The sequence below is a fragment of the Macadamia integrifolia genome, chromosome 5, assembly GCF_013358625.1.
Source record: "Macadamia integrifolia cultivar HAES 741 chromosome 5, SCU_Mint_v3, whole genome shotgun sequence".
NCBI lineage: Eukaryota > Viridiplantae > Streptophyta > Magnoliopsida > Proteales > Proteaceae > Macadamia > Macadamia integrifolia.
Window position 1 is genome coordinate 21646080 of NC_056561.1, and position 57191 is coordinate 21703270.

The 57191-nt window shown below is 40.6% G+C and overlaps 2 protein-coding genes and 1 long non-coding RNA gene across 3 annotated transcripts; 1 reads left to right on the top strand and 2 right to left on the bottom strand.

The window, feature by feature from the left end:
- Nucleotides 1-11629: 11629 nt before the first annotated feature.
- LOC122078368 lies at nt 11630-12504 on the bottom strand. The gene is made up of 3 exons (XR_006140052.1): nt 12351-12504; nt 12129-12232; nt 11630-12001 (listed from the first exon to the last, which is right to left on the bottom strand). It is a non-coding gene; the product is annotated as an uncharacterized LOC122078368 (long non-coding RNA).
- Nucleotides 12505-25858: 13354 nt separating this feature from the next.
- Nucleotides 25859-28830, top strand: LOC122078812 (transcription termination factor MTERF15, mitochondrial). Its single transcript, XM_042644953.1, has one exon. It carries the CDS (start codon nt 26163-26165, stop codon nt 27543-27545), a length of 1383 nt encoding a protein of 460 aa, XP_042500887.1. The 5' UTR covers nt 25859-26162; the 3' UTR covers nt 27546-28830.
- Nucleotides 28831-31041: 2211 nt separating this feature from the next.
- Nucleotides 31042-51393, bottom strand: LOC122079673 (ABC transporter B family member 25). The gene is made up of 18 exons (XM_042646346.1): nt 51244-51393; nt 50958-51113; nt 50423-50467; nt 50288-50323; nt 50102-50176; nt 48392-48516; nt 37337-37436; nt 36933-37104; nt 36730-36848; nt 35432-35542; nt 35182-35326; nt 34803-34935; nt 34397-34472; nt 33878-33943; nt 33648-33755; nt 32546-32653; nt 32260-32457; nt 31042-31650 (listed from the first exon to the last, which is right to left on the bottom strand). The coding sequence occupies exons 2-18, from the start codon at nt 51018-51020 to the stop codon at nt 31447-31449; spliced, it is 1884 nt and encodes a 627-aa protein (XP_042502280.1). The 5' UTR covers nt 51021-51113; nt 51244-51393; the 3' UTR covers nt 31042-31446.
- Nucleotides 51394-57191: the final 5798 nt, after the last annotated feature.

The following is a 57191-nucleotide window of genomic DNA, read 5'->3' on the forward strand; positions in this document are numbered from 1 at the left end:
GATATTTTAGGAGTCTTTTTTACAGAAAAACAAAAAAAAAATCTAAATTTTCTCCCCCCCCCTCTCTCTCTCTCTCACAGTCATGTACCTCTCTTTTTCTCTTTCAATCTATTCTTTCTATAAAAAAAAAAAAAAATTGATATTATAGGAGATTTTTTTTACCCAAAAAATAAATCTCGATTTTAGGAGGTTTTTTTTTTACCAAAAACAAGTCTTTCTAATTTTTTTCCCTCCTCTCTCACGTCCCTATCTTTCTAAAAAAATCTACACTTTAGGACTCTCTCTCTCTCTCTCTCTCATATCTAAATGGTCGTTATTCCATTTATTTCCAATAATAAAATCTCTAACAAGATTTAAAGAGTAGGGAGGGGTATGAGTGGTAGAGATTGGGTGGGGACTGGGGAGTAGGAATCCAAGGGTTGAACCAAGTACAAGTATTATTCCCCTTCTATATTTTCCTTATAATCGAACATCTGGGATGGAACACAGGTTTTTTTCTTTGAAGATCTGGGATTTAACAGACTTGTGCTTGAAATGTATTTATGACATAAGACTTGTGCCCACAAAGATTTCTCCTCAGTAATTAATCGCCATCCCAATTTTGAAAATAAGGCTTTATACTGTACTGGGTTTTGAAACCCTAGGTCATCTTACATTTCATTTTTTTTTTTTTTTTTTTTTTTTTTTTTATTGATCATCTAAAACACAACCCCAAACCCCACACCCCCAAAACCCCCAAAAAAAAAAAAAATTATATAGTTGCTACATGGGATCATTTATTGAAGCCTATTGCTTGATTGCCATTATCGTTTATTGCTTGAGGCCATGACGGTTCATTTCCACTTAAATGGTCCTTTATGCCATTTCAATCCATCCATTACTGGCCAACTTTATGTTTCTTTATTGAGTTTTGCCTTCAACGTGTCTTGTCATCCATCATTTTTCTTAAACCTTACTGGGCACCCAAGTGAAATAATGATCATGTCAGAGGAGCGAACTCTCGAGACTCTGCCTTTCTAAGATCAATAGGACACTCTTGAAAAAGGGAATTCCCTACATGAACATTGATAAAGACTTTCCAACGAAAGTTTCGGGAATCCAGCTTTCTCAAGGCTCCCAGGTGGTGATGGCCATTGGCTTTATATGCTTGCATTGGTTACTCCCTTTGGGGGTTGGAGATGAAAGTATGAACCATGACGAGTTCCTTATAACCTGACGCTCTTCTCTCCCTTGATACAGGTTTCGACAAAAGAGCTCTTGATAAGTATCTCTTGAATTCTTGATTCGTTTGGAAGAATGATCTGTTTCGATATTTTTTTGTGGCGATTCGAATTGAAAGTTTTCTGAGATTTGTGATGGAAGCAGAGGTGTTGGGCCGATAGATTGTCTTGTTGAACAAGTCCGAATGACCGTGACCCGATGGATCGATTCGAGACTTGAAGGAGTATATAATATATTATCGTCTTGTTGAGCAAGTCATTATAATTTGGGGGGTTTTTGAGCTAGGATTTCAAGGCGAGTTTTCTCGCCCGCTGCTTGGTTGTAATCTTTCTTTTGCATAAGGAAACATAGGGGTGTCAACGGTCTGGGTCGATGCGGTTTCGGTATGAGTTTTGCACTAATCAAAACCGCCCCATTAAGGATTTATCGATTTCGGTCCTGTGTCGGCTTAGGTGCGGTTTGGGTTCGGGTTGGTATCGGTTTGGATTTATTAGGTTCATTTCGGTTTGGATTAGTTTTTTAAACCGGTATGGAGCCGTTAGGAAACCGATAGATAAATGAAAAAAAAATGAGCACGAGCCTCATCCTTTGAGTGTGGGTGGGTATGACTTCATCCTTTGGAACTCATCCTTCGCCCTACTCCTTTGAACCCATATGGATCTGTTCATAGAATTTCCTTATTTATTTTTCACATTATGAGCCTATATAGTGTATACCAATATTTAGTGGACAAATATAATTAAAATACAACTATTACTGAATTATGGTAAACAAAAACATGATTCTGTAATTGAATTCATATCAATATTTAGTGGACAAATATAATCCAAAACATGAGGGCCCTTGAGTTTATGATGCCGATTAGAGCTCTGAAATACCTGAAACCAATACTTTTAAGAGCCTAACATGAAATCGTTTTCTTTCTACATACAAATACATCAACAATGGAAATAATATACTAAGTGTAGGACTTTCGGAACAAGATCAACCAAATAAGTCAATAAAAGTATGAAAATCCAAGTATCCAACAGTAAGTAGGAATTCCCATACATGAAAAACCAAGTCATGAAAAAAAGAATTCTCATACATGAAAACCTGATAATTTATCAAGTACAAAACATAGATAAAAACATCAAGTCGTCAAACTATAAAGTATTAAACTATAAAGTACCAAATATTCAAATCATTCAATCAACCACGGACCTCCTAAAAATTAAAATGATTCAATCATGGAATCACCAACCTAAAATAGAATAGTGTGTCAATAGCTAATGCAAATAGTCAAAGTATCAAACAAACCATAGAACATCCACTTAAAACATTCAAAGAGTATTTAATATTACATAAAAATATCAAATGACTATCTTCTTTCTCAAAATATTTCAATATTTGTCCTCCAAAATGATGTGTTGAGTAGTTACTATTAAGACAACAATTGTGTCCTACACTCTTACCATTCTAAGAAACTGCAACCAAAAGTGAAAGAAGATTTAAGACAATGTAGTGACACTATCAGAACATAAATAATGAAGTACGTGCAAATGTAAACTACGGTATACCTATTCAATAAGATTGAGCTTATCATTCTCTAGGAGTAGGACCAGTTGAAGAACTAGCTACTGCACCTCTCTCCTTTTCAATGTGCAATAGTTCTAGTACATTTCTAAGTGCATTATTCACGTCAGTGGGATCATCAAAAGGCTCAACCACATACAAAGTAAAATAAGACACTAATTAACTAATTAAGACAATTAAAAATAAAAAATATACTGAATGAAAAATTACCTATGAAGTCTATATCAAACATCCAATTCTGAAGGCATATTAATGCTTCAGCATTGGTAAGTAGGAGTTTGCTCAAATATTTATCAATAACACGACCCCCTGCGCTAAAAGCCAACTCTGAAGCAACTGTGAAAACTGGTATAGTCAAGACTTCACGAGCCATTCGAGCCACATCTGGATACCTTGACCCATTTGCTTTCCAGAATGCCAACACATCATAGTCATCATATTCATTATCATTGAATGGGATGTTGGGTCCATCTAGATATACATATCCAATTGAGATTTACTTCCATTATCTACCTCAGCAAGCTTGGATACCATAAATTCCTATGGAAATTGAGAAATATCCGAAATATGAATCATTAATAAGATTAGCAATGAATGTTGAAAACTTGTATTAAAAAATAAATCAAAATTACTATCAGAATGTAAATTTACTTACAAATCTTTTTCTAGATTTCCCAAGACGAAGGATAAGTGTAGGAACATCATAGTCACTTGGTTGCATACTCTTGTATTCATCAAACAATTGATACAAAGAATTCCTCACATTGTTGCACATAATAGATGCATTTAAGTCCAAGTTGCAAAGCTTAGAAATTGCCCAAGTCACAAAACTAAGTTTATATCAAGGATCAAACACCAAAGCAATGGCCAAAATTGGACTATATTTACTCCAATATTTGTCAAATTTTTTCTTCATTTCCACTGCCATTGGCTTCATAAAATTGAGCCCACGTGATACCTCTTGTAATAAACTTTTGTCAATCTCCCAAACATTTTCAAAATATAAATTTGTTGTGGGATACTTGGAACCAGAAAGCAAACTAGTAATTGCATAGAAAAGATACAAAAATGGAAGTGGAATTGGGTTTTAGGGATTCTATTATAAATGCATAAATGGAAGCTAATGGTCCCTGAAGGAGTCATTTTAATACCTTCATGGTTTAGAAGCACAAACTCCCCTCACAGGAGTAGTGCCTATGTAAGAGAATTCTAAGGGTGGAAGGCTGAAGAAGATATACTATGTGGTTGATCATATGAGTTTATGAAGTAGAATCTCTAACAGTTGATACCATAGCCAACCCTATGGGGCTAGAATCAAGGGAAATTAATTAAAAAATGATTTTGTATAGGGTTCGAGTCCCAAAATCATGAAAATCATCATTTTACCATCGTCTAGAGGTCCTAGATGAAAAAAAAAATTCTTCATGAAAATTGTATAGGACAAGAAGAAGAATGCATTGATAAGTGGTAGGTCATCAAAATCGGTTAGACGTGCCACCACACGCCCTCGGAAGCTGGAGATCGGAGGAGAGGAAAGAAAATGATGGGTCATCGCCAGGTCATCTCGGTTAGGGTTTTTGAGTTGGACTAGGTTGACTCGATCTGAATCGGTTGATTAACTATCAGGTCGACTTGATCAGATTGATCCATTGACCCAACTTGGTTAACCCATTAACCCAACGATCCTGTTGACTAACCTAGTCAAAGGTTGATCATTAACTTTTGACATAACCCATTTTTTTAACCCACGAACCCAAATTTTGACCCACTTGGGTCGACCCATGACCCACCCCATTGAACCAGTTTGGTTCAGCCAACCTGATTTGGTAAAAAAAAAACATTCAAATCTGGCAGCATACTTTAATTTGATCGTACAGGATCATCCAAATGAATTTTGGATGCAGTTTTTTTGCGTTGGACTTGTTTTCTCGTGCTCTTTAATTGGATATGCTATATGACTATGTTTGGTGATCATGGGACCCAGCTTGGAGAAATTTTGCATATTTGGACACTTTTGACATATTCCGTTAAATTAGTAAATTTGATCAAAAGCTTTGTGCATCATGGCTTGCATACTAGCAGTAAAATGTAGATGTGGTCTGGTATAAGACCTTAATTTTGTTTGCAATTGTTTTGACTGACTATGTTTGTATACTGTGTAATGAACTTAATCCACACATTTTAAGTTGCCAAGTGTGGTTGCAAGTTGTTGCAATGAAATGGATGGAACACACCAAAGTGGTAAATCCAAGGTTACTGCAATGAGTCTGCAACTCAAAAGTTTTCTATAATTTTCAATGGCAAAGAAAGTTATTGATAAGAAATTAATAAGGATGACTCAAGTCATCATTCTGATTCTGGCCATGTCAGCTGTGTAACAAACTCTGTTAGATGACACATCTCATTTTGTTAGTTAGTTAGATTGTTACAGATGGCTGTTAGGTAGTTAGATTGTTACAAATGGCTCTTTATAATTGTAACTTAAAATTCTATATATATAAACTTTTGAGGACTTATCTCACTTTTATGTGAGAAACCTTTCATATTCTCAATCTCGTCTGAATCTTCTCATGGTATCAGAGCTTCCAAGAGAGAATTCTCACGCATGAGACAATGGAGGTCATCTTCACTTTGATTCATCTTTCTGCTTACTTCAAAGGAAATTACAGATATGATCTGTGTAGATCGATCCTCACAGGAAAGCATCTTACTGTACTTACAGTTCTTTGAGTCAAAGTCTATTCTTGGATCGTAAGTTCAATTCTATTCATTTTCTTGAATTGTTTGATCGAACTACTTTAAGAACCCAGGTGTGCTAGTTCCAGTAGTTTCATTTCATCACTGGACCATTATCCTTGCAACCTCAATGTTGCAAATTTTGTTTCATTGAAACTTAATTAGAGTAATTTCCTTCTTTGGGAAACTCAAATGTTGTCTTTGATAGAGAGTCAGGATCTTCTTGGTTTCATTAATGGTGATTCTTGTATGCCAACTAGAGAATCCCTAAATTCAGATGGAAAGCAAAATCCAAATCCATATTTCATATCCTGGACTCGAACCGACAGACTTGTCAAAGCTTGGATAACCGGAACTCTATCTGAGGAGATTCTTGGTTTAGCTGTTGAAGTGAAGACTTTTGGTCAACTATGGAATGTGTTATCCACATCCTTCTCTCAAGTTTTAGAAGCTAGAGAATTTGAACTTCTTTCTAAGCTTCACTTCATGAAAAAGAAGGATACCACACCATTATCAGATCATCTTGTAGAGTTCAAGAACATCTGCGATCAACTCAATGCGATCGGCAAACCAGTAATAGATCAGAAGAAAGTCTTCTCCCTATTTATAAATCTTGGATCAGCCTATAAGACATTTGCCACAACGATGCTCAAACCACTGGTTCCTTGCTATGTTGATCCTATTCCTTTGCTGCAGAGTCATGAGCTACGTAATCAGAATCATCAAAATAAATCTGTTAATCCTCATATGGCTTTCTATGGGGAAAGAACCAAGAAGAATCAAAAGAAAGGGTACTTTTCCTCACGAGGATGTGGCTTTGTTCAGTCTAGTCAGCGACAGCCACAAGAGAATAATGGTTCCACAAACAGAGGAAATACAATTGTTCCTCAATCACAACACAAAGATCAACTCCAACAGAACAACACTTCATCACAACCTGTGTTTCAACAACAATAGAGCAATGTAAATAAGAATATGTAGAATAAATATGTTGGATATCTTATTAAATGCAAGATCTGTCACAAATTAGGACATGGTGCACTCAAGTGCTGGAGCTGATTTGACAATAGTTTTCAAGCTCCAGATGTTCCACAAGCCTTGGTTGCAATGCATCTCTCTAATTCACAGGACAATGCCTAGTTTCCAGTTACATGAGCTACAACTCACATCACTGATTATACAGGTAATCTCAATAATATTACTCCCTATGATGGTTCCCATTCTGTTATGATTGGTAATGGAACCCACCTGCCTATTTCACATGTTGGTGATGGGAGTGTTGTTCAAGGAAATACTACTATGCCTTTGCAGGATGTACTATTAGTTCCTTCCATCCGCAAGAATCTATTATCAGTCTCTCAACTCACTAGAGATTATCCCTGTGTTTTTGAGTTTGACAGTACTGGTTTTCTTGTTAAGGATTTACAGACAATGAAAATATTGGCACCGGGAAGTAGGCTTGGAGGGCTATATGTGTTTGACAATAAGCCTCAACCAGAAGTTCATTTTTCAAACAAATTTCGATCCACAACAGAGGATGTGTGGCATCAGCGTTTGGGGCATCCACAAGGAAAAATAACTCGGTTTTTACAGAACACTCGAGCTATTACTGTTACTCATATATCATAAAACATTTGTAGCAGCGGTCAGATTAGTAAGAGTGTCCAACTGCCTTTCATTTTCTCTTTTACTCGTACAGTTGAACCTGTGGCTCATATTCATTGTGATCATTGGGGGAGTGCTCCAATAACTAGTGTTCACCAATTTCAATCTTATGCTTTGTTTGTTGACGATTACTCTCGCTATAGTTGGATTTATCCTCTTAAAAGAAAATCTGAATTCTTTAAGGTTTTTCTTTCCTTTCAAAGTATGGTAGAAAGACAACTTGACAAGAAAATCAAAGTTTTTCAATCCGATAGTGGTGGGGAGTTTTCTGATTCTGGTTTTCTAGAACATCTTAGACAAGCGAGTATTATCCATCATCTTTCTTGTCCTAAGACTCCTGAACAAAACATCGTTGTTGAACGAAAGCACAGACATATCATTGAACTAGGACTTGCAATGCTATTCAATGCTTCACTTCCTCGGCGATATTGGGTTGAAGCATTTACAACTGCATTTTTTTTGATTAATCGGCTGCCTTCACTGATCCTTCAAATGGATACACCTTTACATTTGTTGTATGATAAGATTCCTGACTACAGTGTCCTACGAGTTTTTGGTACTCAGTGCTTTCCATACTTGAGGGGCTATGCCACCAATAAATTTGATCATCGTTCTCTACCGTGTATCTTCTTGGGTTACAGTGATAGGCATAAAGGATATCGATGTCTGCATTACTCCACTGGTCGTGTTTATATTTTGAGGCATGTTGTATTCAATGAAAATATTTTTCCTCTTCGCAGACATGTGCATTTAGCCTCTCCGCAATCTGAACCAGTTGATGCAGATTTTTGTACCTTTGAGAGATGGATATAGCCACAGGTTGCCTTTCACCAGCTACCCCATGATATCTCTTCCCAATCGACTGATTCACCTAGAATTGGGCCATGGTCTCAATCTGATCCATCTCCTTTGCCTTTGATTTCACTATCTATATCTGTTGTAGTTTCAACTTCTATACCTACTGCCCATGTAGATGATTCCTCTGTTCCATCTCCCTCATTTGTACCTACTACCCATGTGGTTGATTCCTCTGTTCCATCTTTCTTACCTGTACCTTCTGCTCCTGTGGACACCTCTCCTTCCTTGTCCACTTCTCTGTCCACATCCACAAGGTCCCCTTTTTCTATATCTTCACAACCTATTGGGCTGCCCATTGAGGGGTCTCATTCTATGGTCACTCGAAGTAAGGCTGGGATTGTGAAACCCAATCTTAAGTATAGACTCACCTCTCTTACTATTCCTACAGAACCTACTTCTACTAAGGCTGCTCTTAGTCATAATGATTGGCGTGCAACTATGCTTGATGAAATGGATGCTTTGGCCCAAAACAAGACCTGGACTTTGGTTCCTCGAACCGTTGAAATGAATATTGTTGGTTGTCGGTGGATTTATAAGACAAAGCTCTGGGCTGATGGATCGTTGGAGCATCTTAAGGCCAAGCTTGGTGTAAAGGGGTCCAATCAAAGAGAGGGTACTGATTTTCTTGAGACTTTCAGCCCAGTAATTAAGCTAGGATCAATATGCCTCGTACTCACTATTGCCATTGTTTGGTGATGGTCTATATGTCAACTTGACGTTAAAAATGCTTTTCTTCATGGGTATCTCATGACACCGGTTTACACGAGTCAACCTCCTGGGTTTGTTAATCTAAATCATCCTCATGTTGTTTGTCAACTTCAGCAAGCTTTATATGGTCTTAAGCAAGGACCTCGCTTGGTTTGATTGCTTTAGTGGATTTCTTCTTCAATATGGTATTTTTTTTTTTTTTGTAGCATTTCTAATCCCTCTTTTGTTTGTTTATCGTCATCGTGGTCGATTGCTGATTCTTCTCCTCTATGTTGATGATATCATCTTAACAGGCAACGATAATGGTCTATTGCACAACTTTATCTCCACCTTGAGTGATACATTTGCAATGAAGGATTTAGGTCCCCTTTATTATTTTCTTGGTATAGAAGTTCTTCACACAAAGGATGGGTTGTTTCTTTCTTAGTCCAAGTATGCAGCCGATGTTCTTCGGTGTTCTCACTTGACTGCACTTAAACCTTTATCCACTCCAATGGGTCTGTCTACTGTTGCTAGTTCTGATTCCTCTCTATTTTCAGATGTTACTCTTTATTGTACCTTGGTGGGCTCACTTCAATACCTTACCATGACCCGACTTGATCTGTCCTTTGCTGTCAATAGCGTATGTCAACATATGCATTCCCCAACTACTGCTCATTTCAAAATGGTGAAGAGGATTCTTCGTTATGTTAGTGGTACTTTGGATTTTGGTATGCACATCCTTTGAAATAGTTCTCTTCAGCTGTTTGCATTTTCTGATTTTTGGATTGGGCAGGGTGTCCTCTTACCCGTCAGTCTACGAGTGATTTTTGCACTTACCTTGGGTCAAATTGTATCTCTTGGAGTGCCAAAAAGCAGCCTACTGTATCTCGGTCAAGCACAGAGGCAGAATACCGAGCTATGGCATCTACGACTGCTGAATTGACTTGGCTCTCTTTTCTTCTCCGCGATCTTGGTGTTACCCAACCTCACTCGGCTACCTTATTTTGTGATAATATCAGTGTTTTGCATCTCACTATCAATCCTATTCTCCATGCGCGGACGAAGCATGTTGAAATTGATTATCATTTTGTTCGTGAGAAGGTGGCTCTTGGATCCTTGGTTACTCGTTTCGTCCCCTCCAAACATCGGCTTGCCGATATGTTTACTAAACCATTACCTCGGCAGGAGTTTTCTGCTATTTGTATCAAACTGGGTCTGTCTTCCAGACCGACGACCAATTTGCGGGGGAATAATGAGGATGACTCAAGTCATCATTCTGATTCTGGCCATGTCAGCTGTGTAACAAACTCTGTTAGATGACACATCTCATTTTGCTAGTTAGTTAGATTGTTACAGATGGCTGTTTGGTAGTTAGATTGTCACAGATGGCTCTTTATAATTGTAACTTAAAATTTTATATATATAAACTTCTGAGGACATATCTCACTTTTATGTGAGAAACCTTTCATATTGTCAGTCTCATCTGAATCTTCTCAGAAATTAGGAATGCTCGCCGAAAGGCGACATTATCAAAGATAAGCATAAATGCAAAAGTACTATAGACAGACTTAACCTAGAAGTTGCTATTCACCAAAAGTAGTAGTAATTTTCGAAGGTTGAAGAGCTCCCACAATCATTTTAGTTTTTAGTGGACCAGTACATTATAGACCCAAAGGTTGAGAATGTCGCTACGGTTGACACTCTGGAAAGGTGACCGCAACACAGTGTTCTTCCACACTGTGACAAATAGTCGTTGTCACATCAACAACATTTCAAGGCTCTGAAACACCAATAGAGAGGGTGGATGATTGAGGAAACAGATTTGAACGAGCACATACAATCCTATTTCTCAACTCTCTTCTCTTCCTCTCTTAATATGCTTAATTCAGATTTCACTTCTTCAGTTCCAAGGGTTGTTAGCACCAATATAAACCAACAAGTTTTTTCCCCCTTCTCGGCTAAAGAAATTAAATGTGCTATTTTTCAAATTAAGGGGTACAAAGCTCTAGATTTAGACAGGCTGCCAAGCAAATTCTATCACATTCACTGGGATGTAGTTGAGGAAGACGTGACCAATGTGGTTCAACACTTCTTCTCCAATGGCTATATGCTCAGGGCCTTTAATAAAACTTGTGTAACCCTCATCCCCAAAACGAAAAACCCTATTAAATTGGTCAAACCAAGCGAAGGCTCAGCTAATCTACGACCATTCTCTCCCGTTGGTCGAGCTAATCTATGACCAACCAAGCAATAGAATAAGCGTGATGCGCAAAAGCCATTGCACAATAGCCGGCACAGTAGTTTGATTGCTATGCTTTAGCACAGCGGTGCTCTAAGATCAGCTTACTCAAATAGGGGCAAAACTGAACTTTTAGATTGCCTTGTTCTGAAGCACTAGCATGCCCTTTCCCTCTTTAGAGTAAATAATAGAATAAGAACGTTGCTTGTTTATAGTTTGATTACGTATCACTTGTTTGTATCACTTGTTTATAGTTTGATTACGTATCACGCTAGGCGTTCACGTTTTTTAGCTTCGCAATAGTGTGGATCTGTGCACTTCTGTTTTTTTTTTCACTTCAACCCCAACTCTTAAAACCATTTGCATCCTATTAATCTCTGCTTAGTAATCTACAAGACTATTACCAAATGTTTGACAAACAGGCTTAAACCCCTTAAACCCCCTCATGGATTCCTTCATTAGCGAAACCTAATTATTTTGTCCCTGGGAGGTCAATTTAAGACAATGTTTATATTTCCCAATGAAACTGAATTAAAACTCAATATTTTATGCTATCTTATGTTCAAGCAAAGACTGGCTCTTCAAAGGACTACATTTTGAGGTAGCATTTTATCATATAGAATGTACAATAAGAGAACCCAAATATGAACCATCATTACAAACAGTATATAAATCCAATATGAACCAAAATTAAAAACCTTACAAATTGAAATTCCAAACTGTTTCCTAAAACCGGCCCTATAACGACATGTAAATTAAATGTGAATTATATAACACAAATCGAAAATAAAATTCTTTATCCTGACTACCAAACGCAGCCTAACCGTTCCATTCTGTTCCGTTTTTAATACCATGAGTCCATGACCCAAGCAATCGTGTCTTGTAATTAACAAGAATACAAGATATAGCAGTTTGTGTACCCATAGCATATAATATATCGAAAAAAAGGAGAAATCCGCATTGACCTCAAAACCCCCTAACTTGGTACGGCGCCAGTGCCTGCGTTTCGCGTTGTACCTGAAACAATGTGATGAAAGCAAGAGATTTTGTTTTAAGAAAAGAAACTCTCCCAGTCCAGTCCCAACTCACAGATCAAAACGAGAGAAGTACAAATTCCAATAAACTGAGACCACAAGAAAGCAACCTGATAGTGTTATCTCTCCTCATTCAGATCCAGTGGGGGATGGGCCTATTCTGCCTCATCTTCTTCGCCAATTTGATCTTGATTCTTAAAGTCTTGTGCGACGGCTGCAAACCACACATAAACGATCAAACAAGCTCGCTCCAGTCAATCAAAGGAGGTTGTAGCAGAAAGAGGAAGTCATTCACTGTGAGAGAAAGAGAGAAAGAGGGAGAGAGATGATACCATTTTCGGTCCTGGACCTCCTGGTTTCCGCTTTCGAGCTCGGTGACTGCCACCGTTCAAAAAGACTAAAAGCTGATGTGATAATAAAAAACCCTAATAACGAAGCGAAAAGGTCATTAATGCAAATGTCGCGCTACCATATCGTGTCGTGCGTCATGCGTGGTCTGTCCCGTCCTGACCGTTCAACCTGTAGACGTTATGCTTCGACACCTGTTCCACATGCACACTATACGCGCATCAAAAGGTAATTATTGGCTAGGATTTATCATGATTATTACTCTGGACGATCATCAAATATTATTCAGAAATTTAAACATGAGAAAATTTGTCTTAATATCTTCTTGTCTCAGATGTGGTGCTAGCATTGTTCCGAACACCTCTACTGATGGTTTAGGGTTTATTAGATCACAACGCCATCACAGATTCAATTGGATAGGGTTAGGAGAGGTAGAGGCAAGTTCAAAATGATTATTTATGAAGTGGTAAAAAAAGAAATGCATATGATAAGGTTAGAACGTAGTATAACCACGTGTAGAGTTTTATGGACAAGGATCTGAACAAGTGCTTTCAACATTAATCAACCATTGACTTATTTTGATTCCCTTTTGTTGCTTCTGAAAATCCGTATGAGTTGATCCTGCACAAGCACAAAAGGCAGAGGCCCGGAGGTTTATCCGGGATTAGTCCTTCGACGCCCAAGTTAGAGATCGGTTGCACAGTTTTTCACAAGGGTAATAGTGTGGGTCTTTTTTGCTTACCTCTCTTCCTCCTCTCGAGCCCTCTTTTATAGTCCTTAGGGTTTAGGGTTTCTCTTTTTCTTGGAGGAGTCTTCCTCGGGTCCGCCTCCTTTGCTTTTCGAGTCCTACCCGGATACGTCCTATCCCCTTCGTGGGGAATATTCTCTTCACGCGGTTGGCACGGTCAGAATCCTTGTAGCCTCTATCAGGTGGGCGACACGTGTCCTTTCCTTAGATACCACGTGTTCTTACCCTACTGGACAATCAATTTGGCCGTATCAGTAGCCCCCTTACTCCCATCAGGAGGCTCTTCCTGTTGGAGTAATCAAGTTTTTCGTCATTTTCTCTCATTTATGCATCCCTTAGGCCTTATTCCTTCGGCTCTTGCTTTAGTTTTGCTTGCGACCTGGACCTTCGTTTAGGTATGCCCGGGCCTGACCTGAGCCCCCAACCGAGGTAAGGACCCTTGGTCAGATCCGCTCGGCCTTTGCTTGAGTACCCAGCTGGGGTGAAGACCTTCGGTCAGGTCCGCTCGGCCTTTGTCTGAGCTCCCAACCGAGGTAAGGACCTTCGGTCAAGTTCGCTCGGACTTTGCCTGAGCTCCCAACAGAGGTAAATACCTTTGATCAGGTCCGCTTAGACTTTTCTTGAGCTCCTAACCGAGGTAAGGACCTTCGGTCAGGTCCACTCGGCCTCTGCCTGAGTACCTAGCCAAGGTGAAGACCTTCGGTCAGGTCTGCTCGGCCTTTGTCTGAGCTCCCAACCGAGGTAAGGACCTTCGATCAGGTTTGCTCGGACTTTGCTTGAGCTCCCAACCGAGGTAAGGACCTTCGGTCAGGTCTGCTCGGACTTTGCTTAAGCTCCCAACCGAGGTAAATACCTTTGGTCAGGTTCGTTCGGACTTTGCCTGAGCTCCCAACTGAGGTAAGGACCTTCTGTCAGGTCCGCTCGGCCTTTGCCTGAGCTCCCAACTGAGGTAAAGACCTTCGGTCAGGTCTGCTCAAACTTGGCCTGAGCTCCCAACTGAGGTAAAGACCTTAGGTCAGGTCCTCTCGGCCTTGGCCTGAGCTCCCAATCAAGGTAAGGACCTTCGGTCAGGTCCGCTCGACCATTGCCTGAGATCCCAACCGAGGTAAGGACCTTCAATCAGGTCCGCTCGGCCTTTGCCTGAGCTCCCAATCGAGGTAAGTCCTTCGGTCAGGTCCGCTCGGCCTTTGCCTGAGCCCCTAACCGAGGTAAGGGCCTTCGGTCAAGTCCGTTTGGCCTTTGCCTGAGCTCCCAATCGAGGTAAGGACCTTCGGTCAAGTCCGCTTGACCTTTACCTTAGCCCCCAACCAAGGTAAAGACCTTCGGTCAGGTCCGCTCGGCCTTGGCCTGAGCTCCCAACCGAGGTAAGGACCTTCGGTCAAGTCCGCTCAGCCATTGCCTGAGATCCCAACCGAGGTAAGGACCTTCGGTTAGGTCTGCTCAGCCTTTACCTGAGCCCCCAACCGAGGTAAAGACCTTCGGTCAGGTCTGCCCGGCCATGGCATGAGCCACCAACCGAGGTAAGGACCTACGATCAGGTTCGCTTGGCCATTGCCTGAGCTCCTAACCGAGGTAAGGACCTTCAGTTAGGTTAGCCCTGGCGCAAATCTCGAGGGGTGGTAATTGGTGACGTGACAGCGCTATTACTACTTGGGCAGTCGTATCGTTTTTCTTCCATTTATAATGTGTGGGGGTCCATTTTTGGGTCACTTTTGTTTTTCCCTCAGAGAGCCTTCCTTCGGTCTAGGTGTTCCTTTTGGAGAGCTTCCCCTCGGTCTCAGCTTCCTTTTCCTTTAGCACTTCGTCTTTACCAAAAGTAAGTACGATGTCTTGTTCGTCTGTGTATAGTCCCTCATCCTCCGAGAGGACAACGTCTAACTGTAGGTATCAGAGTCCAGGGGGTCTGAGGGATGTCATCGGACTCTTCCCTCTATTCGCCCTCTGCTCACGACTCATCGTCCTCACCGTCTGGGTCCGAGGGTGGATCAAACGATAAGGGATTCAGGGAGAGGGTGCTTGAATCCCGAGCCCAGACCCAGGACCCCCTTGAGGTGGAGGCTCTCCACATCATTTCCACCATGGATGAGCTGGAGCTGGGGGAGCTAAGGGCCTCCTTCAGTATCTAAGACACTTTCGAGCTCCGGCTACCGAAATTGACCGATCGAGCCAGCTATCGAAACTCCGAAGAGCTATGCTTATATAAGGAGGTGTTTAAGGCAGGCCTTCGGCTTCCCCTCCATCCTTTCTTCTCCCGGGTGTTTCGGCACTATGGGATTTATCCAACCCAGTTGACGCTGAACGGATGGCGATAGATGCTCAGCTTCGTCGTCTTTTTCTCTAGGCACCAAACGCCTCTCTCCCTCCCTCTCTTCGTCAACTGCTTCCTCCTTCAGGCCAGTAAGGGGCTTTCGGGCTGGTACTACTTAAGCCCTAGGAAAGACCTTCGGCTACTGAACGGTTACCCAACGTCGATCTACAGGTGGAAGGAGAAATTCTTCTTCGTGAGGTTGTTCGAGGGGGTGCCCTTCGGCACCATCTGGGATATCCCTGATCTGAGGATGGTGAACTCTACCCCTGCCCTTTTTGGGACAGAAGTAGAGTCGATGGCATTAGCAAGGCATCAAGACACCTGCCCTTCAGTTGAGCCCGACATCCTTAAGTCCGACGCCATTTTGTTTAGATTCGGGCTTAGCCCGGGTGATTCTTAGGCCAGCCCAAGTTTACTTACCTCGGGTATTTGTATTTCATACTAACTCCCTTCGTCTTCATGTAATGCAAATCTCCAAGGCCAAGGGTAGGGCTGCAGCTGTGGAGAGGCAAGTCCAGATAAGGGAGGCCAGGGCACGGGATGCGCAGCAACAGCAGAGGCTAAAGAGGAAAAAGAAGAAGAAGGGGCCCCCTCCTCCGAAGCTCTCCCACCGAAGAAAAGGTCCAGGGCCGAAGGACCCAATACCGAAGCGGTCTAGGCCCTCGCTGCTCTGGGCCATAGCTTTTCTGCCCGAGACTCTTCCCCCGTGGCAGACTTCAGAAGCCCGAGGGTTGGGAATGTGAGGGCCGAGGTTGGCTTCGTCCCTCGGTGGTTGGTCAAAGAAGATGACACTCTGTCCGTCGGGCGTGTCGCTCGTGAGCTAGTACTGAAGGGCAGTCTCCCCCGAGATGCCACCGAAGCACAACGGCAAGGGATGGCGGCCATGATAACTAACACCTACATCTTCATGGCAGGGGTAAGCTTCGGTCCTCAAAACCTTAATTTATCATCATTGCAACATTCTGGCCATCGGTGTCTTATGTAGGCCCAAAACCAAGTGGGTCAGCTGGCGATCCAGGCCGAACCCATGGCCCGAGACCTCGAGGCTTCCGAACGTGAGAAGTCAACCCTGGAGAATGAGCGTTCGGTTCTCCTCGAGAAGGTGGAGCACCTGGAAGCGGACCTTCTTCATACTCACCAGGAATACGATAGGAAGCTTGCGGAGCTGAAGGCGCAGATAACGGCAAGGGTTCAGGAGGCAGAGGCCCGAGGGGCAGAGAAGTATAGGGCCTCTGAGGGCTTTTGGGAGGATATCAAGCACGCCATCGCCCCTGGGTTCACAGTGGGTGCTACTGAGGTCTGAGACTGGCTCCTCGAGCATTACCCAGAGGTCTCTTTCGAGGACAGTGGGCTCATCTTCGAAGAGGAGTGTGTTGAGGCAGCCCCAACAGCCACCAAGGTTGCCAACATCGACGGCGAAGGTTGCAGTGAGGAAGGTGAGGTTCAACTGCAATATGAGGTGCCTCTGACTCCTGGTCACGATGGCTCCAATCGGGAGACCCTCTACCATACCGAGGACGAGGTCGTGTACCCGATGGACGCCCCCTGAAGCCACCCTATGTCTTACCTCAGTCTTCGGGCTCTCTTTTTTTTTGTGATATGATCCTTTGGGCCTTTTCATGTAATCTCGGCCTTCGGGCCTTTTCAATGAATGAATATTTCCATTTCTTCGGATACCTTAGCCTTTTGCTTTTTCGTGTTTTCTTTCTGATAAGGGATCTTTAGCCCTTAGGTAGGTGCAAGAAGGCCAAAACCCCTTGTTGGCAGCCCGAGGATTAATACGCCTCTACTCTAGTACGAGGCTTGGTTTTGCCCCATCAGCTTATCCAAGAGGTTTCCCAAGTCAGAGGGTCGTGGACTTTAAGGGATCCTGAACATGTAGGATTTTCACCAAGTGTTGTGTTCCCCCTCAGCTCCAGCCGAGGGGTCTTTTAACCTCTGGTCCTGGGCCAAACATCTAGCCGAGGGTAGTTCCCTTGGTCGTCGTCACATAGGTGAGGACCTTCGGCTGTATTCCTTCGGTAAACTTCCTTCGGCTCTGCCTTGATCAACAATCGATGTAATGACCTTCGGCAGTATCCCTTCGGCAAAGCTAAAGCCACCAAACAGGAGAATTCCTATCAATTGCCGTAAACCAGCTTACATATTTTTCATAAATAAAATCCTCCGGAGAGCTTAGGATGAGGAGTTACAACTTGAAAGTGCTTAGGAGCAAAAAATTACAAAATGTGAGTGTGCTTGCTACTTCATTACTGGTAGAATTTTCTATTTCTACTGGTAGAATTTTCTTAAGTTCTTCGAGTTCCACGATCGGGGTACCTTTTCTCCCCCTGTAGTCTCCAGGTGATAGGACCCTGGTCGTATTACCCTTGAGACTCTGTAAGGACCTTCCCAATTTGGAGCTAGCTTTCCTTGATGCCTCGGGTCTGATACTTCTGCCCTTCTAAGGACGAGGTCACCCATTCTGAACTCGTTCTTTCGGACTTTGGTGTTGTAGTGCCCCGTAACCCTCTACTGGTAGGCAGTGATCCTTTCTTACGAGGTGTCCCTGACTTCGGTCAAGAGGTCTAAATTCGCTCAGAGTCCTTTATCGTTTTCTTCTTCATTGTAGTACTAAATCCGGTGGGTTACGGTCCCCACCTCCACCGGAAGTACAGCTTTGATGCCGTAAGTTAAAATAAAGGGTGTTTCTTCAGTGGCCGATCTCTCAGTTGTGCGGTAAGCCCAGAGGATGTTGTACAACTCATCTGCCCATAACCCTTTGGCATCATATAGTCTCTTCTTTATTCCTTGGAGCAGGGTACGGTTGGTTACCTCTGTCAGCCCGTTGGTCGATGGATAACCGACAAATGTTTTCCTATGGTAAATACCAAGGGTATCACAAAACAAGCCGAAGTCGGGTTGGCGAACTGAGTTCCATTGTCTGTTACCACCACCCGAGGGATTCCAAATCGATAGACTACTGCCCTCTGGAAGAAATTCCTTATATTCTTTTCGGATATCGTCACCAGTGCTTCGGCCTCTGCCCATTTCGTGAAGTAGTCTACCGCCACCACTATAAACTTCCTTTGTCTCGTGGCTAAGGGAAATGGGTCTAGGATGTCCATTCTCCACATGGCCAATGGTATTGGGCTTGATAGGGATGAGAGCTCGGTAGAGTGCTGCCTGGGGATGGGGGCGAACATCTGACACTTGACGCACTTCCTGACTAACAATTCCGTGTCCTTCCTCATTATTGGCCAGAATAGGCCCTGCCTTAACACTTTATGTGCCAAGGCTCGGGCTCCTAGGTGTTGGCCTCATGTCCCTTCATACACTTCTCGGAGTGAGTACTCACCATCGGCGGGGTTCAGGCACTTGAGGTATGACACGGTGAACCCTATTTTGTACAGCATCTCATCCTTCAGAAGGAAGCATGCTGACCTCATTCGTACCTTCCTTGCCTCGTCCCTATTCTTGGGGAGTGTTCCTTCCTTCAGGTGTTCAGTTATGGCATCCATCCAGCTATGGTCGTATTCGCCTATGGGTAATACCTCTTGGGGTCTTTCAGTACTTGGTTGTGGTAGCACTTTAAAATAAACCAATCGTCCAAGGTCTGTGAAGTTGGAGGTGGCCAACTGCGATAGTGTGTCTGCACTAGCATTCTCTTCTCGTGGCACCTGCCTTACCTCGAACTCCTTGAAGGCTGTTATTCTTTCTCGCACTGTCTTCAAGTACTTAGTCATCCGTTGTTCTTTGGCTTCGCAGTCTCCATTCACCTGTCGTACCACAAGCTGTGAATCACTATGCACCACCAGCTCCTGTACCATCAAAGCCCACACCAGATTAATTTCGGCTATTAACGCTTCGTACTCTAATTCATTGTTGGAGGCATCGCAGTTGAACCGTAGGGCGTACTCGATCTTGAAACCTCTGGGGCTGACCAATATGATCCCTATGCCGCTTCCTACACTGTTGGAAGCACCATCCACGTACAATGTCCAAGCCTTTTCTCCTCGATCCTCGAAAAACTCCTGGGGATCATTAGGGAGCGTCGTCTCAGCTATGAAGTCTGCGAGGGCCTGTGCTTTTATTATGATTCTCGATTTTTACTGGATATCGAATTCTCCCAACTCTATGGCCCAGTTTACTAGGCAACCGGACATATCCGGCCGCTGTAGTATCTTCTTCAGGGGCTGGTCTGTGAGTACACATACCGTATGTGATTGAAAATAGGGCCTCATCTTTCTTGCCACTGTTACCAGAGCGTACGCCACTTTCTCTATCTTTCTGTATCTTGTTTCGGCATCTAACAGGGTTCAGCTAATGTAGTATATTGGCTGTTGTTGCCTTCCTTCTTCCTTCGTTAGTACTACGCTTACTGCCACTGCTGATACAACAAGGCACAACTGTAAGGTATCCTCGGCGTCTGGCTTCGTCAGCAGTGGGGGTGCGGCTAGGTACTCCTTCAGTTGTTCAAAGGACTTTTGGCATTCCTCCGTCCATTCGAACTTTTTGGATCCCTTCAAGGCTTTAAAGAAGGGGAGGCACTTATCAGCCAACCGAGACATGAATCACCCTAGGGCGGTGACTCTGCCTGTTAGCTCCTGGACTTGCTTCACATTCTGGGGTGACCTCATATCTCGAATGGCTTGTATTTTCACCGGATTGGCTTTAATTCCCCTCTCCGAGACGATAAAGCCAAGGAACTTTTCCGATGCTACTTTGAATGTGAACTTTACTGGGTTCAGCTTCATGCTGTACTGCCTCAACACTTGGAACGCCTTTTCTAAGTCTCGAATGTGTTGTTCTGCTTTCAGGCTTTTTACAATCATATCGTCCACGTATACCTCCATGGTTTTACCGATCATCCCCTTGAAGATTTTATTCACCAACCTTTGATAGGTGGCCCCTGCGTTCTTTAGCCCGAAGGGCATGACTTCATAGCAGTACAATCCCCCCTCGATCACGAAGGATTTCTTCGGGACATCACTCTTAAACATCTTAATCTGATTGCATCCCGAGTACGCATCCATGAAGCTCAGCACCTCGTGTCTTACTGTGGCATCGATGAGGAGGTCTATTTTCGACAGGGGGTATCCGTCCTTTGGGCCGACCTTGTTCATATCGGTGAAGTTGATGCAAATCCTCCACTTTCCATTTGCCTTTGGGACCATCACCACGTTGGATATCCACTCCGAGTATTGGATCTCACGGATGAACTGGGCCTTCAGTAACTTCTCTACTTCTTCATCTATCTTCTGCTACCTTTCGGGGGTGAAGGTCCTCTTCTTCTGTTGTACTAGCTTCTTTGCCAGGTTGACACTCAGATGATGCTCTATTACCTCTTGGTCTATTCCAGGCATGTCAAGGCCGACCAGGCAAAGACGTCAGAGTTGTTTCAAAGGAATGAGATGAGTTTTTCTCGTTGCTGCCTTGGCATTATAGCCCCGACCTGAAATTGGCGAGTGTTATTCCCCTGTTCGGCCTCAACTTGTATCAGATCCTCAGTCGGTTCCCCCCTTTGATAACTGGTGTCATCGCGCAGATCTTCTATTGGGAGTGCCTCGACCGCCTTTCTCTTCCCCATAAGGTAGTGGCATAGTACCTCCGGGATGCCTCCTGATTGCCGCGACATTCACTGACACTGTTCTTGGTTAAGAATTTCATCTTGAGATGTGGTATGAAGACGATAGCCTTTAGCAAGTTCAAACCAACTCTCCCTAGTATGGCGTTGTGTGCTGAAGTAATGCCTACTACCAGGAAGTTGATCATGACTATTACTTGGAGATCTTCCGTGCCGACTCTTACAGGTAACTCAATCGATCCCTCCACTTTTACTGGGACGCCAGAGAATCCTTACAATAAGTGTTTGACTTTCTTCAGCTTTCCCTCGTCTAGACCCATCTTCTGGAAAGCTTCAAGGAACAGGATATCAGTCGAACTGCCGTTATCCACAAAGATCCTCTTCACTCTGCAATCAGCTATGGTTATGGTGATTACCAGGCATCATTGTGCGGAGTGTGTACCCCTTCTACATTGTCGTCTGAGAATGAAATAACCGTCGCCGTCCTCGCCTTCTTGTTCGACCATTCAGCCACATGTATGCTTTTCGCATAGGCTTTTGCTTTCCTGGCCAAAACTAAACTTTCTCCAGTGGCTAGGCCTCCACATATTGTCGCTATAACCCTAGTTGGGCTTTTATTCTCGTCCCGGAGGTGATGGTCAGCTTCCTCGGGTGTCCGGTCCCTTTGCTGTTCCTGATTGCCTCTGCGGGCTAGTCCCCTTCTTTCATGGCGGCCTCTACCATCTCTACGACAGTTGTCCCTATGGTCATTACCGTCTTGGGCATCCTCCTTTTTGCGGTCCACGAATCGGCTTAGATATCCTCTTCGGATCATTCTTTCTATTTCCCCCTTGAGGTGCCAACAATCTTCGGTGTCGTGACCGTGGTCCCTGTGGAAGTGGCAATATTTTTCCATATTACGTCTCTCGGGGTGTCGTCCCATCTTCTCTGGCCACTTCATGGCTCTGGCATCCTGGGAGTCCTTTATCTGCATCAGCACATCCGTTCATTTCCGGTTCAGGGGCGCGTATTTCTCGAACTTCCTTAGTGGACTGGGTGCCCGACCACGCTCGGACTTTCGTCTTTTGCTTTCTTCAGAAGGTTTGTCGTTGCCTCTTAAGATCCTTTTCCTTCCCGTCTTCTCTTCAACTTCTTCATTGGCTTGAAGGGTTTCTTCCATTTGGATGTACTTATCGCACCGAGCTCTCAACTCGGCTAGGTTCCTTGGTGTATGCTTCACCAAAGACCTTTTCAGCTCCTTATCCTTGACGCCTCCCAGTAGGGCTGTGAACTCTTCTTTCGGGTCTAGACCTCTGATTGTGATCTTCTCTTGTTAGAAGAGCTTTATGTAGTTTCACAGTGATTCTCCTTCATGTTGCTTGACGTTGGTCAAGTTCAACGTGGTCTTCTGAAGGGGTTGACTACTGGAGAATCCCTTCATGAAGAAGTAACTTAAATCGTTGAAACTATGGATCGACTTCGTCGGAAAATGGTTGTACCATAACCTTATCGCTCCTCTGAATGTCAATGGTAGGGCGCGACACATGATGTTTTTTGAGACTCGATGGAGTTGCATAGTAACCTTAAAGCCTTCTAGATGATCGACCGGGTCCCCAGACCCATCGTAGGTGTCATACTTTAGCAGGAGAAAGCCGACTGGGAGCGGGTCCCTCATGACCTCATCAGCTAAAGCCGTGTCATTAGTGAGGTCTAGCTCACGGGTTCCCGTCTAGTTTTCTGCCACCTTCTTGATCTCATCTTTCAGATCCAGGATCATCTGCTTCAACCCCGAGTCCTCGTGTCTCTGTTCGACTCCTTGGCGTGGTTCCCCATGCCTGGCCCCAGCGGCATGTCGCATCCTTTCCCTGGGTGCGGGACTTTCCCTCATTGCTTAGTTTCGAGGATTATGACCGGACCTTATCGATCTTGTACTGCTCCGGTCCTCATCTCGAGCTCGCTCAGGCTGGATATGGGGGCCTCGTGGTGCTCCGACGGTCTTCTGAGAGACAACTTTGGAGACCTCCTTCATTGCCTCGGTCATTCGGTCATATTTCTCCTGCAGGGCTTCAAACTGCTCCATTGTCACATATTCCTGCACTCTAGGAGGGGGTGGAGGATTATTATCTCCGCGCATCGAATATCCGATCGAACGCTGGTCCCTCGTAGAACCTTCCCGGTCATCATTTTCCTGTTCTTCTCCGATTTTCATCGAGGGAGGGAGCCCTCATGAAGGTTCCTTCTTCCCCATGTTTATGTTCAACGCTGCTCTGGTCTTCTTATGATTGTAGGTTCTCCCCACCATTACTGTCGTTCCCACGGACGGCGCCAATTTGTTGCTACCGAAAATCCGTATGAGCTAATCCTGCACAAGCACAGAAGGCAGAGGCCTGGAGGTTTATCCGGGATTAGTCCTCCGACGCCCAAGTTAGAGATCGACCGCACAATTTTTCATAAGGGTAATGGTGTGGGTCTTTTTTGCTTACCTCTCTTCCGCCTCTAGGGTGCTCTCTTATAGTCCTTAGGGTTTAGGGTTTCTCTTTTTCTTGGAGGAGTCCTCCTCGGGTTCGCCTCCTTTCCTTTCCCCTTTGTGGGGAATATTCTCTTCACGTGGTTGGCGTGGTCAGAATCCTTGCAGCCTCTATCAGGTGGGCGGCACATGTCCTTTCCTTAGATACCACGTGTTCTTACCTTACTGGGCAATCAATTTAGCCGTATCACCTTTGAAAAGACATACATGTCCTGTGTCCGGAGAAGAGAGAGATGCATGGAGTATAGGCGTAGACCGCACTCTAGAATAGAGAATCACTTCCTTTTAGACATATAGGTGTTGGATTTATATATTATAAATATAAATTACTTTAGTATACCTTAAAAGTTTCAAAAAGTGTAAAACATTTCCTCTTTCCTTTTTTGTTACTTTTGAAATAAAGTTGCACTTAAATGAAGACATCTTGCAAATGAATTTTAAGTAACTATTTGAAATTTAGTCTCATATTGATTTGGAGGAAATGTATAAGGGATATATAAGTAGGATTGGTTCTTAAGGATGCAAGTCCCTTGGAGAGGAATTCTCCCTTCTCTCTCTCTCTCTGCAATCTGTGAATTAGTGGTAGTAGTTTATTAGCATTTAGCCGACGTTGTGCTTAGATCACACTGGACTAAGAAACACCTGGTGACAAGTGTGACCAATTTGGCCTTGATTTGTTAATGTATGGGAAGGAAGGAGAGAAGTTGAAGAAGGTATTCGAAGAGAGGGAGGAGCTTGTTGATTCTTGTACAACCCAAGCCTAACCTTTAAAACCTTAGAGTTAGATATGTCCTAATTTCTTATACAATTTTAAAGGAATTAAGATAGTTTTGGGGGTTTCCGGCTCTGGCCCTATCACCAAGATTTGTTCTATGGAGTTTGTAGAAAGTCTTCCTACTTTCATTTTAAGCTAAAGAAATCTCAATTTTGCTGAGCCGTTTGGAAGATACGGCAATCGAACGGATGAAACCCTAGCAATCCATTTGGTCAGAGTAGTTGGAGCTCACCGGCTTGGTTTGAACTTGGCAATCACATGGGAGAGTGAAATACACACTCACCCAACTTCCGAGAGGTGCCAAAGTCGAGGCTTACCCCTCCAACCCGATGATTCACTCCCTTGCTCAACTACACTAGCTCAAAATGAAGAAAGAGAGTGGTAGGGGAAGTAGCACCTATCTCTGGTAAGATTCTGACAGCAGGTGCGAAGCCAGGAGCTAGGTCAAGCTCCTTCTGTTTCCTCCCTTTTCTTCCTTTCTCTCCTCTCTTCTCTCCCTTCCACATTTTTGGACAAGTGAGAAGTGAGAAATGAACTCACTTCTCCTTTTATAGTAAGTTATAGGCTTAAGGTCCGTTTGCCTGGGCACTTGTCTGGTTCAAGTGGGTTATTCCATCATTCGGGACACATGGGCCCACCTCCTTAGACTCATAGGGTGTACAAGTCATGGGAAAGGTGTGGGAGAGTGAGTGGGGTCATCCAAAGCTGGTCATGATGCGTGTGGTGGGGCACATGGGCATCGAAACCCAACCAGCAGTCTATCAGGCCACCGGATTCATCTCAGGTGTTTCTAGTGGTCAGGGCAATGTTCTGCCTTGACCGCTTGCTGTCCCCACTCGGTCATTCCATAGGGTGTTACCTTATACTATGGGCATGGTCTTTCAAAAATTTTGGTATGTTTCGGGGCTCGGATAGGGAGGTGTTGGGTCACTTACTGCTTTGGGTCGGAAGACTTGAATCCTCTTCAGTTAGATTGGCATGAAATGTACAAGCAAGTGGGGTCATTCCTTCCATTCTTACAATGAGCTACCGCGAGCCAAAATCCATTGGTCCTCCATATCTTCGGTCCGTGATCTATCACAAAAGTTTAAATTAGACCGAACTAGGGTATGGGTGTAACAATTTGGACTTCAATTACACCTGCCGATAAGACTGTTAAAAGAGAATCAATATTAATAATTTACAAAAGTAACTTAAAAAAAAAAACTAATGGCGACCGATTAGCTTAAAAATTGTAATTTGGTGACGCCATATGACCCTTGCCAACCGATTAATGGGACTACACAAATCGGTACTTTTGATTTACCCTTCGAAAAACACTGGGTTGCCAAATCATCGTCATGGTGACGCCTTGACAACTATGGTGGGAATTGAGAAGAAACATCACATAATTTTTCAAAATTTGAGATTTTTTTTATTCAAGCCTCTTTGGTATCATTTTTCCTTTTTATTTGAGGTAATATCACTCCCGTCTCCTAAACTATGTTGAAATATCAACTTAGACTCCACACTTTTCCAAAAATATCATTCTATCTCTCTTTAAACAAAAAGATTCAATCTAACATCCCCCAACCGTTTGAAATGCTGTTAAGTCAGCCAGTTTTTTGTTATAATGCCTACATTACCCTGGTAAACATAAAATCCCATTCCCCATACCATTCTCCCCTTTCTCTCTTAACCGAATGGGGAAGAAGTTCAGGACCTGCAATTTCTCCCATCATCTTCTTCATTGAAGCGCTGTGTAATTGAAGCCCTAGATTAGGTTCTCGTTTCTCATTTGTTTTTTTTGAGTTCTCTCTGCGATTTGGAGCCCTAGATTTCAAATCGTTGAGACTAGAGTTTTGGTACTAAAATTCGAAGGGAAGAGAAGTTCTAACTTCTGAGCTTCAGAAAATGGCGATTAGGACTCTGAACAGATTATATGGTGGTTTCCATCTATTCGAATCGAGTTTGAAGCGTATTTCGATTTACACATCTCAGAAAATTCGTCCTTTCTCACGCACAACTCATAACTCCATCAAAAAAGGCACCGAATTCCCAGAAGGATCTCAGTACAGGCAACTGATTTCACTTGCCAATCTCTTGCAGAGATATGGTTTTCCAGCATCGCAACTGCACGAATTTCTTGGGAAAAATCGGTTTCTACTGAGCTTCAGTTTATCAGACGTGGAGAAGTCCCTGGGTATTCTCCTTTCTTTTAGGTTATCCCAAACTCACCTTGTATCGGTTATATCTACCTGTCCTGCGGTTCTGGAACTAGGGTTTCTAAGGAAGTGGGAGATTTGCTTTTCGGAATTAGAGTTTTCGTCGATTTCTCAGTTGGCGATCCGAAACGTTCTTGAGCACTCGATGAGGTTTCAGTTAGGAACAGTTGATCTGCGCAGGAGTTTACAGGCTCTGAAGGCTGTGGGTTTCAGTGATGAGACTATGATTAGGGTTTTAGAGGAACTCCCCAGAGTAATTGTGATGAATGAAGGTGAGTTTAGGCGGAGGATTGACTTCCTTGTGGAGATTGGGATTCGAAGGGATGAACTTGATAGAATCTGCCGTTCATTTCCAGGAATTTTAGGATTTTCTGTCGAGGGTAGGTTAATCCCTCTATTTAGAGAGTTTAAAGACTTGGGTTTTAGGATGGGTGAGATCAGAAGGGAGGTCATCAGAGATCCTCGAATTCTCAATGTGGAATTCGGAGAGCTCTCACGATGTTTTGAATTGCTCCGGACTTTGAAATGTAGGTTACCAATTATGGAGAAAATTCAGAATAGGGGGATTTTCAGAGCTTGCGTTGATGTAAAATTGAGAGTTGATTGTTTGTGCCAACATGGATTGATCCGTAGAGATGCTTTCAAGGTATTACAGAGAGAACCGAGGTCAATAATTTATGAATTAGAGGACATTGAGAAGAAGATTGAATTTCTTAGAGACAGGATTGGATTTAGTCCATGTTGCTTGACTGAAGTTCCACAGTACTTAGGTATGAATTTTGAGAAGCAGATAATTCCTCGCAACAGTGTGATTGAGTATCTGAGATCAATTGATGGGCTTGGTACAGAGGTGGGGTTGAAGACTCTGATAAAGTCCAGTAGACTTAGGTTCTATTACATGTATGTCAAGCCATATCCTGAGTGTGAAAAGATATATGGCAGATTCTCAGGTGAAATTGAAGTTAAACCCAGACAACCGGCTGGACTGTGGAAGTTGTTCAAGCCACAGAGCTACCCAAACTCAAAACAGGATCTCAGAAACATCAAGTTGTTTATGGATTCTTTGGTTTGAAGTGTACAATTTACAGATCACAGGTTGTTATGCTTTGTTGTTTGAGTTGACAAGCTTTGCTATTGTACCTGTTTTTGATCCTCTTTCGAAAAGTGTAATGTTTTGAAAATTTTATCATCCTGATGAACAAATTTTGTGGTGAGCTCATGTTAGCTTAGGTCATGATCCTGCCATGGTATTGCAAGCATTTGGCTGTTTTTCAATGGAATTCGGGATGAACAGAACCCTCTCAGTAATGTGACCTTGGCCACTCGCTACTTGGTAAATATTTTTTTATGAAGAACAAGGCTTAAATACCCGGATTGGCCTCCATTGATTTCAGATTGGAACTGGTTCGAATTGGCCCATAATCAGCTGGAACTGCCCAAAGCGTAGAAATTGGGATGTAGAAGCAAAGATTCTCACAGATCTTTGATATTCTGGAGTCTTGATTCAAAAGAGTTACAGCTCTAGCTACAAGTCGTAAGTTTCGTTAGTTTTCATTTGGCTAAAAGAATGGCCAAAAATGAAGATAACAGCAGTTGTGTCCAATTCCAATCCGATTTCTGAAACCATGATGAATAACTCTTATAGCTAAGTATGAAAATGCAATTGATTCGGATACTTATCTGGTCATTTTCCAGACAGACAAGGAAATGAGCTTGTTTATTCAGGAAGTGAGAGTAGAGGTGGACAATGGCTCCTCTACTCCACTTGGGAATGGATTCTGTTTGGATAATCCCTTCAAGAATCAAAGATGTCTTTCTTGATTTATTCAGGTTGGCAGTCCATAATGATCAAAAGTTTGTGGATTATACTCGTGACCAATTGGGATTTGGGAGGTGCTGCCTAAGCTGGTGGATCTTCTTCCTATGCTTGAGAATTTAGATATGTACAAAGACAGCAAATGCCAGAGTGTTGGTGATCTGGAAATGCAGGTGATTTTCTCAGCTGCTATAACATGGAGTGTTTGGTTAGCTAGGAAGAAGAAAACATTAGTCAAATCATCTGTATCCTGGACGAACATATACTGGTATCTAGAGAGCCAAAAGCTTGGTAATTATTGTGAATGTTTTCTAGTCTACACACTTATACAATTGATCCTCAAAAATGGTACGACCTATTATGAAGATTTCAGGGATGGAATTATATGCCTGAAGTATTGTACGGACTCAAACTTCAGGCCTTGTGTACAGTATAAGAGGGCCTTTATTTTTAGGTCTTCAGGATATCTATTCATCTAATTTTCCATGTATTACATTATTGATTTGTAATTGGTTAAATATCAAGCCAATTATGTCCTCACTCAATTTTTCGTGGCTGGAATTTTTTTAATGCTCGGTTAGTATCTCTATTAAATGCATCTCACACATTAGTTTGTGTAATTTATCCATGATTGCAAATAATCATTATGTGCTTTACTTGGGTGGCGCTTCTGGACTAATTTTATTTAGTCACTCTGCTAAAGACTCTCATAGGGAAATCCCAACATTCCATCTCTACTTTTGAACATGGCATGGCTTGGCATCTTGAAGGTAGAAAATTTCTGGTGAGGGGCTATTAGTAGTCAACTTGGCCAATGGAATAGGCCTTGTACTTCGGTAGAGTAGAGTAGAGTAGATTTGGGTTCCAAGGACTCTGTTTAGGAAGTTAGCTAAAATCCAGCCAGTCACAAACTAGTCTACGGGTAGTATCCCTCATCAGTCAAAGAACAATTACAGACATACAGTGGTGTTAACAAGGGACAAGCAGGTTGACATTTTCGTGATTCATCGGCTGAACTACCCTTTCCTCTCTCTGCCCTTTTGTTTTTTTGTTTTTTCTTTTTAGTCATTTGTCATTACAACCAAAGACATTCAAGATAGGGACACTTTTTTTTTTTTCTCAAGTTATTGATCAAGGATTAGCTTTAAAGCCCTTATTTCTTATAGATGTTTTAATCAGAGAGATTCAAGGTCAGGTTCTTTGATGTATGCGTTTTTCTGATGATATTGTTTTTATGGGAGATAAAAATAGGATTAACGTCAGGTTGAAATTACGAAAATCAACCATGGAATCAAAAGGTTTAAGATGATTAGAACAAAAACGAAGTATATAGTGTATAACTTAGTAACTAAAAGACAAAAGGTTTTTCCCTTCCCTTTAATATCTATTCAAACTCTCATCTGAATTTTTCCCGTGTAGGATCTGATTGGATTGTGATCGGTTTATGCCAAATTTTGTATTCTGAATTCATACTGACGTCTGTTGTTCTGTTGTTTCCCAGTGGAAAATTCTTCATGCCATCATTAGGTTGATCTTAGATTTTTGCCCCCTAAAACTAGACAAAGGTGCAGCCTATATGGAAAAAAGTAAATGAGGTGCTAGCCATCTCAATTCTTAAGTTGGTATTCCATTGGGAAACTCTTGATTTAATTTGAATTTTGCGAGGTTAGAATCTTGGTGTTGGAACCCAAGGGGATAGCAGAGTTAGCAAGGGACCTTCGCCTTAGGAAGTGTGTGGTTCTAAGTTCGACTCCTCTTACCTCCTTGGGGCCACTCACATAGAGTGTTTAGTACTCTTCATTGCTTTCGGTGAAAGTTGAATGGTTCTCATTCAACCCCAGTATGACCTGATTCATGTGGTTGTGTGGTTAGTATGGACATGCAGGACTAGTCAGGCCTTCAGCCTGAATACCTGTCATTAGCCAAAAAAAGAAAGAAAGAAAAAAAAAAAAAGATCTTGGTGTTGGATTGCTTTAGAATCATGTGCATTGAATTCTTTGATGCGTTGATGGCCATGTCGGTTGATTATTGATTCTAACTTTCATAATTGTTTCCCCAGTTAAAACTAGTATTGGAACTTGGTTCATCATTGTTTTTACTGTAAAGTATTTTTATCTACCAAGTTGAGAAACTATCGGTTTTATTCGAATTTTGCAATTTTAGGATTTTGGGAGTCTTCAAATTTTTACCGTATGGCCCATGCTTATGCTGTACTTTAGAGTCACTTGTTTTTGTTAGCTGGCCTATTTTCTCCTTGTCCTTCATTGTTAAAGGATACTTTCCACTACCTGCATTTCCTTCTCAGGTAAATTTCTTCAATAATCTAGTTCATTCAGGTTAAGGATTGAAGCTTGACCTGTTTCCATATTGGCATTCTTAATCCTTGAGAACTCTTGAATCTCGCTATTATGTCTCCTCATTGATTAATCCATGACTTGGTAGTTTTCCTTGCATCCAAGGTCAAACCAACAATGAAAATGCAGACATCAATCTATATAATGTGATCTATTCTGGGTTGGTGTACCTCCAAATTTTTACCCAAAAGATGATACTGAAGTTGCAGTGATTCTTGAGAGGGACTTCTGTGACTAAGGGGCTGTTGAGAATCCAACAGGTTCTCAAGCACCCCAAGCATCCCCTCGAAGTTGTTCATGGATTCCACTATACATTATTTTCATATGACTTGTTAAATGAGATGATACTGCCCAAACTCAAATATCAATTCAGCAAATAAAAATGAAAAAGAAGAATCTTCACGCTTCTAAAACATCACTTTTCCCACGCTTTTGACATACAAATATATTAGGCAATAGATTCTCAGCAAGCTTTTAGATCTCTCAATGGTTCAGTTCTTACATCTAAGCTGGCTCCATAGTGTTTTTGACCTTAGAAAAGAATGAATCACCAAAGCCATGCTGATCATATGTGGAACATAAGAGTTAAAGATGAAGGAAGAAGGACCTCATTTTCTCCATTCTTCCATACAATTACACTACAGCCTCCTCTCTAATACAAAATCATTTGATTCTTGTCCACAGGTCCTACAATTAGTAATTCATGGAACCAATGCCCAGAAATGTGTTTTTTGTCATGAGATTGATCCCGTATGGAACCTCATTGATTGCTTCTGGCTTCTAAGTGTTTTGGTTGAATGGACTCAAAGTTCTTTTTGGGGTCCTTGTAATTGCCTCCTCACCAGTGCAGCGTAGATGCCATCCTTCATAAGGAGTTCTTCGTGTGTGCCATTTTCGACTACCTTACCATCAGATACAACTGCCACAGTGTTCGCACTTTTAACAGTCGAAAGCCTATGAGCTATTACGAGAACAGTCCGTCCCTTCATGAGAGAATCCATGGCATCCTATACAACACATCAGAACGATTAGCTAAAATGTGCAAGGAAACAAAAAACGTTCTTCAAAAAATAGGACAGTAATTGGTTATAATCTGTACATTATGTTTTAAGAACTCAAAAAGGTCTAATAAAATATAAGGGGTATGAGAGATTCCTGGTCAAACTAATTTTATGAAGACAAAGATGTGGATGCCAGTGTTTGACAGTGACACTAGCTGAGACAGATTTCCTTTGAAATTAAGTACACACAGAGAGTACTACTGTCCTTGTCAATACATGCAGGGTGCCATAACATGTCCCAAAATAGATGTTTCTGAGAAAATTGGGGAAACTCCCAAAATCAAGAGGAGCTTTTATCGGTATTGAGAAATTACAAAACCTATTGTCAGCACGTCACCAGGGAGAAATTACAAAACCTATATTGTCACTATGTCACCGGGCTCAGTACTCACACTGCAGCTGTGGGTTTGGTGTTAGGTAATCAGTTAAATTGACAAAACTCAGTGTTGTCAAATCAAGCACCAACCAATTCAGAATACCAGCTAGTACTACTAAACAAAGTTGCAAATTCCAACTCTATCTATAGTGAAGAATGTAAAATAATATCTGCCTCACCTGAACAAGATATTCACTTTCAGCATCCAATGCACTTGTTGCTTCATCTAGTAAGAGGATTCTTGGATTCATCAGAAGTGCTCTAGCAATTGCTATTCTTTGTTTCTGGCCTCCTGACAGCCTTATCCCACGTTCTCCAACGAAAGTTTTATATTTATCAGGGAATTTTTCAATGAACTCTTCAGCATTCGCCATTTTCTGTACTTCAAAGCAGTTTCTGTAATTAGATCTTTAAATAATTATGCTGAATTGATAAATCCATGGTACCAGAAGAGTTGAAACTTACAGCTGCATTTTCTATATCAGCACTGCTAGCCTTGCCATCGAACCCGTAAGCAATGTTCTCTTCAATGGAACAGTTGAACAGAACAGGCTCCTGACTAACTATACTGATCTGTAGTTTTTTAGAGAAAATAAAAAATCATTCTTGGGAACAATGCTAAACAGCTATCTTGATATTGTTTATAATAAAATATTAACAATAAAGTATCAAAAACATATTCATGAATCTGTAGATATAAAATTCGTCTCATTCTTCAGAAAAAGAATTGAATATCATATACATACATGATGGTCCGACATACTGATAATTTTTAAATTTGAACAACTAAACATACCATTCAAAGAAAGAAATACAAATAAAATATACAAAATTGCATTCTTGTTAGTGTTTCAAAATTATATACAAGTCTTTGAACAAAAGCAATAACAGCAAGTGAAACTACATTTGTTAAGGCCCACATAGTGACAGCTAAGAGGCAGCATCATATCTTATGATTCGGGGGTCACAGTTCTGATCGGAAGGAAAGAGTATGTCCTAAAGAAAATTGGCAAAATCATATGTGGTCTGGATAATGCACCTTTTAGAACTATGAATATCATGCTTTACAGACACATCAGAAAAAAGTTTGCTATGAATAAGGCAAGTTCATCTCCTTCCAGGGACCCATGATAAATTTCTGAGAAACACATACCTCAATGTACATAAAGATAATAAACATGTTTAAATATTATATTCTTTTTCCTTGCCAGAAAAAAATATTTTTTTGCACATCAAACTACATAATACAGGTTATGTCAAAATGTTGGAAGCTGAGCTTAAATTCTATTTAAGTGATAAAGCAAGATCAACCTGGGGATGATAGCACCCCATCCAACAGAAGGTCGATCCATCTTCCAAATTTTGGCAGTACTCAAAGACTTGTCCCACGGATTCTCTATTTAAGCAGGCAGCACATGAGCAGGAGTTTCCTTCATGTGAAATCCCACCTCAGTTGACCATACATCTTCCATGTTAAACACCATCATTCTTTTTTTTTTTTCCTGGTTTTAATAATAATAAATACATATATGCATATGCAATAAAAAAAATATAGGATTAAATTTACCTTTCTGTGCAGATGTACATGTGATATTTCTTCCAGTGGGACCCCGTTCAGCAAAATCTTTCCCTTGAGAGGGTCATAAAACCTTTCAATTAAGTTTGCTATTGTTGTCTGCAGTATAAAAAGAACTGATTTAAGTTTGTATCCATAAATGTCTACCTTCACAATGCTGGGTAAGAGTGAAAAAGAAATAAACTAATACTGAATGGTAATCTATTTATCCTAGACATTACTTTTCCACCACCACTTGGTCCAACAAGAGCAACCTTTGAACCGGGCCATAGTTTCAGTGCTATTCCCTGCAAACATGGAATAAGAATTGGATTAAGTCCAAAAATGCTGAACTGGTCATGTGGTAAGATACACATACACTTCTATTTTGCTAGCATGAACCCAAAAACAAATTAATATATATCTAGTTCAGGCATAATCTTTGAATGCAGGTACGCTAAAAAAAATTTCTTTTTTTGGGTTAATTATTTTTACAAAAACACTTTTCTTTCAACATTAGTGGAGCTACTTTTGATTAAAGCATGTCCAATCTAGAGAACAGCTTAATAAACCAAAGGTACAACTCGTGGTAGCAACATGACGAATACTTTGTCCGTATTTATTTCTGGACATGCAGTGCTTCTATTCTCGTCCCCCTCCTTCCTCTCATCTTTTCTTTTTCAGAAGCAGTAATAGTGTAGTTTTCCAATATGGATGGCTCAATGCAGTTTTAGTGTATGTAAACCTATCAAGATTATTACCTTCAGCACCATATGATTTGGTCGAGAAGGATAGGCAAACCAAACATCATCTAGCTCCACTTCTCCATCTTGATCCCTATCATTAAAACCACATCAAAAACATCATGCTGTCTGCTTGTAAAACTATTCATAAATAGCAATGCAGAACATGAAGCACAAGTGGCTGAGATGAAGGGTTGGCAATAAGACATCTAAAATGATCCCTAAATGTAACTTTGAAGCATAAGGATCCCTTATGCGAGTATCACTGAATTGTGGATTCTACTCTACATGAACAGCTCTAGCAATGCCTGTAGGTAAACAGTGTGAACATTTCTCTCTACATGCATGAGACTTAATCATGGCAACATTGTTGGGCTTAAGAATATCTGCAACCCCAAACAAAGGGGTGTGAATTTAAACCAACCCCAAAGGACACTTTTCTCCTGCTTTTGGCATAGAAGAAACACGATCCAGGAGCTGGAAAACTCTCCTACTTGCTCCTGCTGCCTTCATTGCTGTTGTGTATAACCCTGACAGTGAAGATACTGAGGACCCAACTGCAGGTAGAAAAGATTGCAGAAATTAGATTAAACAAGAAGTTTCAAGGTTGCCAAAAAGCAGTCACATTAACAAGCTACCGAACATACATAATGCAGATGCACTTGTTTTGCAATTATATCTGACCGAGTTGACCATAAAATGATTTAGAAGTAGGAAAGCAACTACGAAACAGCTAATGAAACATTAATCGTATATCCGTTCCTTCTGAAGCAGTAAAAAAAAAAAAAAAAAAAGGAGAATACCTGTAAGGCTATAAAGAATGAAGGATGTGAGAGACCCCGTCGTCATGGAACCAGTGATTGTTAAGTTAGCTCCATAAATCACTACTACAATAACAGATAATGTTGATGCTGCATTAAGTCCCCCAGAGAAAAGCCCAACTACTTTCTGTGACAGAGAAAGAGAACCTTAAATGTCAGAAACCTTTGTATTTCTTTTAACACTGCTGAGTAAAATACACATTCACATACGAGAGCTCAAAAAGGAACTCACAGCTTGTTTGAGTCCAAGATTCAAGGTCTCGTCAACTTTCTCTGCATAACGTGAAACCTCATAATTCTCTTGGGCAAAAGATCTCACAGTTCGTATAGCACCAAAAGATTCCTAAACATGAACATTTTTCAGGTGAGCATATCACAAGCCTCAAGTAATTTAGTATATTGACAAGCAGCTGCTGGTAATAATAACCCATTTAATATTGGAATATAGCTCCTGATTGCAAATATGTATATGTTTATAGAGGAAGATTCAAATTGAAAATGCGATGAATGCATTAAAACTTAAAATAGATAAGTAACTTTAAGTTAGAAAATAGAATGTAAAACATACACAAGCTCTAGTCATTTTGAGAAGCAAAATGATTGATATTGACTAACTTAGAGATTATAAATTTTATAAGGGATCAAACTCAATAATCATTCTGTAGTTTAAAATATCATCCTTCCTGTGCAATTTTAATCTTTCAGCAGAAAATTATGTTCAAACGTGCATACAGCCTTTAAATAAACAAGAGGATATCAAATGCAGTCTGTATCTCAGTTCTATCCTCAGTTTTGTTCATTAGTTGACCCGAATAATATTCGTACAATTATTCAAACCATGAATTTTTGCTTTCACATATGCTATTACGCCATTTCTAATTTCTCAAATCTTCCCAAACCTTACATACATAATTGCATCACATCTCTCAATAGATGACTAATTGAACATCCGCTTCACAGGAGCACCACACCCCCCAAGCCACCCCACATGAAATTAAAATAAAAAAGGTGGAATAGAAAAAAATTAAGCCACAGAATTTTTTATTATCTAAGGGTTTCATTAATTCATAAAGCCATTTACTTTGTCTTTTCATGTCCTCCAGTCACATGGATTCCAGAAATCCTATAATCTTTCGAGGTACCCTTATAAAGTCAAAATTGATATAGATGGTTTAGATTATGGTACCAACTGATTCTCAAAGGATGTGCAATATGCATAGTTGTCACAGTGACTAGGAGACCCAAGATGTCGGAGGGGCGCCTAGGCAACATTATATAAGTAGGCTAGTACCAAGCTAATATGAGAAAACCAACATAATAAACAAAGCATAGGATATGCTATATAGCATGTTCATAAGATAATAAATAAATAAAAACATAAATCAATGTAAACCCGTGAAGTGTCAACAAGGCGTGTGGTTGCCTTGGACCCAAGAAAGAGCATGGATGCCTAGGTGCCACCTTGACAATCATGGCAATACAAAACATTTGGTTTTCAAGAACCACTTAGCTTAAATGGAATATACAAACCTCAGCAATTGAGGCTGCAACAGCAGCTGCACTTTGAGTCTTGTGAGAAAGTTCACGAAGAAAACGCCCAAATTTACGGACAGCAACCGAAATAGCTGGCACGACAGCCAAAGCCAGCACTAGAAAAAGAAAATGAATATGATTAGACTACCAGACTCTTGATTAAATAAGTGAACTTTGTTTACATTTTCAGTTGCTCTTACATGTTAACTTCCATGATGTTGTGAACATGAAGCCAAGTCCAATAAATACAGTAGCCAGATTTCTAAGAGCCTCAGAAAGGTTGGTAGTTGCAGCATTTTTTATGATCTGGGTATCTTCAGACAGCCTACTAAGGAGCTCTCCGGTTCGAGTAATATCAAAGAAAGCAATTTCCTGTGAACCCATTTCAGTAACAACCATAACAATGAGGAGAACATTAGATAATTTGCAAGCCACTACATTGTAAGCGATCCTGCAGTATCAAGTATATTCATAAGCTTGCATTGCAAGGTTATGATCTTGAACCACAGATTACAGCGTCAATCGAATTGAATGTCATAGGCAACTTACAATTTGAAAGCTACAATCTGTAGATATATAGAAATAAGAGTGCAGGGGGCCTCACTTGATTAATAAGGTGAGTGAATAAGTCCTTCCTCAGTCGAGCGACAACTCTTTCACTAGCAGAAGAAAACAACCATGCCCGAAGCGCCGTGCAAACCGAACTAAGAAGAAGCCAAGATTAATCAACTGTTACCTTTTAAAAGTGCAATAATAATAATAATAATAATAATAAAATAAAGAAGAAGAAGAAGATAGATCTGCCAATGTAATTCAAAAATAGGCTTAGGAAAGATAAGACAAAAAAGTATCTTTTAGCAAGCTAACAATGAGCAAAACAAAATTCACAGCCACTTCAGGACTTGAGGTTAGCCCATTTATTTGTTTTCACACAAAATGTGATGAAAATGAAAACTCAACAACAAAAGCTGATTTTCCACTTATTTCTCATGAATACTAGGATTGCCGACACAAGCTCTCTCAATAAGAATTCAGTCAAAGAAGAGAAAAAAAAAAATTGGAGAGAGCATCCAATTCTACTGCTAAGTGCAAAAGATAGTTCCTTGTTATACAAACTATTTACCTGGAACCTTCCTGCTAATCCTTCTTCCCAATTCGAAGAAAATGCTGAAAGCTTCAGACGACTCCCTGGCACCCCCTCTTATGCTGATGGTTCCATGTTGGATGTGGGCCCTAGTCCCTCTTTGTCTCACAATTCTGGGCTGGTGAGTTCGCAGTCTTTGGGCCTGACAGATGGCCCACCCTTTTTGCGCTCCTCTTCTCTGGCTGGCCTGGCCCACCCAATTGGCCTTTTATCTTCTCCTTCTTCTGGATCGGCCCAGGCCCACTCTCCTTCCTATGGAACTCGACCCACCTTCTCCGTCACTGACTTATCCCCTACCTCCAAACTCATATCCATGGACCTGACCCAAAACCTTCCTGCTAATCCTTCTTCCCTGCCCGTCGGCTCGGTTAATTCGAAGAAAACGCTGAAAGCTTCATCCTCCAGGCCTTCCCACCCTTCCTCTCCTAAGATGCCTCCTACGCAGGATGTCCCCATCCACCCTTTGTCCAATTGCCGGCGCCGCAGCTCCTAGCCTTCATCTGTTCGTCTTTGCTCCATCTCTTTGGAGCATGAGAAGCCTCCCTCCACTCATGCCTGATGTCTCACGGCCTGGTGTGGAACATCAGGGGTCTGAATTCCCCTCAGAAACAAGCGGCTGCCCGCTTACTTCTAAAAGACTATCGTCCCTCGTTTTGCTGCATTCTGGAATCTCACATTAAGGAGGCCTCCTTCTCCTGTGTTGCTTCTTCCATTGCCCCCGGCTGGTCTTCTCTCACCAATCACCCCAATCACCCTAATGGCAAAATCTGCTTCCTTTGGGATGCTTCCAAACTTTCTGTCACTCTCCTTTCTTCCTCCTTCCAGTTCCTCCACCTTAACATCTCTGACACTGTGGGCAGCTTCCCCTTTCTATTTTCAGCCATCTATGCCTCTAATCGTTTGCTGGATAGAACCACTCTTTGGAATGACTTGTGTACTATTGCTTCCTAGGTTGGGTCCAAACCTAGGGGTATTTGTGGGGACTTCAATGTGGTCCGTTATGCTCATGAAAAGCAAGGAGGGGGTCATCTGAACTTGGGAAGTATTGATGCTTTCAATGAATGCATTGTGGACCTAGCTATAGATGATCTTCGATGGTTTGGAATCAAATTTACCTCGAATAACAGAAGAGTTGGCTCTGATCGTATTGCTTGTAAGCCAGACTGGATGCTAGTAAATGAAGCTTGGCTGCCCACCTTCCCTTCATCTCATGCCACCTTTGAGCCCCCTGCCACCTCTGACCATAGTCCAATCTTTCTACTCATTCATCCTCCCACCTCTTTTGGCCCAAAGCCCTTCAAATACTTTGACATGTGGTCCTCTCATCCTGACTTCCTCTCTGTTGTCCAAACTGCCTGGGCTAAGCTTGTTTATGCCCACTCCTCCCCTCTTATTGCTTTGTCCAGGAAGCTAAAAAATGTCAAAGAGGACCTTAAGCTTTGGAATGCTAATACCTTCAGAAACATTTCTTCTCTTGTTGCTGATTGCAGGAATAAACTCACCTCCATTCAGATTCAGATTCAAGCTATATCACCTGAACATTTCCCTGGCTAAGGAGGAGAAATCTGAATCTGCAAAGCTTGCCTGCTTATTGGCTAATGAGGAAAGTTTCCTGAAGCAAAAATCCAGAATTAATTGGTTGGAGTTAGGGGATTCGAATTCCTCCTATTTTCATCCCTCTCAAAGCTAGGAATAACTTCAACTACATCTTCAAGCTTACCAATTCTGAGGGTATCCAAGTTGACAAAGTGGAAGAAATAAAAGAGGTGGATGTGGACCATTTCAGGAAGTTGTTCAATCCCCCCTCCCTTCCAACTACCCCCATTCCTGCTAAGCTCCTCAACAAGTTCATCCCTACCAGTATGGCTCATATGCTTTGGTCTATCCCCTCAGATGAGGAAATCTCAAAGGCTATTCTCTCCCACAAAGCTAGCAAAGCTCCTGGTCCAGATGGCTTCAGTATGGGATTTTTCACCTCAACTTGGGACATCATTAAAGAGGATTTGATTAGCTATAAAGAGCTTCTTCTTCAACCCGAGCCAAATCAAGGGTATCAGTCACACTTTTCTTTGCTTATTCCTAAGATTGAGGGAGCAAGCTCTATGAACGACTTCAAGCCGATTTCCATATGCAATCTTTTGTACAAGCTCATAGCTAAAATCCTTGCCATCCGCAATAAGAGCTAAAATCCTTGCTATTCGCATTAAGACTGTGGTTGACTCTCTTGTCAGTGAGAACAAATCAGCATTCATCCCTGGAAGAAGCATTGCTAACAACATCCTCCTTTGCCACGAGATTGTGCGAGGGTTTGACAGAAAAGGCCATTCTTCAGCTGCTCTCATGAAGATTGACATCCATAAGGCTTTTGACTCTCTTCGGTGGGATTTTATCATTTCGGTCCTCACCCAGATGGGCTTCCCGCCTACCTTCACCAACTGGATCTTCCACTGCATTGCTTTGCCCATGTTCTCTGTTTTGGTTAATGGTAGTCCGGCAGACTATTTTTCCCCCTCTGCAGGAATTAGGCAAGGCTGCCCCCTATCGCCTTGCATCTTCTGTCCTGCTATGGAAGTCCTATTTAGAAGTTTGCAGTTGGCCACTGATCAGAAGCTCATTTCTCCTATCCCCAAATGTAGAGCTCTCAAGCTAACTCACCCTGCCTTTGCGGATGATCTGATGATCTTCTCCAAAGCAGATGGTCCCTCATTAGATGCTATTATGCATTGTCTGGATCTCTTTGCTAGGATGTCTGGCCTTCACATCAACCTGAGGAAATCCCTCCTCTTCCTTTCAGGTATCACTGAAGATGCGAAGCTCTCCCTCCTTGAGAAGACTGGGTTTGCTTTCGGTTCTCTGCCAGTAAGGTACTTGGGGCTTCCTCTTATCCCTAGGAGGCTCACTACCCACCACTGCACTCCTATGTTGGATCTCATCAGGAAACACCTTCAACTTTGGACAGGAAAGCTCTTATCCTTTGCGGGGCGGCTTGTGCTTATTAGAGCTGTCCTCCAAGCTTCTTATATCTACTGGTCTGGAATCTATGGGCTGCCCAAGACCATTATCTCTAAAATGGAATCCATATTTGCTGCTTCCTCTGGAAAGGATGTGAATCTTCTAGATTCCTTTGCCCCTTCAGTTGGGCTACGGCATGCCTTCCCAAAAATGAAGGGGGCCTTGGTCTTAGGCGAATCAAGGATGTCAATAATGCAGGAATCTTAAAGCTCATCTGGAAAGTGACTTCCATAAAGAAATGCATCTTGGTGGATTGGGTGAACTCTCATATAATTAAGGCTCCTTTCGGACTATGAATATTCCTTCAGACTCCTCCTATGGCGTAAGATCTCTCTCAGTGCCATTGCTTCTAGATCCATCTCCTTTAGCATTGGGGACGGCTATTCCATCCTTCTCTGGCATGACCCTTGGCCATGGTTCAAAATCTCGGCGAAATTTCGGAATTTCGGTTTTTTTTTTTACCGAAACGAAATTACATACAAAATAAGGTCTATGCAAAAAAATTTCAGTACCGTTTCGGCATCTCTCTGAAATGGTACAATCCATGTGTTATAAAAACACCATTTCGTCGACTCTGTCTAAGCTATCTCGGTGAATTCGGTTCAAGGAGGCTATTTTGAAGGGAAAACACTCCTTCCATCCTCTAATTAGCCACATCATCACATTCTTTGACTTCCATTGGACTCCTACAAGAAGATTTATACATTCAAAGCCTAAGGAAGGTAAAGTTCTTTCTTTGAAAACATTTTTTTTTTTGAAATAGTACATAAATACTTATTGGATACTTGTAGATTTTTTATATGTTAGACATTAGAGGCCGATCTATGACCTCACGGAGTCGAAATTTTTTTTGGTACATAAATATTTTTATTTATTTTTCTGGTTTAAAAATTCATTTTCCATTAATAAAAATTATTACTTTTTATCCTAAATATTGCTTTGATGGTTGTCAACTATATATATGTTAGTCATCAATGGCTATTCTACGACTCCATCGGAGTGAAATTTTTTTCCAGCCGGTATTTATTTATTTTTATTTTCAAAATGTAAAAAATATATTAATAATTGAAAAATAATTTTAAAAGTAAGGAAAATTTTCTGTTTTGATTTTAAAAATAAAAGAAAAATAGGTGATTAATATTTGAGTGTTTTGGAGCGCACTATATGCTTGTTATGTTATAACATCTTTGATGTTGTTGTATTATGTCATTAAAATATTTTCTAAAATTGATTAAAAATATTAAAAAATAATTTTATGTAAGAATAAAATATAAGCAACTACCATATACTTGTAAGTTAATAATGACATTCTTTTTTCTATGCATCAGCATCAATATCAACATCAGCATCAGAGTGACAAAAAATAGCTAGAGGAGGTGATGAGGAAGGCAGGAGAAGAGGGAGAGGACGTGGGAGACATGATAGTAGTCGTGATAGTGGAGAGATTGCATGAAAACACGGAGAGCTAATTGATGGCGATAAGAGGCATACAAAATGCAACTACTGTCATAAGAGGTTTATGGGTGGTGGGGCCACAAGACTTAAGCAACATCTGGTTAGAAATTCCTTAGATGTGGCTAGATGAAGAGAAGTGCCTAATCATATTGCCAATGCCATAGCTGAAGACATGAAGGGGGGAATAAGAGAAAAACGGCAAAGGAGAAGACGAGGATAGAGTTTAAGGAGGCACTACATGCTCCCGTGCATCGATATAATGATGATCGTGATGATGACACCAATGTTCCGGTGTATGTGCCTGATGACATAAAAACTCAGCAAGAGACTAGAGATTGGCGGCAGGTGCAAGCAATGAGCCGACAGAGTCTTCATGAGGATATAAAAAGGCGTAGACATGGAGGGGCTAGTCCATCTAGAGCAAGAGGTAGTGGATCTTCACAGATCCCTTTGCCCTTTAGGAGATCACAGAGTACAAGGGCAGCCCCAGCTCCAGCTCTAGCTCTAGCTCTAGCACCAATGGTTCCACCTCGTGTGAACCCCGTTCTACAACAGGATCCCCGTACATACAGAAAAAAGGATAATAAGTAGCGTAAGATAAAGGGGTTGTGGGGAGACATGAAGGCTTATGTTGGGGAGGCAATGTCTAAGTGGATGTTATTTCATAGCATCCCAGCAAACGCCACCACAGGTCCCTATTACCAGCCAATGCTTGATGTTGTGGCCAAGGCCGGTCTAGGGATAAAGGGGCCAAATGCATATGAGGTGATGAATGTATATTTGCCGAAGGAGAAGGCTGACTTGAAAGCATATATTGATGAGTTAAAAGTGATGTGGAAGAGCTATGGGGTAACAATAATGTGTGATGGTTGGACAGGGCCCACGAGAAAGTCCATCATCAATTTTATGGTTTATTGTGATGGTAGAACCATTTTCTTGAAGTCTATTGATGCATCTAAGGAAAAAAATGATGCAAAATATATTTACAAGCTTTTGAAGGATGTTGTGGAAGAAGTTGGGATACAAAATGTTGTTCAGATTATGACTGACAATGGAAGTAACTACAAGAAGGCCGGAATTAAAATGATAAACAACCCTAGATTCCAACTCTTTTGGACTCCTTGTGCAGCACACTGCATTGACCTAATGTTGAAGGAAATGGGAAAACTTAAAATTGTGCAGACTGTGGTTGAAAGGGCTAGGCAAGTGAGCACATTTGTCTATAATCATGGGTTTTCATTGAACCTATTGAGGGAAAAGTGAGGGGGTGACTTGGTCTAGCCCGATCTCACAAGATTTGCTACCAACTATATTGCACTCCAGAGTTTTGAATCCAAGAAAGTTGGTCTTCGATCCATGTTCACATCTAAGGAGTGGTTTGGTTGGAAGGAAGCAGGATCAACTGGTGGTAGAGAGGCATAGGTAACCATTTCATCAGAGGAGTTTTGGACACAATAGAGTAAAGTGGTTAAAATCTTGGCACCAATTGTTGGCGTGTTGAAGTTGGTGGATTCTGCTTTCAAACCCACCTTGCCAAGCTTGTGGGCTGCTATTGCAATGATGAAGGAATTCTATGCTGCCAACCCACATGGAAGTAGGATTTTTGTGGAAATAACAGAAGACCGTTGAGCGCCAACTTTCGCATCCGTTGCATAAGGCTGGTAAGCAAAGCTGAATACATTCTTTTATGTGATAAAAATGCATTAATGTTCACATCGACAATAATATGTTTTGTCACATTTCAGCATACTATTTAAACCCTAGGTATCAGCACAACAAGAGACTTGCATTGGATCTGGATCTTCTAGAAGCAGTGAAGCAGGTGGTTGCCAAGTTACAATCAAACCCCGATCTACAAGTCAAATCCAATACTGAGGTTAGTTTTGTACTACTATTACTATTATACAATAGGAATCTAAAATTTCAGTACAATGGTTGTTAACTAGGGTCCTATTTGTAAATTTGTTATAGATGAAAGAATTCAAGAATGAATTAGACAGCTTCGGGTCTCATGCTGCATATGCGGGTCATACGAATACTGATCCTGGTATGAAATCCAAATTTTAGTATGTACACTTGTTGTAACTTATAATACAGCTGAATGGTGGGTGTTATATGGGGGTTTGTCTCCGGAATTGAGGAATATTACCATTAAAGTACTCTCCCAGACATGTTCTGCATCTGGTTGTGAGAGAAATTGGAGCACATTTTCACTCATCTATTCGAAGAGGCAGAATCAATTAGGTTCACAACGTTTGAATGACTTGGTGTATGTGCATTATAATATGAGACTGAGGATGCAACACATAAGCATGGGTCAAGATAATGGTAGGGGCCAGATCGAGCTGGTTGATATTTTCCAGATCGACTCAGATGATGAGGATCCTCTAATGGACTGGGTGAGGGATAGAGGCGAGCCGTTGATGGATAGACCGGGAGGTAGGCCAGACCCATATCTAGTGCGAGAGATGGCGGTCAATGTTGATGATTATATCGCTACAGATGGAAGGATACATTCACAGACCCCTCAACCATTCGAGCCTACACCTGGTAGGGATGAGAATGATGATGATGACGAAGAGGATTGGTCCATTTCATCGGGTGGTCGTACCCACACCCAGACTCAGACACAAACACAGACACATGGTGATGGTGATGGTGATGGTGATGGTGATGGTGCTGATGATGCTGATGGTGAGAGTGATGATGGTGGCGACAGTGATGGTGATGACGATGATAATGGTGATGGTGGTGATGGGGGAGGTGGTGGTGATAGATTTGAAGGAGTTTGAGAGCAGTATGAGCAGGCCGATCCACAACCGGAGTGTGATTCACTGGGGAGAGTCAATTTGAGTATGCCACACAAGATTCCCATCATGGTGCACGTCCATCAGGTGGAGGGAGGAGTTCAGGTTACAGTAGAGGGCCTTGTCGCCGATTCGGTGAAGGACAACGAGATTTTATAGACATTGATAGTCTATCTACTTCTATTGGTGGAATGAGTTTGAGTGGAGGGGATAGTCATCTGGACAGTGAGAGTAGAGGGAGTGAGCAATGGCGTGTCCCATCATTTATTGGAGGGAGTACCTGGTCGCATTATCATGGACCTTATGGTCAATTCACTGGGATGGGGCATACATCTGGTTCATCCATTCCTAGTAGTAGTACTGACTATGGCTCCCAGACCTATCACATGGTAGTGGCTTTGTTGGCACTTTATTCTCATACCCAACCAACCCGTACACATTGCCGGATCCATCAATTGAGAGTAACTCAATGGCAGGTTCTTCTTCTTCATACTATGGAGGTGATACATATCCTCGGATAGGTTACCTTTAGTATGTAAATGACTCAGTCTTTTTGGCAGCAGTGGAGGACTATGTTCTATTATTCTCTCAGACTATGACGTGGCATGCATTTGTAGCGTAGTCAGAGGAAAATATACGTCATTTCTTTCGTACTGAGCGTGGAATCCAGCTAGGCCGTCAGTTCTTTCCAGTAGAAAGTAGATACTACATAGTCATTATGATTACTATTGTACACTTGTACTGTTGTGTAAGTTACATGCTCAGTGTTTGACTTTAGTTGGGATTTGTGGATTAGGGAGTCGCATAGTATACTACTCTAATACTCTAAATATTAGCTAATTAATGTTGGTGTATGTTTGATCATGGCTTAAATGCATTATGGAAGCGAATGAGTTTATATGGCATATCACTGAGGTCCATGTTGATGTTCATCGCCGTATTGCCATTAGTAATGATTCTTATAAATCTACGGATGATCATCATCAACGATTTGTGAAGTTTCATCCTAAAGACATGGTGATGGTCCGTATTATTCTTGAAGGGTTTCCTCTTGATGCTAACATGAAGCTCCACCCACCGAAAACGGGCCCCTATAAGGTCCTTACATAGGTAGGACCAAAGGCTTATATGCTGGAATTGCCTACCGAGATGAACATAAGCAACATCTTCAATGTGGCTGATCTTACGATCTATTTGGATCACCACTCGAACGAGGGAGATACAGAGCATGCTTTACGGTTACCCCAGTTTACTCCACCCGTTGAGGATGAAATAGAAAATATTGTAGATGATAGACATACTTCCACTTGGAAGGGAAGTGATTTCCATTGCCTTCTTATCAAGTGGAAAGACCGTCCAAGAACAGACTGCTCCTAGATACACGCCCACAACCTCAAGCATCTCATCCTGGACCTTTGTGAGCACTACATGTCCCTTATCCATTCATCAAAGACAAATGTTTTCAAGCTGGGGAGAGTAGATGCAGATCACCAGCAGGATAAGTACTTTTTAAAGTACCAAAGGAAGAAGAAGCACTCTTGAGTCAGTTCTGTGGCTGAGTTAACTCAGTCCTTGATGGGATTTAGTTAGTCTTTTATTTCTGTTTATTTTAAGTAGTGAGCTAGGCCCGTTAAGGTCAGGCCCAACAACAACAGCTCAACCTTATCCCAACTTGGTGGGGTCGACTACATGGATGCAAAACAAATAGGAGAAATGAAACTGTTTACAGGCCCATATTAATATATTGCGTATACAACTTTGTTTCAGTTTCCTATTATTTTTTACCTTCCTATTTAGAGTACGATTCTTATCAACTCAACTCTATTTAGTTGTTTGAGCCACAAAGCTCCTAACGAATTTTATTTTTTATAAAGAGATGGCTTGTTGTTGTGCATGGTCTGCGAGATTCAGATTTGGTTGTGATTCAACTACTCCATTGGTGAGACTCCAATACTACTGGTGGGATTTTAGCAGGGCCAGGTGGGAAATCTGATTATATTCTTCTCATTCTTCTCCTCTACTAACCCTTCAAGTAAGTACTGTTCTTGATTTATTTTGTTATCCCAATATTTTATAACTCTCCTGTTTTGGGATCTATACACCTGAGATTTCAGGTTTGACTGCAGATTCATCAGCCGCAAGTCATTCTACACCTGCCCACAGTTTTAGTTTTTGGATCAGAGATCAACTGATCAGATTCCCAAATTTTTGCAACTCTATCCATTGATTTTCTGTCCCTGTTATGCCATTAAATCCCTACTGCAACATCATATTATTTGCAGTGACTTTAGGTATTTCTGTTTCTGTTTATTACTGATATTACTCATCGATTCTGATCTTGCATATGTCTACAGCACTGTTTAAGTTCTTCCATCAATCTACAGGGCTTCATAGATCCTACCTCAAATAGGATAATTTCATAACTCCTAAAAACCATCAAATTTGCTTGATATTTTGCTGCCTTGTTTGATAGCCTAAGAATGTTGTTAACCAGAATCTTACCAATATCTTCATTTTTCATTTTTCTTTTTGTTGTGATATCTGAGTTCCTAGTTTTTAGAATCTTAAGTTACTAATTATGTAATCGTTCTGGTTCATGAGACATTGGATTGTACCCATCTTTTGAGAGTTGTTCCTTATTATTTTATTAACTTCATATCAGAATATCACAATCATCTGAGTTGCTGATCCATTGCAATTCAGTGTTCTTGAATTCTGGTTATTTGTCACATCATTGTGATCCTGGTTATTTGAGTTTCTGAAACCAAACCACCCTTTAGGCCTCTAGAAACACATCAAACCTATTTTTAATTTTAAAAACTATTCTCTATTTTGGTAACAAAAAGATATTTACTTCATTTATGATAAATAAATTGTTATTATAAATAATTTTTAATAAATAGGATAGAAACATAAATATAAATCATGATAAAAAGAGCCTTAACTCTTAAAAGAAGGATAGGATAGAGTTCTAATAGTTTGGACTTCTATTACAAGTAACTAGTAATAGCAAAAACAATGCAAATAAAAAACTATAGGGTAACTCCTGCTGGTTCAAATCTAAACCGAAACACTGAACCATGGGCCCAGAAAATTGGCCCAAAACTAGATGATCATGCCCCTGCATTAGTAAGTCTTTGAAGAAATAATATCGAAGGACTACTAAGCACGCCTTCTACTCAATTATTTCACTAGTACGGTTAAAGAGCAAGAAGAATTATCATGTGTGAACTGGTCATACCCAACTGCTACTATCAGCACAATCTCTAGTATGGTATTCTTGATGGCATCCAGAGCTTCAGATTGATCTTCATGAGTCCTTGTATCTCTTGACACAATGTCTATGATCATCCCACCATATTTTGGCTGCAGAAGAAAAAATCTAATGTAAGAAACTAAACACAATAATATGGTTAGAGAACATATTAGACATTGCAACTTTTACTTTTACAACTTCAGCTTCATCTGATCACAATTTTACATGAACTCTCTATCTATCTATCTATCTACCTATTTTATCAGAACACTGTAATTAGAGTAACACATGAGAACTGCAATTCAAAAGCTCTCCCACAAAGCCAACCACCTCTTGCAAGGTGGAGAACTATTCCTTGGGAAATTCTGTTGACCAAGCCTTTATGTGTTGGTAAGTTCAAGCATTGCCTTAACTTAATTGGCATTTGCCGCCTTTGAGTTCAGCCCTTGGGAGGGCTATTGGAGAAGACGAAGATTTTTAGCTATTTGTTTGTTTGTTGAAGGAGAATCAAGCCAATGTGGAGATTTGTTAAGTTTGTCTCGAATTCTTGACCCGTTTTGAAGAATGACCCACTCCGACATATTTTGGTGGTAACCTGAATGGGATTTTTTCTGAGATTTGTGATGGAAGCAGAGGGGTATATAATGTACAATCATTTTGTTGAGCAAGCAGTTGTAATTTGGGGTTTCACGAGCTAAGGTTTCGGGGCGAGTTTTCTCGCTGCTGTTTGGGTGTAATCTCTCTTCTACATAGTGAAATTTCTTCTTCTTCGCCCAAAGGCGTAGCACACCACATTAATGTGTGAACCTCGTTAAATCTCTGTGTGTTGTGCGGATTTGTCTTTGTTTATTTTCGTATTTGTTGGTGTTTTCTATAACAAATTCCAATGTCTACAAAGTGAAGGGCTTGAATTAAATCCAAACAGAAGCAAGAGGATTCAAGCTAAAAGTAATGAACAAAATTCCGAAGTTGCATGTAACATGCCACTTGGCATGAGGAGGCTTCAAGAAGTTATTGTTCATCTCTACCTCACTTTCATGGCTTCATTGAGAACAGGGAACATTTCATTTAGAACACTCCCAACAACAAATTTGTTGACTCTACCCAAAAAGTAACTGTTCTGAACTCAGAGAAGGCAGGCTAATGAATTTAGCTGGCACATAGAAGCAGTTAAAGAGACATATGGCCTTGAAGTGTAGAAGACTAGGATTTTTTGAGAAATAATGAAAGAGATTAGCCAATGGATCCTCAGAGAAGTGGTATTAGGCCTTCATTCTCCCATCTCAGATCTGGTAGTGAAGTATATTAAGCTAAACAGAGGGTTCTACATTATGGTGAGGGTTGAAGGTATCGTTCAATTCCTGAGACTTTGAAAATGATGCCAAATAGATATTAAGCCAAACAGAGGGTTCTTATCGAAAATCTTTTGATAGTGGAGTCAAGGAGCCTACAAGGTTATACTCGGTTGACCAACACCATCCCAGGGTAGGCATTCTGGCAATCAAGGAATGAGCTGCCCCAATTCCATATATTCTACTATACCAAATTCTGCTTCTTAACTTTTTCTTAAAGTGAAAAAAAAAAGTAAAAAAGAAGAAGAAGAAGAAGAAGAAGAAAGATGCCATAGATACAGTGGGAAATGCATATCCATGTCAAGTGCATCTGAGAGAAAGAGTCGATACAAGAAATACTTACAATTAGAACATTTGTTGTCGACGCTATCAGCAGTGCAATCGTAGCAAGAATCAGTTTCCCTGCATCAGGCTTTGCCTGTAATTTAAAAGATGCTACAAGTCAAAAAAGTCTCAGCACCATAGCTACTTAAATCAGAAATAAATAAATAAAAAAAAAAAAAAAAAAACAAAGAAACTTCGTACTTACCAATCGAATTACTCTCCAAAATCCAACATTTGCAGCCTGAGTTCAATAATATAGTCAGCACCTCTCCAATTTCCATCAAACCATGGACAAAGCAGAACCGAACCACCCCAAAAAAAAAAGGGAAACCCTTCTCACCTGGACTGCATCACCATGCTCAAGGTCTGAAGGAACAGCAGCTGTCTGGAAAGGAAAGGGAAAATAAGTACCAGTTAAGTTGGTGTCTCCAAATTCAATTCAGGAACATGTTTTAAATTCATTAGCACAATATAAACAGGCCACCCAATTAAGAAACCAATTACCAATCTAAGAGATTAAGAGTGAAAAAAAATAAAATAAAATAAAGACTAAAGAACACCCTATGCATATCAGGAAGGACCAGAGCATGCCCAAGATTCCATATTCAAAACAAGAAGACCCAGCAAGAACAAGTCTGAATTTAAGATGAATTGTAAAGACACAGCCACAAAATGAGTTGCATGATCAATCAAAACCAAATCATAACCTTCCAAACAAGTCTCCAACTAACCAATTGCTGAAGATTGGTTCATGGAATCTAACATGGAGATTGTTCAAGAAACACAATACCCAGAAAAGGAAAGGAAAATAAACAAGGAAGGGATTCACCCAAGAATTAAAAAAAAAAAAAAAAAAAAGAATAGGAAGAAGTAACCTCATTATACAAGAGGGGAACCCTCTGACTTCTAGAACCACTGGTTCCAGACTTCCAACCCATTACTGCTGCTGCCACTGCAGGCTCCGGCCTCTCTCGGTTTTCCCTTCCAGAGGTATTTGGGTGTTCTTGCGTGGACTCAGAGGATTAGGAAGACTGGAATATAAATAAATGGTTTCAGAGTTCAGAAACGAAAGCATTTCAAGAGGGCTATTTCAGTAAAAGTACAAAGCAGATCAATGTAATACAAAATTGAAACATTGCCCACATGAGATTCGTCGATTACCAGAAGAAAGATTTAACTTTTTCCCCACCCCCTGGAAATGGCCGGATGTACGGCCTGGTTCTGTAATACTCGATTTCCAATGCACTGATCTAGTGCTCTAATGATCTAATGATCTCTACTTTGAACTTTAAAAAGAAAGAAAAAGGAAAGAAAAGTGGTGATGAAAAAGAACCGAATTAAAGTTCTCCTGGGCAATCACAAGATGTGGACGCCATCAAGAATACCATACCAAAGATTGTGCTGAATCTAAGGTGACTCACAACTCACAAGTCACAAATAAAAGATCCTCTTAATCCTTTTGAAGAAGACCCATGCTCTAGGTGTACTGGGGTTTGCTTTACCGAAAAATGAAAATCAAGATTACTGGGGGTTTTTAGTTTACATCATCTGCAATAAGCGGTGAGATAAGATGATTGAGAGCATCTAAGTACGTGTCTGAAGCATGATTTCAAGTACCGGTTTCACATTGATTATATCGGCCATATCGAATTGGTATTGGTTGACACCAATCCCCGATTCTTGATCGATCTGGATCGATGATTCTCATCATTTAAGGGGTAAAATAATAAAAAATTAATACTTTAAAGAAAAAGTAGGAGTAAAACAATCGATACCCACTGATCTAATCCGATTTGATATTGGATTGGTCTGGACAGATACCGATATTGATACCGTTCCCTAAATCCTTGATCTAAAGAGACTTTCAGCCACTTGATGCTCACTGCATCCGTTCAATGATTTTAGATGATTTTCAACCTTGGGGGATTAAGGTTGGGAACCTGGGGTTGGGTTCGGGTTTGGGTTTGGGTTTGGGTTTGGGGTTGGGGATGAGAACATGGATTTAGGGGATGTTATCGGTATCGATATTAGTATCAATATTAGTATTGATACAATTCTGATCCAGATCGATGAATATTAATCGAATTTATCCTTGTTTTTTTTTTCAAAAATTATAAATTTTTTATTATTTTACTTTTGAAACAATATGAATAATTGATCTAAATCGATCAAGAATTAGAGATCAATTTCAACTAATACCGATATAGCAATCAATACAATACTGATCCTTCAAATTTGAAATCATGATTGGAAACATTGTTTGGGGAATGGAGATGCTTTAAAAAAGTGTTTGTCATTTGGCCGCAGAACAGAAATCTTTGTTGCTTTTCAGTAGTCCACCAACCCGTACACAGAATCTCCAAGACTAAATAATTTTGGATACATCCAAGCCTCCAATCTCTATCTCACCCAACTCTCCTATCAGCCCCGGACTGTTACCCTGTGTGAGGTCAGTTTTTTTTTTTTTTTTTTGTCTTTTCTTTTGGTAAAACTGTGTCTGTGTGTGGTTAGTGAGTCGTCAGATAAGATTTTTAAGAGAATCCGAGCCACGCGGAGACGCCACAGATATGATTAAGTAGGGGACTTCCACCACCACGCGTGTATCAGTCGTCGCTGGCTTTTCCCCCGTTACCCCGTTATTATTAGTGGAAGAGTTTTCTGGCTGACAGTGTGGCTCCTATGTCAGCAGGAGACCAATTAAAACACCCATAAAAGTATCAAGACAGACGAAATTTTTAACTTAAAAACGAAAATAAATTATATTATATTCAAAATATTAGTTATTACATCTGATTTGAGAACAGGTAGATAGCGACAGCCACGTTAATTGTTTGACAAAAACTACCACAATGTTATTAGGTCTGAGCTTTGAGAAAAAAGTGGGGGTCAAAATGTACATCAAAAAGAGTGGGTAACATACTCAAAAGGCCACAATGTGGTATTAGGATCCCAGAAAAGTTTCAGATCAGTTGGATCACTCCAGGCTTCATCAATCCGCCATCTCATCTTCTTTGCTTGCTTTAGTCCAAATAGTAGAGCCCTTTCGAGTGCTTCAAAATGGTCTACTTTCATTACATAGTTTGCCATTAATGAGATGCATTCATTTCTTTGAAATAAACAATTGGCCCAACTTTCGTTGAGGGCATGGCAAGGTGGATCGGTCATTTTACCCCATCCAATGTCGACGCATAGGTGCCATACTCTTGGACAATCTTTTTTTTTTTCCTTAATTATTATTATTCAAAGGGGTTTGATGTGGGGTTGTGCGGTCCCTATGTTGGTATAGCTCCGGTACTTTCAACTTCATGATTGTGTTCCAGCCTTCCAGGCTGAGCACAACATCCTTATGCACCAATTTCACATGTTAGGTGTGGCTGATGTATTCAGTGGCTCCTATTTAGTGATATGCATGGAAAACACTAAAAATGAATCTCCTAATGAAGGCTACAGATTTGGTCTAGAGGAAGAAACTTATAATATTGTAGCTGCTTATGGTTATTTTCAAAGAGGGGATGTTATTCATGGCTTTGTGTGAGTGGACAGAGGGATATTATAGGGCAACATCCTTTTTACCTATTATTATTCATAGCTTAAGTAGCTTTCTCCGGCCCCTCTATTGGTTTGCAGCATGGGAGTGTCCGATAATGGTGTAAGTTGGTTCAATTTCGGTTCATTGGTCAATTGTAATGAAACTAAATTGAAATCCAACCAATTATTATTGTTCTATATATATATCGAACCATTCAATTAAAAGTTTTCCTATAATAATACAAAACTGAAGCCAAACCAAAAAATAATGATTTGATCATGTTTCAATTTTGAATTATGATTCATATTTTATAAGGTTATGATGTCTTGTATTATATTGTTTGCATTTGGGGGTTGATTCCAAAAGGCCTATTAAGTGTGAATTTTTTATTTTAGGGTTATATCGGTATTTCATTAAACTGCATATGTTGAGTTTCCCTATAAATTTGTAGTGAAGATTTTCTCTCTAATCAATCTAAGAGAGGTGTGAGAATAAGTGATTATAATCATATTCTCAATTGATAGTGAAGTAGATATCATTTCATTGTATACGTAAGCAACCTTGCCAAATCACGTCTTTTGCTTTTCGAGAATTTGTTTATCATTTCCATTCTTTTCTACATCGTTTTAGATTCTTGTTTTCCACATATTTGACACTTCAGTTGTAAGCTCTATTACCAATGGGGTTGGTAGCCTAGTGGTGAATATGCGTTCAATCCATTACCGCTCGAGTCGACTGATTGTGGGTTCGAGTGGGGGCTTGTCCTGGGGGCTATGATCACTATCACAGAGCACCCTTTTTTCATTACCAAAAAAAAATGTTGTAAACTCTATTTACTATACATTATCAGAATATATTATGGGTCTAACACATACTCTAAAACAAGAAAATTAAGCACCATCGAATTTCAGAATACATTCTAATTATGACCCTCGTTAAATCCTACAGTAATGAGAGCCTTCTGCACTGAGTATGTCCTTTTTTATTCTAATCAACCTGAAAATCTATTATAAAAATACATACCAAACACCACTATAAAGAAAGTTACCAAGTGACAGCAGTTTCTTTGGTAGAAGTTGGAGACTTGAAACCTCATCACTCTCAAGTCTCAAATATCACTTAGGTCATGCCTCCAAGCCGCCAACCATTGTTCCGTTCCATTATTTATCAAAAAAAAAAAAAAAAAAAAAAAATCTTTGGGGTCAGTTGGCCACTTGAGATTATGTAGGTGCCATCCAATATGGTGTCGTTAAAGTGAGTGCCGACCTAAGAAGTAAGTTAGTAACAAACTCTATTTCCCGATCTTGTGTCAATCCTATCAAGTCATAAAAAAATATGTTTAGAAAATCTTACTGCATCCAACTTCGTCAATGGCAACTCGAGTCTCTTTATTCTCTTTCTGGGTATTGTCAATGGTTATCAATTTTTGGCTTTTGGGCATCCAATACCGACCACTATATGGCATCATACTAGCCAAGGAGAATAGGAGAGAGAAAAAAAGAATATACTTGGCACTAGCCAAAGACAGAATCCGAGAAAAAAATGATATATAAATTGGGCAGCGTTCATAGGACAGGTTAAAAGAAAAGATATTATAAAGAATGAAAGATAAACAAGTGTGTGATAAGGCTTGCGGCGCTCGCCTTTCTAATAAAAGCACACTGCTCTCTCGTGTGCTTACCAAAGTACCCACTCTCTTTTACTTTTTATGAACCAAAATGCCTACCTTTTGATAGGTAAAATAAGGATCCTAACCCAAAAAACAAAAGAGAGAGAAGTAAGGTACGGATGATAGGAACGAGCTGAACCCTTTTGAGGTAATTAATGTTATTAATGGGTTTCGTTATGGGGAAGAATGCTGCTATGTTTGGGAGCGTGGTTCTTTCATTAATGCAGGGTCGTCAGTAGGAGTGCACCTGAAAATATCAATTGGATGCTTACTTTTATAAGAGTTTGGATAAGTTTTCGTAAAATAATCATTCTTTTATAGTATCCGATCTACAGTTAGAATTCACTCAATCTCTCAGTGTTTTCGTATGAAGACTTTTGATCTGAACTCTTTTATCATTCGTGTGGGTAAGTCCCCTCTGTGTTTAGATATAACCCCAATCAGTGTCATCAATTCGGCCGAATAATTCGTGAATTATTTGGTCGAATCGAATTTTTTCGAATTTTATCAAAAATTTTGATCGAATCTAAATTAAAAATAAAATTCGGTAAAATTCATGATTTTTTCAAAAGCGAATATAAAACGCGAATAATTCGGACCGAATCCGAATTAAACCGAATTATTCGGTCCACTTAAATAGTATTTTTTAAAAAAAAACTAAAAAAAAAATTAAAAATAAAAATAATAAATAATAAAAAAAACCCAATAAGCTTTTTTGACCGCTTTTTTGACCGAATCCTTAAATTAATCAACCGAATTATTCCGAATAATTCTCCGCCCGAATAATTCCCGAATCCGAATTTGCTAACTATGACCCCAACAGTTAAAAGAAAGAATATTATTTACTTTTTGTTATTTAGAACATTTAGGAACTTTATTTGAAATATTGGTGGACTATGAGTAAGTGAACTTGAGAGTACGTAAGCATAAGTAAAGGAATTAGGGTTGATTTTATTTTATTTTATTTTTTTTAAAGGGGGGTTGGGGGGGTGGTTTGGAGGGAGTGGGAGTGGGAGTGGGAGTGGGAGTGGGGTAGGGGACCATGTGTGGATGGCTTTTGCCCCAGAAACAGGCATTAGAGTGCACAGCACATGGTTTGATAGTGAATTGCGGATAGAGCATTTGTTTTTTTAGTCTTGTCTCGCACTCTTGATGACCAGCATTCCCTCAAACACATTGGTACTTCTGATGTTGACCTTTGCATCAATAAGCTAATCAAGAATAAACTTATGAATCACAGAATCACATTACATGTGACTATTATCTGTTGAATGAACCAAGCCACTCTTGCAAATCTCAAATTCTGAAAGAATAAATTATTAAGGGTTCACAACTTTATCATCCATTTGAAGGAATCTTTGACTTCTCCCATTTGGGAGGCCAAACACCTAAGGCTCCATTGGTTGTGAGGAAAATAAATAGACCAAAAATGAATTCAAATCAATACTAAAATGGAAATTTTGAATCATTACTTAATATAATTGTATAGAAAATCTAAAACATTCTAAATTTAGGTATTAAATTTTATTTTACAATCAAATCACATTGATTTGAAAAGTAAACCAAAGATTATAATTATCAAATATTATAAAAGTTTATATAGATTACTTAATCATGATTATAAAACTTCTGTTTTTTTCCCTTTTTTACCCTTTTACTTGCAACCAATGGAACCTAATTGTGTCAATCCAAACCATCAAAATGGAAGGAAGAAATCCTATAATGGTAAACATGTCAAATATAGGGCTTAATTCAGTCCTAAGGCCAATGTTTCTAAATCTTGATTTTGATGTTAGTTTCTGTAAGGCTTTGAAGCTGAGATATGACAGTTTTGGTACTTTTTTGGGGCCAAGCTTGAAACCTAGGTTTCAAGGCTTAGAAATTGTTTGTTTAACCCTTTTTTTTTTTTTT

Excerpts from the sequence above, each read along its gene's own strand:
- LOC122078812 (XM_042644953.1), top strand. The coding sequence starts at position 26,163 with ATGGCGATTAGGACTCTGAACAGATTATATGGTGGTTTCCATCTATTC.
- LOC122079673 (XM_042646346.1), bottom strand. The coding sequence starts at position 51,020 with ATGGGTTGGAAGTCTGGAACCAGTGGTTCTAGAAGTCAGAGGGTTCCC. Across the intron at positions 37,105-37,336 it reads TCACTCACCTTATTAATCAA|GAAATTGCTTTCTTTGATAT; the intron begins GTGAGGCCCCCT and ends ATGGGTTCACAG. Across the intron at positions 32,654-33,647 it reads ATGTACATCTGCACAGAAAG|ATCAGTATAGTTAGTCAGGA; the intron begins GTAAATTTAATC and ends AAAAAACTACAG.